This window comes from Carex rostrata, chromosome 14 (genome assembly GCF_964058835.1).
Source record: "Carex rostrata chromosome 14, lpCarRost1.2, whole genome shotgun sequence".
NCBI lineage: Eukaryota > Viridiplantae > Streptophyta > Magnoliopsida > Poales > Cyperaceae > Carex > Carex rostrata.
In genome coordinates this window covers 7404268-7463567 of record NC_135931.1, presented here as the reverse complement: position 1 = coordinate 7463567, position 59300 = coordinate 7404268, and the positions used below count along the sequence as shown (strand labels likewise).

Genomic DNA, 59300 nt, shown 5'->3' with positions numbered 1-59300 from the left:
ATAAGTTAAATAATATTTCTTCTTTAAAGAAGTTAATAAAATATAAGAAGTATTGTTCCATTCGCAATGGGTTCTTCATAATTGATTTTTTTGAACGAAATGCTATGCACTATCCACTATTATATAGGCTGCTATTTTGCTATTCAGGGCAGACTTTTTTAGATATTATCTGTTCTTAAATCACTGTATTACTCGCTTGAGTTTAAAATAATTCATTGCTTGAACAGAGTCACGAGTGTTGTAACATTTTTCATTGTAATAATATGCCATGCTTGTGTTCCATCTGTAAGACTCAAAGGTGAATGCATCTTTTATTAATTTATGGCTCATGGTATAACCTTTACAATAAAATTTGGTTGCTTCGTGCTACTTTACTCCACGACAAACCCTATAATTTCAAATGGAAGGTGTCGTGTGGAAAAGCAAAATAGAGCTACATTTAACATGCTCTTTTCTTTTTGTTTTGTTGGCTTTCTTTTTAACAAAGGAACATTCTCTTATTTTATCAATGAGAAGTGCATTAATAATAATTAATCAAATTCCTTAATTTTTTTTCTACCTTTTCTACTCATTATGTCAATTACTAACATATATAAATTGCACCATTTATGATACTGAAAAGTGCATTACTGCACAACTAGTTATACCATCTTCTCACTACGAACCTAGTTAATGCTACAATTCTAAAATCTATGAAGGTCCCCCGGACAAATTATCTTATTTCATTTGCTCATGACAGAAGACAATATTAACATGACACTGATAAAGATAGATCGACGCTGACTAGTGACTACTATAAGATAACATCTATTTAATCCAAACAACAATGAATGTTACCATATAACAACAACAGGCCCAACACCAACGTAGTCTTGATCAATTCCAACACAAAACAAACCATAAAAGGAAGCCGACTAGGAGACGACGGGGCAACCTTCGACCACTATCCCGGGATAAGTTGGGCACTTGGCCAAGGGGCAGTAGTCGTCCACCACACCTCCCCACCAAGTCACACCATAAATATCAAAGTTGCCAAGGGCTAAGAATGTCAACACCCCCATAAATACAAGCCCGGCATCGAGTGCTGCCGCAAGAACATAGTTGTGCTTGATCCACCATGCCTTCCTCTTGTTGAACACCCACCAGCTAAAGATGAAACCCACAAGGCCCCACATTATGAAGTTGACCGCCCTGGCCGGCATCAGACTGCCAGCCCCACTGAGGAACACCGGAATGTTGACGTACTTGATCCACTGGCAGTCCGGGAACCGCTTGGAGAGGGCCCAGAAAGGTACCGGGGCAAGAGCACCGATGAGGAAGAACCAGTTCATCTGATTATAGTTGCCGAGTACACCGAACATGCGCTTGGGGCCCACAACACCCCAGATGATGGAGGCATTGTAGAAGACATCGTCATTCGGGCATGTCCAAGGGCTGTCTGCTGGCAGGTTGTCCACGTTGCATATGTTCTTGATAGATGTTAGCAGCCACCAGGCTGTGCCGAAGTGCACCGAGGAGGCCAAGATCGTGCTAACAAGCTGCCAAAAGAAAAATCAAAGTGTAGATAATCAGGCTTGATGATATTAATTTCTCATGGTGGTACAAGTTTAATCCAGCCACTAATTAACTTTTTAGTCTAGATGTTGTAATTAACTACTAGTATGTTTACCCATGTCTCATTTGAAGTCATAACATATAGCACATATATGTATCATGTATGCTTGAAATTGGCTAGATTTCTGGATTGTTGGAAAAATTTTGTGTTGGTTAGCATGGAACGGATAAAATGCTTAATTGATTAGTTTCACTTGCTAAATGACAGAAGTATTAAATAACCCAGGATTATCATTTGCTACACTCATACATGCTTCTTATCTAGGTTAATGTTTGTACCTGAGCCCAGAACATAGATCTGGGAGGGATTTTCATGTAGTGACCCAACTTGAAATCTGCAACGAAGCCGAGTGCCTGAGACATGCTCATGTAACCGTACGTCTTGAATACCACATTTGCCAATGGTTTTCCAGGGTACAGGTACCCAATCACCAACTCAGTTATGATGTTCAGACCTGGTTGCTGTATACAAACAACAACGGATAAATATTAAATAACAAAGAAATTAACCGAGGAATAGAGATATGAGATCCTCAAATGTTTCAATGTTACTTGTTAGTTCATTTTTTAATTTTGGATCATGTCAGTATGCTAGTGGTCTGTAAGTACTGGTGGGAACTGTGTTGCATGCATATGTTTGTACCTGATTAGTAGTTGCGGTGATAACACCAATTGGCAGAGTGAAAACGAAGGCCATGGCCATTGCCAGGAGGAGACCCCACCATGGCAATTGGAGCTGTCTACCAAAACCTTCGCAAGTGTACATAGAGAGTGCTGTTACCAGAACAAGCATAATATGAAACCACCATTGGGGTACAATTTTGTAGTTCCTTTTCATGATCCTAGTGTGCACATCTCCTAGTTTATCGTGTGCTTGCGCAGCTGTTTTCTTCCATAGTTCAATGATATCTCTGCATTGTAGAAGCCAAATTTTATTAACGCAAAATTAAGAATAAATGGTATAGATGGTAAAACTACTTATTTTTGGCAAAACACAAGCAAAATTATATATTGCACAGTTATCATTAAAATGGAAGGAATTTATGTTCATCAAAACATACTTTCCATTGTGGAGCGCCACATGTGTAAGTGCGGCCGTGAGCCCTGCAAACCCCATCCCATAGGTGTACGCAAACATGACACCCAGATTAATCCTGCTGTATGACTCGTATTCAGTCATGTTGATTGAAAACGTCTTTGAATCAAGAATCCTTGTAGTGTTGTAAGTGATCCCCTGATCATCAAACACATGAGACGTGAACATCGGGTACTTCTTTGCATTGAAAGAGTTGGTCCAATAAGCTATCGGGGTGATAACATACACCATCATTGCAAAACCTGCCATGAGGTTGAAGACAGCAAATGCAGGTGTGACTAACGGGTTTCCTAGAAACCCTGAAACAGTGTTCCAGTCGAGGCCAAACGAGAGGACGCCAAGTCCTTTTAGACCGGACCCAATTTGTTGCATTGTGACAGATTTCTTGAAGAAGAGGCACAGGATGGAGATTGAACTAATGTATGGGAAGAAGTAGCTCGGTACAATGTAGTACGCGAAGCTACAAATTAGAACTATAAAGAAGAACTGTAGCCTTGTGAGGCTTCCCTTTGGTCTCTTCTCCTCTTCATGCAGAGCCCTGTTTTGTAGAAATAAACAAAAATTTCAGGTAATATATAGAAGTCAGATTACCTTTGATAATTAACTATTTTTTCCCCCAAATTTTAAGATATATAGAAGAAATTCAAACCTAAAGAGAGAGACTTGAACAAGGTTGGCAGGCCACCACATGTAGGATGAATCCACCAAATATTTCCTGAACAAGCCAGCCCATCCATACCCAAGCAACTATAACACAGAAGGGAAAAAAATAAGAACAGAAAAAAAAAAACAAAGAATTTTGTTTTATTGTCTCACATGTAAAATAGGCATAACAATTATTGAATTTAGAAAAGAAAAGAAGATGAAGATCGTAACATTGTCAATTCATCAATGTTTTCAATGTCAACTTATAAGTAGCACAAAGAGTTTCTTTAATGATTAAATATTAAAATCAAGGCCAAAGCTGTTCATTTACCTGGGTAGTGTTAGCAAGGAGCAGGGCAGCAAAAGGATGGATCTCACGATGGTAGAAGGCCTTGACAATGGCAATGATGTTAATTGCGTAAACACTACTGGCACCGGCACCAGCAAAGATGGTTATCAATACATGCTCTTTAAGACTGAAAGGCCCGGGATTCAGCGAGAAGCTCCAATTCGTAAAAGGAACCTGTTATGGAGATTATTAGCTCAACTTAATAAAATAGTTGATCTATTGGTGTATTTTTCTTCATTTTTTTACCGATTGGTATTGCATTTAAACAGGTTTTGTTACAAGTATAATTTGTTTGGATATATAATTTCAAAATTAGTTAGACTATGGAAGTTCGGTTTTGATTTATATATATCCAACTTTGTAGTCGAAATGATCCATTTTTAACTTAAATGTTGAAACTATATATACATGCATCAATTATAACTATGAATGTTGAAACTATGAATGTTGAAACTATACATGCATCAATTATTTATACACAGTTGTTTATAGATGCATACTGAATAGTACCCCAAAAACTCCCCAAAAAATTTTGGCCCCCTAAATTCAAATCCTGGTTCCGCCTCTGGCTACACATGCAAATTCAAATCCTGGTTCCACCTCCGACTACACATGCAAGTGCACTTACCGTCATTTTCTTGGTGGGGAAGGTGTGGGCCATGAAGCGACCGATGGGGAGAGTGACGAGCTGCACACAGACAGTGCTGATGTTCAGCTGGTTCTGCCGGTAATAGAAGAACTCGTTTATGAAAGCGAGCAAAATGCAAGAGATTATGCCGAGTGACCATGTTCGAAACGTCAGCACGCACTGATTTGGGTCATCAGTTATTGGCACGGTGAACCTCACCTCCTCTATGGGGCTGTCGTTCACCTCCTCTATTTCTGCATATATATACAAAATTTCAGGTGTAAACAAGTTAGAGATTTTTTCTTTTTGTCTTTTTACTTGGCTTGAAATATCTCCATTTTTAGTAAATATAGTTAATAAAGTTTTCTTTTTATTGCTTTTTATGAACTATTGTTGTGATGTCATTCGAAAAAAGAAAAAAAAAAACATTTAAAAATCTCAATGCCTTTCCCTAGGAAAATAGCAAAAAGATAAACAAAGAAAATAATTAATATGAAACGAATTCTAATTAAAAGAACGTTAAATCTTTTTCAATTAGGGGCTTTTGCAATCTAATCTTTAATAAATAGTTATAAACTTATATAATGCAGCAATTAACTTTAATGATAATGCAACAGGTGCTTAAAGATTTTGGGATTATAACATTGTACAAGAAATCAATTTAATTTTATCTGTGTTTTAATTTATATATCTTTATTGAAGGTTTATTGTTTATTTTTCATTAACATTCCATAATTCATTAATATAGGCACAAAGGAGTCCAATATATATTATTTCAACAAAGCAAATTATTCAAACAGTAAGAATTAAACAGGTCTGGAATCTAAAACAATATATAAGAGGACTTATTTCATTCTTTAAGAACTCAAGTAGAAGATCTTCTGAAATACCAAATAATTTTTTTTTAGTAAAAACCAGAGATCAAGCCATCAAACTATTTAATATTCACAAGATATCTTTCCATTCAAGCTTCAAACCTGCAAGCTCTCATGGGGAGAAAATTGTCTTTGCCACTAGAACAAAAGCTGATTCTCGACAAATAAAAGTTTTAACCAACACAAAACCTCAAAATATATAGAGAGAAATTAAGAGAGAGTACCCTTCTTTGTTGAGTGGCCAAGGCCATCAGCCCCGGATTCTATATCCATTTCCTGGTAGCTCTCTTTCCTCCCCTAGAAGGAAAAGAGAAGAAGAAAAAATTTAGAAATGAAATTTATTAGCCAAGGAGGAGAGAAGGGAATCAAGAACCTCTATGCCACCTTTCATCCATATATAACATGACCTATTGTTAGAATAATTTCCTCATTCTTCATACCTTAATTTGACCGTGTTGTTAATGCCATGAAGGCGACAGCAACCAAATTTAGTTATGAAGAGATGTACCCGGTCACTGTTTTCTTGTTATGAGACAATCTGTAGTTTACTATATAGCGGTTTGGAACATAGTAGGAATTATCGGTATTGGGATCGGGATCAGTCTCGGCCAATACTAATATTGGATCGGTGTATCGGCCGGTATCGGCTAATTTGGATCGGAATATCGGACTTTTTTGTCAGAAACTTGTTTTACACTAAAAATAGAAAAAAATTGATAAAAATTAATTTGTCAATAATTTATATTTAGATAAATGATTACAATTAAATAATCCACTAATACAATATAATATAAGCATTAAAACTATAAACACACTCTTTCATTGTCAGAAACTATGTCGTGCTGACTGGATCATTTCATCGTTGTTTGTATTATGATAAAAATGAGGATATTCTTGTCTGGAACAAAAAAAAAGGACATTATAGAATCAAATGAAAGATTGTTAATATTTTTAATCACGGGTTCATATTTCTCTATTTCAGCATAGTTGATACTTGATACTCTATTTAATCAATGAATGTGACGAGTTTTCAGCATGTGCATAATTTATACTCTATTTAATCAATCACGGGTTCAAGTTTTCAGACAAATAATGACCATAATCAGACCAAAATAGCAGAAATTGGATGAAAAATAGAAAATCCGTGAGTATCGGCTCAGTAATGGATCAGTGTCGGCTGAAACCGATACGTATCGGCCGATCCGGATCGGTATCGGCCGATAATTCCTACTATGGTTTGGAATTCTAAGAGAAATATACTGGTTTGAGCATGAGAATAGTAGGTGAATATTCTACATCACGTTGAACGGATGTACACTTGAATTAATCACAACATGCATCATATACAAAGCAGATACTTATCGAATCAAATAAATTCAGGTTTTGTTAATCTAGTGTATCAGACAGTAAATACTAAATAGTAACAATTAACCAAGTAGCTCCTATATATATTTTTTCTTTTCTGTTAATCTTCATTATTTTAGACCTAAATTCCAATTAAAAAGGAAAATCAATTCTTTCATATATTGGAAAATAAGAGGAGCCTATATACAAAATGGTTACCTGGATTGTGTCCAGGTCCATAGTGAACCTATATACCTAATTGCTTTCTAAGAAAGTATTAATTAATTTACCTGACTCATTGCAATCTCGTTGCAATTAATTATCGGTGACTCAAAACGAAATGAACAAGCTAGCTGGGTCACCTTTGTAGGTTCTTCAATGGAAAATTTTAGATGCACAAGCAAGAATATTCTAGCCCCTTACATACTAATTAAGTTCTATTGACGGAACTTCCTATTTTTTTTAATAATTATAAATAAACATATAGATACATATAGATGGGGTGTTGATCAGTTTGGTTCGGTCCAATCCGAATTAAAATAAGTATACTAAAGTTTTATTTGATTTTTAAAAATCAAACTGAACTGAACTAAAATAGAACAACAACCGAACCGAATCAAACAATATACATTATGTCGCAATTTTTAAATATTTTTTAAATGGTTCGGACGGACGTTGGGTTCAAAAATTTTGGTCAGTTCAGCCTAATCAGTTTTAAAAAAATTTAAACTAGTTATAAAATATGAATCGAACTGATCCATTTAACTAGAAAAACTGAATCGTTTAAACCGAACTTTCTCTGTTCGGCTTAAAACTGATTAAACCGAACCCGATGAACACCCCTACATATAGATTATATTTTTGTTGTCAATTAAAATAAAGAATATAAATAGTATTTTTTTTAGAGAAATGTTCTGGTACCTCGAGCCGTCATACCCGAGCGCGTCCCCCAAGTAGTTTAACAGAAAAAACTTTCAATGTCGTCTAACTTTCATTTCCAGCTTTAATATCAAAACATTTAAAGCTATGTTTATAATATTTTACAATGCAACTCGCAAGCACGTAAATCTTTGTCTGAAATCATTAAAATTCTAAATCTACATAGTTTTAACTCCTAACTACTTTTGTCTTCAAGCCAAAAATGAAAAGATTCATTTCACCCACTCTTTTTTATTTTTTCTCTAATTATTATAATTTATTTTCCCGACGATCCGTGATGAATTTTACTAATCTAAAAATACGAACGTTTTCTATTCAATTTTATCTTTCAAATAAGATCCATGAAGAAATACTTTTGAGTAATTTTCAAGTCATTTGTTTTTTAAAAGTAAAACTCATGAGCACTTTAAATTTTCAAGTTTTTAAATTTCAGTCTACAACCATTAAAATTTTCAAGGCTTTGTACATGAGGTTTATATGCTTTGTAAATGCAGTGTTATTGTTGAGGTTTATATGCTTTGAAATGTTATTGTTGAGGTTTTAATTCTTTGTACATGAGGTTTATATATTTTGTAAATGAGCTTTGTAAATGCAGTGTTATTGTTGAGGTTTATATGCTTTGAAATGTTATTGTTGAGGTTTTAATTTTTTGTACATGAGGTTTATATGCTTTGTAAATGCAGTGTTATTGTTGAGGTTTATATACTTTGAAATGTTATTATTGAGGTTTTAATTCTCTGTACATGAGGTTTATATGTTTTATTGTAGAGACTTAAAGTGTTATTAATGAGGTTTATATGCTTGTAAACAGAGATTTAAATTATTTTGAAACAAATTTAAAAAAAAAACTAAAAGTCACAAAGATTTAAAGTGGTAAAAAAAACGACAAATATAACTCGAAAGTTATTCTTCATGGATCTCATTTGAAAGAGAAAATTGGATAAAAAATATTCATATTTTTAGATTCGCAAAATTCATCACAGATCGTCGAGGAAATAGATGAGAATGACAGAGAAAAAAAAAGTGAGTGAAAGGAATATTTCTGTTTTTGGCTTAAAAACAATAGTTAGGAGTTAAAACTATATAGATTTAGAATTTTAATGCTTCCAGACAGAGGACACACTCGGAGGACACACTCGGAAATTTTGTTTGGGTACAATTATCAGGCTTTTTTTTTTAAACGTACGGATAAAAGGAAAATAATTTTTATATATGTCATTCTGACTTGGTATTTTCTACGGTTTCTGAGTAAGGATAGATGGCTGTTTTCTATTTCTATATGATTGTGATTTTATGAACTTGTATAGAAGTCTAAAATAATGCTTGTTATTCTACAATTTCTCATAATTAGTTATTTTTAATAAAAAAATATGGATAGAAGAAAAATAAATTTTATTTCCTACAATTTCTCAATAAGGATAGCTGGCTATTTTCCACTCCTATAATTATGGTTGCCTACTTGTATAGAAGTATAAAATTGCTTATATTATAGAAGTCCAAAAATATGTGTCATATTTTCATTTCAGAAATAAATATATCTTTTTCAATACTTCAGTAACCATATGGGAAATATGACCATATGAAGAATAGAGAGTTGCTTGCTAAAATGATTATGGTTCATGAATTGTCCATTGTATTTGTGGAATACAAAAGTTTTAATATATTCATGAAATACAACAACCCCCTCTACCAGATAGTGACACACCATAAAAAAAAAGAGTGTAAAAATCTTTGAAAATGAAAAAGACAAAATAAAAAAGATTTTCAGAGGTGTTGATAGGATTTCAATTACAAGTGGTTGTTGGACCTCCAATCAAACCATTGGGTACGTATATGTGTTTGACAGCACATTACATGCATAGATGCTGAATGGAACTTGCAAAAGCGAATCATTAGTTTTAACAAGCTCTCACCACCACATAGTGGTGATGTTATTGCTGATGCTATTAGTGAAACACTCGTGAAGTGGGGAATTGAGGATAAAGTGGGAACAATCACTTTAGACAATGCAACCAATAATGATAAGGCGGCAGGGATTTTAAAATTGAGTTTTGAGTTGCGGAATAAGTTGCATTTCTTAGGGTTTTTTTTCCACATAAGATGTTGTGCTCATATTTTGAACTTGGTTGTTTAAGATGGGCTCAACAAAATTGAAAAGTGTCTTGTCAAGATCAGGAAGCAGTCAAATATCTTAGAAAATCACCGGGCCAGCTTCTAAAATTCGGAGAGATAGCCACTCAATTAGGTATATCCATTGCACGATCCTTGTGCACCGATGTTAAAACCAGGTGGAATTCAACATATCGTATGTTAGATTCAGCACTTCATTACAAAAAAGCCTTTGGTGGATATACCTTGAGAGATTCTAACTTTGAATAGAAGCCTGAAGAGATTGAATGGGAAAAGGCGAAGAAGGTTTGCAAATTGCTTGAGGTTTTTAAGGATGCCACAGATGTATTTTCGGGCACATCCTATCCTACCACTAATCTCTTTTTGATTGAGATGTTTAACGTTAAAAAAACAATTTTTGATGCATGTCATGGTGAGGATAGCTTTACTCAAGAGATGAGCATGGCTATGTATGAGAAGTTCGAGAAGTATATATTGGGGATAAATTAATGTGTTAATGGCAGTGGCTTCCATTCTCGATCCAAGGTTAAAGATGATTTCAATTAGGTTTTGTTATGAGCAGTTGTATCCTAATTGTGAGCTCGAAGCCCGTGTTACCGATGTTTTGGAGAAATTATGAGCCATTTATGAATTATATACAAAGGAGTACATGGCATCTACAGGATCAGGTAATAACAGAAACTTCAATAACAACTAGTATATTGTTGTCAGATTTTAGTTTGTTGTATAACAAAAACTTGTGTTTTTAGTGTGATCTAAAATTTATTGCTTTTCTGGAAAGGTTCCCGACTTGAAGGATCTCCTGTTGTTGTTACCAATACACAAGGTGTGAAGAAAATCGACTTCTGGCAGTATGTGGAGTCTACATGGAATGAGACTTCTACCAATACAGAGCTCGATAACTATCTAAACGAGTCGATTTTTCAGCATAGAGATAAGGCTCCATTCAATGTATTAAAATGGTGGAAGACGAATTCTGTTAGATTCCCCATTTTAAGTAAACTGGCAAGAGATATCCTTTCAGTTCCAATCTCAACAGTCGCTTCCGAATCAGCCTTTTAGTGCTGGTGGTCGTGTGTTAGATGACTACCGAAGTTCTCTGACGAAAGACATGGTTGAGGTTTTAGTTTGTGAGGGTGACTGGATAAGAGCCAATAGAAGTGCGGAGTTGCACACATTACAAGTGAGTCGTCTTTATTGGTTTTACAGACCTTTCATTATTTAATAGGCGCACATATCTTAATATCTTATTGACTTTTCTGTCAAAATCTGAAAGATTCTTCTTTTAACCTTGTTATCAGTAATTGAAAACTAGGATGCAAGCCCAATATTTGAAAAGTACCCTTGCTAGATATGCACATAGCAATTTTTGAATAATTAATATGTTGATGATTGTGTTATTTTTCTCATTTACACCAAGCTTTTAAGGTAGGGGAGACTTTGGATATTCAGGTTCCAATGAGCACACTGAACGTCAATTGATCTTAAAACATTGTGATGTATTTGATTTTGTAGAACACTAATGTAGTTTCTAATCATACTTTGTATGAATTTGGTGTGTAATTAACGTATTTGATGTTGTGATTAATGGAGTTTCTAATTTTACTTTGAATTTGGTTGCGATTTCCATGAATTTGGTGTATGATTGGTAAATTTGACTGTGGAATTGCACTAATGTAGTTTTTAAATTTAATTTGTATGAATATGGTTGCGGATTAATTAATTTGGTGTGTGATGATAATTTATCCTATGAATATAGAAATAAATATATACATAAATTAATATCTATGAATTTCCTTAATTTATGTATTTTTTGGTGTATTTACGTATGTGCAAAATTACCAATTGGGTGAACTTTATACATTATCTAATACACTTGGGCTTTTGGCTCACGAGCTTTTATGAGCCGGCTCGGTTCGCTCGTTGCCAAAACGAGCGAGCCACAAGCCATTTTTTAGCTCGGACTCTAATATTGGCTCACTCGTGACTCGCTCGCTTTCAAAACGAGCGAGCATGAGCTTGATCTAGCTCGCTCTGAGCCGGCTCATTGCCAGCCCTACTTCAGTTGACAACGTTAGGTTATCGATAAATCCTTTCTTCAGTAAAATTCAAACGTGGATAATTATAATTATTTTTTATTTAAAAAGGACCTAAGAGTTAATAATAGGAAAAATTAACTATTTGTTTCCTGCTTCGTGACAATCTAAAAGCCATTTTGTACGGGAGGCAAAGTTAGAGATATTTAATTATTTATCGAGCAAGATAAAATATTAAAGATCATTGTTACATTTATTTGTATTTTTTTAACGTATTATTTTCCATAAGACCAATACATATTCTAATTTAATTTATAACGCTTTTTTATGGTTATCGTTAATATATGAGCATGGAAGTAATAATGTTGAAGCTATTGTGTTATTAAAAAATTAATTGCGTTAGTATCAGCACTCCATCATAAATGTTTTTTGAAGCTATCAATGGCAGCTCTCTCATAAGAAAGAAAAACAGAGGACCAGAGGTGGTTCCAAACTTCCAATTTTTAGCTTGATTTGATTTTTTTTTTCTATGGACTAGAGCCTAGTAAGTAATGTCATTCATTGTCAAGAGTTTGGCTCTTTTTTTTCTTCTAATTATTAATATGAAATCTTAAATAATCTAGGAGTTCATATCTACAGCATTAAATGCCGAAGATGATTTTGTTAAATGACTGGAACCGATACTTATCTTTTGCATTAACAACCCAGGATGAGTTGTTGACAAGTTAAATCAATATAATCTTTCTGTTACAAATTCGATATCGTAATTTCTTTTTCATCGAGAGAAGAGGTCTGGATGGGAAAAATAAATGACTAATTTGTTTACTAGAAAATTGGATGATGTGGCTAGTTACAATTTTGTGAAGAGCTTATTAGCTCTAATGGAGAATATTCCCATTATAATCAAATTTTGTAGAATAATTATAATCATCCCACACCCCTATCTCCCATTTATCTCCGCACTTTTATTAAAGAAAAATTGTACTATGGTTCCAGTAATTATATGATTCCCCTTTTTCAACTGTCACACTTGTCTTGCATTAACCTTCATAAATATAAATACTAAAATATAATAAATTAATACTTGCATACACAACTTGATATGACCACATATTTTTCAGCCCACAATGGTCCCCGCGTCAACCTTCATCAAATGAATAGTGGGGACCTCACATCCCCGCATCAGCCTTCTCCAATTGTACATGCGTTAACTTTTCTCTAACAAAAATAATTATATGTAAAAAAAATACTTGTAATAAATACTCCGGTGCATAGGTACAAATACTTGTAATACTTGATATTAATATTTTCATATGTCAATCAGTATCATATGTAAAAAAATATTTGCAAGTATAGGTATAAATGTTTATGTGATGACGAGCCCAAAAGTATGTCATCATGGATCTCATTTGAAAGAGAAAATTGCGTAAAAAAATGTTCGTGATTTTAGATTCACAAAATTCCTTGTAGATCGTCAGAAATATCGACGAGATTGAATGAAGAAGAAAAAAATCTACTTCTAAAAACATGTATGACCCCCTCTATGTAGTTTGAGATTTAATTGGAGAGACAATTATTTAAAATATTCACCTTATAAGCATAAATACTTCCGTTCTTAGGTATAAATACTTCTATACATGGAGATTAATACTTTAGGAAACATATCAATGCTAGAGCTTTTGCAGTCCTCAAGACAGTTATGAAAGTTAAGTATGAAGATAAATGGAGGGATAGAGGGGCGGGAGATCCAATTTTGTAACTACGAAATTAAGGTTTATAACTACATGGTTTCCCCATTACGTCTGCCTCTAATACACCAATAGTTAAAGGGGAGTGCTATATTGAGGGCAACATTTGAAATTTTGAGAGCTGAGAGAAATTTTTAATCTAAATACCGATTTTGTCCTTCAGCTCTCTCTTTCTTATCTTCACAATTAATTATGTCACAATTAATACACAAATCTATTAAGGAAAAAAATAACAAAAAAATTTACTCGTGAAAAAAAGTTAAATTTGGTAACAAACATCTCTCTCTTTATATGCCCAATTATAACCGGTACAACAAAATTCAATTACAGCAATCTGTTTACCACAAAAATAAAAATTACACCTTAGTCTAACTTATTTAAAATTTTGCATTTCCTCTATTCTCCTTTAAAATGAACTCTTAGTAAATACATAATTTCACCATATGAATAACTTTTTTTGTCCTTAGTCAAAGAAACTATATATTATTCTTGGCATTTTTCTGTACTAATGCCCTTCTAAAAAAAACTGTATATTGTATATTTTGAAAATATAAAATTGGATTATAATATTACAAATATTATTTCAATCGAACTTAAAAAAGACATAACTATTTAGTAAATAAGTAGCATAAATAAGAGTGCTACGACTCTCTGCCCCTCTATCACATCAATGTTTTCTAAAATTGTTTTACCAGTTGGTACTGTGGTCGTTACTATTACACCAGTTGGTACTCCTCAACAAGCGCCTGGTTATTTAGCCATAATAGTTGATAAATTTATTTTACCAAAATTACAATCTCACGAAAATAAATCTTTGTAATCAAATTAGGGCTTTACTAATATAAAACAACTTTTTTTGCTAATATGCGACATTTGTAGTACTTCCAAAATTATATGTTCTCTATTCTCATCATGATATTTACATAAATCATTTTGATACTTGAAACCGTAATAATCAAATTATAACATCAAACGCTAATCAATCCTAAATGCCTCCAAACTTGATTATTTTTATTTTTTTAATTGGTCTTATTTTGTTGCCTCAACTTTTTAAGATGTTATGTCAATCTGTTGGATTGACAACCTGACGAGAAGCAATTATCAGGTTGCACTGAATCTGTTTTTTTAGAGAGAATTCATGGATAACAACTCATTTTTAATTGAACATTTTTTTTATCTAAAAAAACAGATTTGATGATCATACTAAATTCGTGGATCCATTTCTAATTTTTGTATCGATATTCCTCTCCGGTTTAATATTGAAACAGATTTGAGGTTTGATATTGTGTTGAGAAGCAATTTTTGTATTGAAACAGATTCGATATTCCTCTCCGATTGATATTGTGTGATTCATTTCTAATTTTTGTACACGTTGAACAACAATTTCGAATTTAAAAAAAAAAGTTGAAGGAGAAAGATAATGACGGGAAGAAGGATTATTAAGGATTTAAAATCAGGGAAGGAAATGATTTTTGGGGTGTGAGTTTTTTGACGGAAGAGAAGAATCTATGGGACTGATTTTTACAACAGAAGTAACTTTCCTTTCCTTTTATTACTTTTATATTAATTAAGATAAAAGAGAAAAGTTAAGGGACAAAATTGGTATTTAGAGAGAAATTTTTTCTTAGCTCTCAAAATTTCAAATGTCGCCCTCAATATAGCACTCCCCATAGTTAAATTCAACTAATAAGAAGGTGAATCCAACATTTTGGTATCACCTGCTTTTCAAAAATCTATTTTATAAATCGAACCGTACAGTTAAAACAAACGGATCATATTCATTTAAAAAAGGGCCTTCTAAATGCATCCATCCGATCTGTTCATAACTTCATATAAAAGAATAGAGCCTTATTCTTTTCTTTTGGAAAAGTTGGATACGGACTAGCGCCTGAAAGGGGTTAAACAGGCAGCATTTAGAATTGAAACAGATCATTAATTCTTCATTTGACCTTCCTACTGTATACATGTCAAGATGCAACTAATGCCATCATTGGCCGGTAATATAAAGAGATGACCATGCCTTCTCATTAGCCTACATATTGTTAGCTTCCTCTTTTAAGTGATACCTCGTAATGCACACCACAATTACACGTCACACCACAAGAAACCTCCTGCAAATATTAAAAGTACAATGGAAAGGTCAATTTTGTGCAACCGTTTCCATTATACAATGGGACCCCTTTGCCCTCCATTTTAATTTAACTGGGAGACTTCCTATTGAACTAAGTAGCAATCCAACAAACAAAAGACTAATTAACTCTCCCTTGTGCAGTCAAGCATCATTCAATCAAATTCTGGTCCACTAATCCCTAATTTATGAAATTATGCCTTAACTAAGCATTAGTTAAAGCCCACATCATCAGTTTTGTACCCAATATAAAATAAGTTGAAAGCAAGTCAATAGACGAAAGCAAAACAACAAAACTATGAGTAGAGGTGCAGTTAACATAGATACCTTGAGCACATTAATGCGGTCTTGAAGAGATTGGATGTATTCCACTTCTCCAGCTTTGTCACTTGAGAGAGCTCTTTGTTCTTCCTCCAAAGCATTCAATTCCATCTCAGCAAGGTTGTGCTTGTGCAAAGAAATACAAAGTCAATAATGAAATGAAATAATAAGGCAAACCGTTAGTATAGAACAAGATTTAACACATACAGGCATAGCTTCCATTAGCTGCTTCTCTTGATTTAAAAGCTCTCTGTTCTGTTTCAGAGATTTTGGTTTATATCAGCATCAATAATATAATTAAAGGATTAGCACAGTACATGTTTGCCCCGAACCCAGCTGGTATGCGGTAAGGCCTTCTATAATTTTTAAGTTTTTGGTTTTTTAAGTTATTTTTTGTAGTAGGTGAATGGCCTACTATAATTTCATTTAATAAATAAAAAGAGCTACAGGGTGAGTTATGTACATGTGTGGGTATGGTTTTCTGAAGTTATTTTATCACACACAAATTAACCTCAATTCAAGCAATTGGGCAATGAGACAACAACATAAATTAAATTGTGCATTATAAACAAAATCACCAGCTGGCATTACTGACTCCGAAAGAGATTGAAATGGTAAACTCTCTGCCCTGACTTGAATGATAGGAAATACCATCCAATGGCTGCATCATGGCATAATAGTAAATAATAGTAACAAAAACCAAAAACCAAAAAACAAAACAGAGTAAAGGAGGTAAAACAATATATGCTTACCTGGAGAGTTTCAGAGACAAGTGCGGATCTTTTTGCTTCCAATGCTTCCATTTTCTGTTTTGTAAGCTCCATTTGCAATTTGAAGCCCTTTTCTTTTTCACAATTTTGAGTTTGCTGCCAGAAAGAAAAATACTTTCTGAAGGAATATTTCCAGAGAAGTTCTAAAATAATAAGACACGTGCTTGTCTCAACAAACCTCAAAATACCAAGCTATTGGTCTTTCTCCATTTATTAAAAGAGGACAGCAAAGTTATTTTCATCATTTCAGGCAGTGCACATATTATTACTAGGTTCGTATGCATAATATATTGAAGATTTACATGTATGTGCAACTATCCCAGTTTTTATTTACAGATGAACATAAATAGAAGATATCCAAAGATGATACCGTTTCCTTTGATTTCCCTTCATTTGCAAAACCATAGCCCCCTGACAAACAAGCATGCATGTCATACTCTATCATACAAAAATTATAGAATAACAAAAAACACTAACTTTAATGCCTTGAAGTATACATTTTGTAAGTCGTAACAAGTGAAAATAATGGTTTTAAATGTACCTTCAACATGGCTTTTTTTGCATGGAGACTCCTCACCCTGTAATAATAGCTCACCTTGTCTTGACATCTTATGCTTGTTTATCCATTCCTAAAATTAGAAGGCCGGAAAAAGAAGTAAAGACAAAAAGTAAAATAGTAACACTAAAGATTGAAATTAAAAAAGGAAAAAGAAAAAGAAAGAGAGAGAGAGAGAGAGAGAGAGCGAGGGTGGTATGAAACACTCTCAAGTACCAGCAGGTTTGTTTATCAACACCAGCCAGGTACATGCCAGTTAATGTATTAACATGTTGGGTATAACATTGTGTTATTCATATAAAGCCTGAACTAAGTCCTAAAATCATTAAATGACCCTAAACAAACTCTTACCAGATGAAAATTGCTTTGATGTCAACCAGTACAAGCTTAGGGATGACCGACAAGTACAGCACTGATATGCTGCGTTACCTATCCTTGCAAGTACTGAGACCAAAGGCCGAAATATTTGCTGGATTGATATCTTTGTTTATCTTTTTTCCTGAGTTCTCAATTCAATCTTTGTTCGTGATGTCTGACTTTTGTAGGATTTCAATGAAGGAACCAACAGGGAAAACTTGGCCGTGTGGTAATAATTATTATCAAAACTGGCTCAGAACAAATAAATATCTGACCTCTTGGTCTTTGAGCTTTGCAACAAAGTTCTCTATCGTATTTGCGTAGTATGATCTATACCAAAACAAGAAAACAAAAAAGAATGAACATTGAATGTTATAATTTAGGTAATAGTAACAACAGTACTCTAGGAGATAGAAATTATAGTAGAACAATTTGAAGATTGCACCAATACTTTGGTGTGATACTATGTACGACCTAGTACCGATACTAGTCAATAGGCATTCCTGGTATATGTTATGTCCTAACAAGGCATGTAACAGTGCAGCATCCCGTTCAAAGGAAATAATAATCCAGATCTACTTGTAGAAAGACATACCAAAAAACAAGTACTGCCAAACCGACAGTGCATTGTCAGCAGTACTGGTACAAAAGCTTTAAGCAATATTATCTTTTCACGTAAAGTACATTCATAACCCATATAGAGTAGCAATGGAAAAGTGAAACAATTAATTAAGCATTTGTCTTATATTGATACCAGAATTTATTACGTTGGTGATCTTACATTGGTTTGTAACTTGCTGCATAATGTAGATTTGGTACTTGAATTTAAAGATGTATTTGTCAGACAGCACTGCAGTATATAAAAGAATCATGGGAGAGTGTAGAACTTCATTATACCTTTTTGCATTAAGCTTTTCTGAAATGGTATTAATTTCTTGGTGAAGAAGATCTAGTGTCTGCGGAAAAAGCAACAAAAATATTTGCCGATGACTATCTCAAAAATTATGACAATCAGCTCAAAAATATGAAACTCAGTGATAAACTTCATAGGTGAATTATTAGTCAATACAGATCTGTGATATGTGAAAATCAGAAGTAACGTTTCTTAGTACATCGAAGTGTTTAAATATGGATCGTTCATCTTTTAAATTATGAGATGAAGGGGAAAACTCATATTAAATGTCATAAATATTTGTATGATGATCTATAAATGATATAGAACGTATTCCAATAATAGCATTTCAAGTTTAAATATAATTTACAGTCAGGGTCAGATTTAATATCATTGGATCGTAACCATAGAAATGAATATATACAAAGATAAGTTTGAGTCTAACATCACAAATCATTGCCTATTCAATTTCACTGAAGTATTGGATATTTCAGAGTTTTATATCCGTGCCCTAAGGAACGACAGGTTCCGGAATACGCTTAATTTAAGGTGACATCACGATCCAGATAACACAATTTCAATTTAATTTATTTCATTACTGTACGAATTTGTTGAACTTTTACCTCAACAGAACCCTAACTAAATTTAAAGAGAAGAGTGAGAAAGAGAACCTGCTTGAGAGTTGAGCATTCAGTCTCTAAAGAGATAATTTTCTTTTGCTTCTCAGTTATCTCCCATTCAACCTTGTTCTTTTCCTTAACCATCTCTCCTGTCTCTGCACTTACTTTGGCAACCTCTGATCTCACTATAATTAATCAACCACCATTAAGCAGGTCATGTTGGATCAATTGTTGTTTTTGTACGTAGTAAGTCAAGTATATGCACATGAAAGCTTAAAGGAAAGATTGAACTGCATCAAAATTTCAGCCGACTTTACAATACCAATTAACCTGATAATTAAATTACATAGTCCATGATGAATTAAGCATGAATGACCCTGGCCTGTGCTAATATTTATTGATAGAATTAGAACCATTGCTCTCAGTTTACCCTCAAGATTTAAGGTGCATTTTTCTCCTTAATTGGTAAGTCATTTTATTTCACTTACTAGCAGGAGGAGCTAGACTTTCAAGCAATGAGGGTCAAACGTGAATGGAGGTCAACATATAAAATTTTCATGCTGCGAATGGGGTCAATTTTACACAATCCGTAGCGTTTTACTCTCAAATCATATAGAAAAGAAGGCACAAGTAAAAAAAATTGGAAAAAAAAGCTGCTTACTAGTATCCCAATACTAATTAACCTGGATATATAGAATTTCTGGAACTCAATGCAAGTTGGAGGCAGGGGAGAGATCTTTCTTATGCAATGATGATTCAGTGTGAAATTATTGTCTCGAAGCTCCATGCAAATAAGGTTGTCAATGATATATCCCCAGAGAAAAATAAAATATGAGTATGAAAAACAAAGAATACCTAGATTGAGATCATTCTCTAGAGTTTCAATCGCAGTCCTTTGCCTCTGCTCCTCAGCTGATCTCTTGGATGTCTCATCCTCAGCATCTAGAGAGAGAGAGAGAAGGTCAAAAGATCGAAAAAGGAAGAGACAAGATCGAATTAAGGTAGCGAACGAGCGAGAGAAACACCTTTTATGTAAGATCTGAACGACTTCAGGTTTTCCAAATACTCCTCCATGTTTGATCGGAGATTGAGAAACTACTGTCTCTGAATTGCGAGCTTGTGTGTTTTCGTATATGTGTATGCTTGCGGGAGCGAGGGAAAATGGAACTTCCCCGCTATGTGTGATTTCACTGACAGTTCTCTGTTTTTTCCGAATTAGTATACCTAAGGTAACACAATATTTATGTTTGGATCTGGACCGTCCAATCGGAATCCGCACGACTATTAAAGCAGCCCGAGCATCCAAAACCTTCACTTCAATAGCGCTTTCTACGGATTCGCAGCTTAAAGTGCGCGAATTCGCATCCTCTGAGATCTCATATTTTGTGTGACTCTTTGGAAAATCTCAACCGTTGTAATACGTTCTGCGCGAATCTTAAAGCTCAAATAATACTGGGTCCCCACGTCACCCCCGAATAGCCACCGGACACGTCGATCACGCAAAATATGAGATATCTCAGAGGATATGCACTGCGCCAGCTTGAGGAAATAGTAAAGGAGTGAATCCAAACAAAAATATTATGTTGAGGAGGGTTCAAATGCCTCCATTTTTTGTGCCTCCATCGTGCTTCCTTTTTTTAAAACTTTAATAATTCAAAATTTAAAACTTAAAAATCAAAATAAAATCGTTGGATATGATCTACATCATTTTATCTATGCACATGTAAAAAATTATGACATTTCAATTTTATTTTGATTGTCATCAAGAGCTTGTAAAAAATGCACTAATTTGGATGATTTCTAGACGTTTATTTTTGAACTTATTGATTCACATAAAAACAAAATTGAAATGTAATAATTTTTTATGAGCACATAGAGAAAATAACATAGATCACATCTAACGGTTTTATTTTGACTTTTAAGTTTTAAATCTTGAGTTATTAAAGTTTTAAAAAATGGAGGCACGATGGAGACACAAAAAATGGAGGCATTTGAACCCTCCTCTATTATGTTACCTCAGAGGATAAAAACTTGGAGCTGTCGTTGTCATCCAATATCTCCTTCACGCTTCGATTAAAAAATACAAAATTCATAAAATTTATTTATAGAATTCACCTCGTCTCTCCTGATCTCTCCTCTCTCTCTCAAATTCTATTGTTTTGAAATAAATAATAGTTGCGGCCTGATCCAATCACCCTTCCTCGTTTATTTTCCTCTTCTCTCCTTCTCATTAATTACTAACTACTAATTACTAATAAGATTGTTCTAAGTATATAAAAGCATCTACATCTCTGAAAGATGATGTAGAAATATTAAAAATCAACTGAGTTTCTAAATAACTGTTTAATCATTTTTAGAAATTAATTAAGGCCTCTAAATTTTTTAACTCTTATATTTCTAAATTAATTTTACAGTTTCTATTAAGTCACGTCAGTAACAAATTAAAAAGAAGAAATAATTTGAGTTAATCATTTGATCAGCATAGAGTTTCTAAACAGTTTCTTAATAAGAAACTTTACTGTATAGTTTCTAAATAAGTTCTCTCACATCTTTGGATTAGAAACCGTCACATCAGATTAGAAACTCTAATAGTTTCAGGGATGTAGATGCTCTAAAGACTTCTACAAGGAGGTTGAGTTCTAACAAGTGAGAAAATTTGAAAGCGAAACTAAAAAATTTAGATAAGAGAGCTGAAACATAAAATGTTTATACGATGAAATTTGAATTCAAATCTCCAATCTTATTGTCTTAACCACTAAATTAAAAAAAACACATATATTATTTTATAAAGATGACTGAATTATATAAAAACTTTTATAAAAGATAATCAATTAAATTTTAGTATACATAACTAAAAATTAAAAACCATAGAGGTAACTAAGAACCTTTTAACTTACACTAAAATCTGTCTATGTGAGACATCAACAAGAGATTGTAGATTCATAACCGACTACTAATTATAATGAGATTTCAACACATGCTCAGATTAGTAACAAGAAACAAATTAAGCGACCCCTATAAAATTTATCTGAGTTAGATCTCAGATCTCAGACGGCCATTTTTATTAATAACTCAAAATAAAAAGTGAATTTTAAAAATAACCCCGCATTCTATTTTTTTTCAAAAATGACCAAACCGCCCGGCACACGGGCGGTCTCTTCGGAGACCAAACCGCCCCCCCACGGGCGGTCTCCTAGGGACCAAACCGCCGCCCTCACGGGCGGTCTCCTTTTTTTTTTTTTTTTTTTTTTTTTTTTTTTTTTTAAGAGATCTGAGTATTTTGATTTAAATAATTTTGTGAAGAAAAAGTTTTATTGTTTAGAGTGTATATGCCAAAAAAAATTGTATATATGTATATGTGCATATGTATATGTGTATATGTGTATGTGTATATGTGGATATGTATATGTGTATGTGTGTATGTGTATATGTATATATGTATATGTGTATGTGTATGTATATGTGTATATGTGCATATGTATGTGTATATGTGTATATGTATATTAGTATCTTATTAACGATATATAACTATATAATTAATATGTTATATTATTAATATATTAAATAATTATTATAATAATATTATAATATTTTATAGTTATTATTAACATATTAATATTATATAATTAGTATCTTATTATTAATAATTATTATTAATATATAATTATATAATTAATACCCTATATTGTTAATATATTAAATAATAATTATAATAATATTATAACATATTAATATTGTATAATTAATATTTTCTTATTCATAATTATTATTAATATGTTATATTGTTAATATATTAAATAATTATTATAATAATATTACAATATATTACAGTTGTTATTAATATATTAATATTATATAATTAGTATCTTATTATTAATAATTATATAATTAATAATTATAATAATATTACAATATATTACAGTTGTTATTAATATATTAATATTATATAATTAGTATCTTATTATTAATAATTATATAATTAATAATTAATATTCTTAATATAGTAAATTATTATTATAATAATATTATAATATATTATAGTTGTTATTGATATATTGCTTCCGATGGAATTTACTTGCAAAAAAAAGTATGCATATTTTTTTTCTAAAATATTGATATACATTTTAATTTTGTTTTTACGTGAATCAATAAGTTAAAAAATCAACGTCTAGAAACTATCCACCGATTTTTTTATTTATTCCGGATTTAGGAACCAATTTCCGGAATTTTTTTTTTTCGGAAATTGGTATGGAAACCGGAAAATTTTTTTCCAGTTTGGGTAGTTTTGGAAATAATCAAGAGGCTTGGTTAGTTTTTTAAATTTATATATTTTTTTGGATATAAATAAAAAAAATCAACGTCTAGAAATTATCCACATTAGTACATTTTTTATAAGCTCTTGATGACAACCAAAACAACATTGAAATGCCGTCATATACATATACACATATACACATATACATACACATACACATACACATATATACATATAGACATATACACATACACATATCCACATATACACATACACATATACACATACACATATGCACATATACATATATACAATTTTTTTTGGCATATACACTCTAAACAATAAAACTTTTTCTTCACAAAATTATTTAAATCAAAATACTCATATCTCTTATAAAAAAGAAAAAAAAAAGAAAAAAAAAAGGAGACCGCCCGTGGGGGGGGGCGGTTTGGTCTCCGAGGAGACCGCCCGTGTGCCGGGCGGTTTGGTCATTTTTGAAAAAAAATAGGATGCGGGGTTATTTTTAAAATTCACTTTTTATTTTGGGTTATTAATAAAAATGGCCGGATCTCAGATGTACACTAGACATTAAAGTACAAATTATATTTTGGAAGACATAAATAACAAACAATACAAAATCGAAAACAATGTCTAATACAATTGATCAAGACGACGATTGAAATCACTAATACATGAACCCGACTTCATTATTTGGTGTGTTGTAAGGAGTCGATTCTGATCAGGACGGCTGTGATCTATCCGGAATTCATATCAGTACCTTAATTTTTGTTTAAATAAAAAAGAGGAGGAATCCATTTAGATTTTTTTTTTTGTGACATCGAATTACACTATACATTTTCAAAATTCAAACAGTCAATATAAACTGTTCAACATGGTGGATATATTAAATTGTGCTTGCATATCAAATTTTACATTTTTTTTTGAATTTTTTTACCATTTATTAAGATGAGTACAAAAATTCAATGGTATGAAAATAACGATTTTGTAAAATATTTAATAAATAGTAAAAAAGTTCGAAAAAATATAAAATTTGATATGTAAGCACATTTTAATATACTCATCATGTTGAACGGTTTAGAACAACTGTTTAACTTTAAAAACTTAAAAAAATATAAAATGTAATTCAGTGATACTAAAAAAAAATATATGTGGATCCCTCCTCATCAAAAAATGTACCTTAATTTGTAATTCTGAATCAGATCCGTTCGTTATATATTACAGGTTTGGACTCTACTGATCCGGATTCTAATCGGACGGTCTAGATTAAAACTCGAACGAGGTGCATTTACCTCAGAGGATCCAGACTCCTCAACCCGAACGCATTAGGTGATTTGGGTCCTCCAGCGCAAAATGGCGCATTTCTAAAACCCTATTCCACGAAACAAACCTCACCCTCCAAAACCCTAGCCTCCCCAACCCTCTGCCCATCTTCTCGCTGCGCGCGCGAGCGTCTTCTCCAATTAGAAATGTCTAACGGGCGTCGTACGTCAGCTCTTAGCATGCCTGATGTTCCCATGGGGAAGCTTCCAGACCATCTCGAGGTACAGCGCACCCGGGTGGTTTGCAAAGCCGATGCGCCGATTAATGTAATGAGGTTTTGGTTTTGCTTTCTTTCGTTTTTCGTGCTTTATGCATGCTTCCTATTTTATTTTTTTTCTGAACTCAACGACTCTTCTATCGGTGAATGAAAGGCAATTATCTGGGGGTATCAATGGGCCTTTACGAAATATGCGGAACTGATTACAATTTAAATATAATTTTTTTTACCAGCCATGCTCATTTTCTTCCAATATCTATACTTTCCCATACTTAAATATCTTACTGTTACCAAATTCATGATTATTTTGTTTACATCGAAGATTTCAATTTAGATTGGTACTGCAAAATTCTTGTGGTCCATGCCACTGCTTTGCCCATGAAACACTGAACTTTCAGCAAAGCATTTATTATCCTGAATTAGGTTTTCTTTTACCTTAATTATGTAATACTGGATTAAATAAAATCAGAAATTTGCACAATACTTCGGTTTTTTGGTATTATTTTTATACTGGCTTTTAAAAACTCATTTTTTTCCCCTTGTATCAAAAGACGGAAGGTATCCAATACTCTGGGGCTTATGCAGCAATGGGAGTAGACAACAGCAAGCCCCTGGATATGTTTCAGAGGGATTTTAAAATTGATGTAATTCGTCTTACTGAGGATGAGATGGAGTTCGACATGATTGGAATTGATGCCGCCATTGCTAATGCTTTTAGGAGAATCCTAATTTCCGAGGTATAACTTTTTCAGCCATGCAATGTTCCTTTTTATGCTTTTGAATCTTGATTTGGAAAGACCGCCACTTGTCAGTTCTTTGTATGACCGAGGAATTAGTTTTCATAATATAAACTTTGTTTGATATATTTGATTGATGACAAGGCTTAGTGCCTGCCTCATTTTCACACACACACAAACACACATATAGAGAGAGAGAGTTAATGGGGCGGTAGCACAGTTGGCTAGGAAAAAGTCCTAGGACCGTTGGATACCCAAAGGTCGAGAGTTCAAGCCCCTCTCACCACTTGGCAGCCTCTGCGAAGATTTCAAGAGAGAGAGAGAGAGAGAGATGTGTAGCACTTGACAGCCGCTGTCAAGTTTTCAAGAAAGAGAGCAGAAAAACCTTTTTTTTGGATCCTTTCTATCTGACAAGTTCAATCACTTCAACCCACAGTCCTAGTTGCCCTTGATTGGCCTTGAACCCTGTACCCAGTACAGGAAATTCAATCACCTGTTTGGTACTGATTAGTTCGTGACATGGGTACTGTTGATTCTGGTTTCTAAATGTGTCAGATCTTTTTCATTTTCTTATTGTTGTCATTTATATTTTTGTTCAAAAGGTGCCAACAATGACAATAGATAAAGTATTTATGGTGGATAACACATCTCCTATAGTGGATGAGGTGCTAGCTCACCGGCTTGGTCTTATCCCTCTAGATGCAGATCCCAGACTCTTCGAATATATGTCAGGTTTTGATTTTTTTTTCCCCTGTTAATTTTTTTAATTTTCCTCATTTAAGCTTTTTAATATTACTGACTTAAAACACATGAAACTACCATTTTGTATCTGATGAACATTTCTTACATTGTTTTGTTTGTCGACATCCTATATTTTGTTTATTGTTTTCATGGTTTGTTTAAGCAAAATAGCCAACACCACATATTGAAAGGAAACAGAGTTTTCTTAAGAACAATAGATATTGAAATATTCTAGTCAATTTCTGACAAAAGTTATTATTGTTAAAGTGCTAATGGTGCAAAGATGGTTGTTTCTTTCTTTCCTTTCCTTTGTTTGTGTGTGTGTGAGGGGGGGATCACAATTCGAAACTAATTTGCCACAAAATATACTATAATTATTGTAGTTGTACCATTATTCTTTGATTTGCTTTGAAAGGCGAGTACTCAAGACACCCAGAATAAATAAAATAGAACAAAAAAAAAAACAAATTAAACATGAGAGGTTGGGTTATTGATTTGCTTTTATGTTACTGCACAATGATTAATTTTCATTTTGTACTGAACTGTGAATATTTTATCATTGGCTCTTCTTGTGCTGCAGAACATGATGTACCAAATGAAAGGAACACCATAGTGTACAGATTGAATGTCTCTTGTGAAAAGGGTTCACCACGACTTACAGGTATATTCTTATGTTGTTCTCTTGAGGTCTTGCGATTTAGTGTAAGATCTATGTTGTTATGTCATAATGATACCGGTTCGTCGAGCCTTTGGTTTGAGCCCAAATTTCTTTCTAAATGAATCTTGCACGCCAAATCATCTCTAGATGAGGTTGTTTCTTTAAGTGTGGTTCTTCAAAGAGTTATGTCTGCACTGAAATTTGTTTTGCTATTGTAAGCCATTTTATTGGGTCATGGTGACTCTCATGAAGAAAAAGGGTTGCCTCTAGTTGTAGGTGATTATAAATGGCAGCATATGAGCCATTGTAAGGTATCAAAATACCATTTGTTATATATTCTATTTTCCTTCTTTGTTATGTTCTCCATAACCTTAACTACAGTATAATATTCTGTATTGTTGTGAGTGCCAGTATTCTTATTGGCGTTGTTGCTTTTGCTGTTCCTAGTTGTTTTTCGTTTTCAATATTAAATTTTCTTCAATAATGTTTTCTGACTTAATGATTCCAAAACATGAGTACAGTCCCAAATTGTTATGGCAGTTTCTGGTAAGTTTGAAACCAAATTTTTTTAACAGAGCCAAATCAAGTCATATTTCAACTGATTTCTTAGTAAGTTCTGATCTTCTTAGTTTGTTTTGATCTTCTTAGTAAGTTCTGCCTTGACTTCAGTAAAGGATCTGTTACTAGTTTAAGTTGTATGGAATGTTAATCTTTGATTCTAACTTTTCGACCCGTTTTTATTATACGTGAACAGTTAAATCAGATCAATTAGAGTGGCTACCAGATGGCAGTAAATTGCATGAAGTTGCTCCTAGCTACCCTGGAGAACAACAAAAGACCTACACTTCCTTCAGTGGTAGCCAACTGGAAGTTAGCAAGAGGGCCCTTGGTGTCAAGCACAAAGATATAACTATTGCCAGATTGGGGCCGGGACAAGTCAGTACTTTGAACCTTTATTTATATTATGATTCACAACATTGTTGTATGATACTATGATTATCATTACCTTTTGTTTTTAGTAATGAGACAAGACCTCGAAGTTTATTTGTTACATTAGATGCATTGTTTCTTATGGAATAATTGCATACATCATGAATATATGAATTTTTCTAAGCTGATGTACATTGTCCCTCCACTATAAAGGTAACCAAACCTACTCCTTCCTGCGTTATGTGTATAGAGGCTGACATAAAAGGAAGATGCTATGGCAATGCTTTTTGCACTAGATGGGGAGGGAGAATTACAGAGGAACTTCCAAGCTCTGTAGTTCTACGCTTGACATATAATATGTTTTAGGGGTTTACATTATATTATTATTTTGAAGAAGTCTATATGATATTTTTGAAGTTTAGCTGAATTTTGCTTGGAATTGTTTTTGTTTTTGACACACATGTGAGAATTTCTGTATGAAGCCCAATCAGGAAAAAGGAAACATAACACAGACACACACAAATACAGTAAGTTGCCAATCATCTTTAATTGCAGACAATAGAGTTGGAAGCTCATGCAGTGAAGGGTATAGGGAAAATGCATGCCAAGTGGTCTCCAGTTGCTACTGCTTGGTATCGAATGCTTCCTGAGGTTTACTTTTTGCCTTTTTTTCCATTTTCCATTTTTCTGTTTATTGTGTATATTTTTTTTATTGTTTAATTCTCTTGAAGCCACACAATCTTTCAGTTAAATAAGCCTTTTTCTATTTTTCTAGCCGTTTTGTCTTCTTTTCCTGTTTCATTGGAGGTCTCTTCTCAATTGGGTATTGGTTATTGCTGTGCTTAAACCTTTTTGATACAACAACTGAAGCAATCAACTATTGTTCTTCTTTTTTGTATAAATGAAGTTAATTAATTTGCATGAATCAACTGCTGGTGCAATTTATCTGTAGGTTATCTTGCTGAAAGAAATAAAAGGGGAAGAAGCAAAGAAGCTAGTCAAGAAATGCCCTGTTAAAGTTTTTGACATTGAAGACCTTGGAAATGGTATCCGTTTCATTAATTTGTCAGATTGCTATGTTCTTTTGTGTCTGGGGGCAAATCACACCCAAATTCAGATAGATGTTGAATGTTTCTGATAAGTTCAAACCACGCGCACAGATGTTTTGGGCTATTTGCATATGACACCTAGTATATTCTGGGCCAAGTAGAAAGTGACATGGAATTAATTGAATTAGTCCATGTATAACCAAAAAGCTCTATATAAGCTTGTTTATGAAAATAATAGTTTATTTCTTTGTCCGTTAATGCAAAACCTAAATCCAGCTTATAATTTGTTGTGTGGGAATTGTCAAATATTAACAGCGTCAAGTATCTCTTCTGCCCTTACAATCCAATTGTTTGAATTCATATGCATTTAAAATAAAATGTTTAAACCAGCGTCAAGTAAAAAAAGCAAAGAGTTCCATCATTTCCTAAGAAGCTGTCAAATAAAAAACTTATGGCATTATTCGCAGGAGCTGTCAAATAAAAAACACACTTTCATGGGCTTGTATCATTGGGTTTTGAACATCTGTAGCACTTTTTTGTTAACAGGAGAGGAAAGGGCAGTTGTGAAGAGCCCACGGGCATGCACCCTTTGTAGAGAATGCTTGCGAGGTGAGAGTGAAGAACAAATTGAGCTGAGGCGTGTTAGAGATCACTTTATCTGTATGTTTCTTTCGTTTACCTATTTTGATGCCATTGCCTTTCTGGTTCCATACTAATCTAAGCCTTTTTATTCCCTGGTTGTGTTCAATTGTATTTTTCCTTTTGGCTTAGTCTATTTATTCAGTTCTGCACTCATGGTTTGGTTTACTGGTACTTTCTTTTGCCCTGGGGGGCTTGCAATAATGGCCATGGTTGTGTCGTTTGGCACATCCTGAACTGTTATGATGGTTTATGGTACCTAACTGTATTTGTTTAACAACTCGTCCCTCATCTGTTCCCTTTGTATTACTTCGGTTGATTTGGTACTTGGTCTGTTGAATGATATTTTATAATCTCTCTTTCTGTCTCAGTTACAATTGAATCAGCATCAGCCCTACCTCCAGAAGTACTTTTCAAGGAAGCAGTTGAAGTACTACAAGAAAAGTGTAGTAGGGTCATATCTGAGCTTTCTTAGCATTATTTCAAATCTTTAGGGCAATTAGTAAAATATTGTAAGAATTTTGTTTTATTATAATTGTACCAGCCTATTATAGTAGCATACCATGTGTTTGAGTTTAATCTCAAGGACAATCTGGTTGGCTTCAAATGAAGAAATTGAATTGTTGAGTTTTCTAATATCTTCAACTTAAAAAGCTTTTTTTTATGGTCCAGAATCTTCTGATTCGATGAACTTTCTACCTATCGAAACAAGAGGAGGGTTCAAATGCCTCCATGTTTTTGTGCCTCCATCTCTCTCCATCATTTTCAAAGTTCAAACAGTCGATCCGAACCACTCAATTTAACCTCCATACTAAAATATGTTTGGAGACCAAATTTTATATTTTTAGGAATTTTTTTACTATTTTTTTAGATAAGTACAAAAATACTGTTTTTAGATGGTTCAGATTTACTGATTTTGTACCTATCTAAAAAAATAGTAAAAAAATTCCTAAAAATATAAAATTTGGTCTCCAAACATATTTTAGTATGGAGGTTAGGTTGAGCGGTTCGGATCGACTGTTTGAACTTTGAAAATGATGGAGAGAGATGGAGGCACAAAAACATCCGCATTTGAACCCTCCTCTCGAAACAAATAGTATAAAGATTAAAAAAAAATGTAAAATTTGGTGTTCAAGCATATTTTGATATGGAGACCATGTTGAACGGTTTGATTTGATTGTTTGAACTTCAAAAACTAATATTAAGTATATTAGCTGGATTTTATTATGTCATAATTTTTGTATTTATACATATAACTATATAATTTGAGTGAGTCTATGGTACTATGCATATCACGGGTTGTTACCGTGCTGCGGCTCTATATTCGAGTTTTCAATTCCTAACGGTCAATCCGAACCGTTCATCTTGTTCTCCATATTAATATGTGTTTGGAGATCAAATTTTACATTTTTTGAAAAAATTTTACTATTTTTTTAGATATTTAGAAAATCACTTGATCTGAAAATTCTGGACCATCCAAAAACAGTGATTTTCAATAAATTTAAAAAAATAGTAACAAATTTTCAAAAAATGTAAAATTTGGTCTCCAAACACATATTAATATGGAGAACAAGATGAACGGTTCGGATCGACCGTTAGGATTTGAAAACTCGAATATAGAGTCGTAGCACGGTAACAAATCGTAATATGCATAGTACCATAGACTCACTCATATAATTTTATTATTATAATTAGATTGATTTATAATTTTTTTATTTACTAATTTATGATAAAATTAATTTATCCAATCTTATATATAGTTTTTAATTAGTAATTTATGACAAAATTGATTTATACAATACTTCATTAATAATTTATATCTTTCAAAATAATAGGATCAAAATTATAATTTTTTAATATTCTTTTGATATTAGATACATAATGTATTTGCATTATATATGTTATTAATTTATTCGTTAATTACTGTTGTTTGTCGTTACATGTTATTTTATTGAGTAAAGGTGGAATATGTCTAAGTTAATATTTAATGAGTAAGAGTAAGATACAAGTAAGACTCACTTTAAGTATGAGTATAAAAATAACTACACCCGATCCGTACTGTATTTATGCCGAAATTTTTAAATATACCATACTTTCAAAAAAAATAGACCAAACAATCACAACTTCTGAAATTTTTGATTTTTGACATGGCCGCATCCCCTAGGTGCGGCCACCCCTTCTTTTTTTCCCCATTCAAATTGAACTGCATGAAGAAGAGAAAAAAACAAAAAAACAAAAAAAAAGTGGCTGCATCCCTTAGATGCGGCCCGCAGAAAAGTGGCCGCATTTTGGGAATGCGGCCATGTCAAAATTCAAAATTTTGAGAGAAAGTGGTGATTTGATTTTTTTTTTTTTTTGTATAATGGTATATTTAAAAATTTCGGGTATTTATGACACCCCTGCTGCCCTGCATATATGAAGGCATTCGAACCAAAATCAACCAATAACCACATCAAAGAAAATAAAATAGTCCAATTTATACACACTACATAAATGTTCAGGCCCAATTTAAATAAAGTCCAAGAGTTTATCAATAGATATAATTATTTACAACATTCCAAACGAGCATAGTGGATAAGTATTACAAATAGTCATATGAAAAGGACAGACATAAATACAACTCAGTACAAGTGTTTATTCATCAGATCTATCCGAAATTTCGAATCAAATGGTTGATGACGGGAATTTAGTCAAAGTGTTGTAGAACAAGAGATAATTTTATATATATTTGAACTACGGGTATATTTTTATAATTCTTTAAAAAATATAATAATATAAGCATATTATTAAAATATGGCGAGCATAAATTGAACTTGGAGCAACTTCAACTATTCAGTATTTTAAAATCTAGTATAATTTATAAATTCAAAAAAATACCTATAAACATTTAAAGTTGAATTTTGGACTCGTCTTTATTTTAAAAAAAATTAAGCCGCTAGATACTTACACCTATTAACATTAATATTAATATTAATACTGATGGCATTCGGCTTTCCTGGATTATATGGAAACCATAGGATACTTCTCGTCTTGACCGCCCGATCTGAAATTCATCCATTAAGTTTCAAATATTACAGAGCTCAATAATAGGTCAAAATCATAGCTGATTTATCAGTGTTCTAAATAGCACACTATAGTGGCACTATAGTGTTTTTAGATCTTAACCGCTAAGCTATGGAATAAATGTTAGTTTGTAATAATCTAGAAATCAATAATACGATAGTTTATCATATAAAACTTTGTTCATAAATTGAGTGATTAATAAACTGTCATTTTGTTGCCTTGAGTATTATTGCATTTATTAAGCATTTCTTTTATTGAATAGAGTCAATAACTGGAATTGTGAAACTTCATAATATAGATGATATATATTCTTAAAAGTCTCTAATCGAGGTATTTAGCAGGAATACTAATTAACCGCTACAAGGTTAGTATGTGGATTAAAAGATGGTTAAGTTTTACAAACCATTTGACAAGAGATGTCATTTTAATCGCATAGATACATGTTCCAGGAACATGGTATTTGACAAATCCCGAATGAAACATTAAATGAAATTGTGTTTGTGTCATTAATGTTTTCATTCAGTGTTAAGTTATAAAGTATGAGGTATTCATCTTTCCTACTAAGAGATGTGTATGTGGGATTGTTACCTAATGCGGTGGATAAGAATCACATGCTTGTGATAACCTTTACCATCTAGTGAATCGTGACTAATACTATTTCATCTTTTCTCGGTGAATAGTGTTTTTTGCATAATTTCGCAGTTTACGATATTTATGGCAAAAGAAATAAACCGCTCTCTGGTTAGTCCTGGTGGATAACCGATAGAGATATCAGACGTCTGATACTCCGAGGCAAGCAGTTCCCCAGATTCGTTCTTCTCGGTCGGCTGCATTCCAATTGGAATTTGGAGACAGTGTATAAATATGTTATATTAATCTATTTAATTGGTAAGTAGATTAAAGTTTTAGAAATCAATCATGGAGTGGATCTGGAAAAAGATTAAATTGGATTTTGATGTCAAAGGAATACTGAAGATGGATCGCTTTGGAAAGTTTCCTGACAAACCTTGTTTAATCCTTGATTAAAAGATCCTTGCAATGAAAGACTGGAGATGGACCGTCTCGGTGGTCTTTCTAGCATATCATTTTAATCCACGGCTTGAGTTAGAAGTAAAATTTTTGTTTTACGGTCTTTCTGCAGCTTAAACCTAAACCGGTTTTAGCACCTCTGAAACCCAACAATAAAAGTGCATTATTTCAGCTACGATCGCTGTAGCGGTAAGAAAATGATATATAGTGTATGCCATGATGCTTAAGTTATTTTGAATAGAAAAAGATAGATAGTATATGATATTATTAGAGATATTTCGAATAGTAATTTGGACTTTGTACTGGTTCAATATGAATATTCTAATTCTTTAATTAATTTTGTATTATAGATAATGTTAATAATTAGTAGAAATATAAACTATAACTTTTAAACAAGAAATGCTATGTAGGATAATTTTCATTATAACTGAGATCAATACTATAAAAAAACATCCCTTTCAGTATTTCGTTCCTATTGGCTTAGATAATTGCAATTCAAATTCTAATTGATCAACCTTAAGCGTCTGAACATTATGGTGTGTCCATCACCATATGGACTAGGTTAGCACGCACCAAACTAAGATAGTAAAATAAAGAATAAAGTGTAGTAAAATTCAAATCAAATGCATAAGATAAATAAATGAAACTTCTAAATTAAAATCATAAGAATTCAAGATTACAAGAGAAAGACGTTGTTTAACCTCTCATGAGCAAATCAACAAAGAAAGCAAATACAAGAGACATGGTACAACAATAAAGGAGATAAACAGAATACATCTAGAAAATCTCTTTTGACCTCCAATATGTCGTCTTCTATTCCTTGACAAATTTCGCCCTCTTAACTCTTAACTCTTAACTCTAATGAAGTTTGCATATTCTAATTGGCTCCCTTAGTAAACCCTAGATCTACCATATTTATAATCTACCAAGGTATGTGCTCTTGTAGGAATGAAGAGATGAGATCTAATTTGTCCATAGTGTGTTAGTGGGGCTTAGTGGAGCATGACTGCCAAGTTACAACAGAAATTGTTGTGACTGCTGCTGTTGATTGTTATCTATACGGCTGGCACTTGGCAGTGATTGCACGCGATTGAACATTCATTTGCATGAGATTCCTGTGCTAGTCATTCTTCTTTGTTGAATTGTGCCTTTTGTACAGTTCGCTGCTCCTGAGTGATGCAGATGAATGTTCATTTGTCTGATTGAGACTTGTTGTTCAAAATGCTTCATTTTACGTTTGTTTTATCTCTAAAAACACTGAAATATGCAATTCTATCAAACCAAGTGAAAACGACAAAAGTAATCTAAAATGACTAAAATTAGATATTTATAACTCAGTATTCGACTATAATTTAAGTCAAATAATAGAGAAAAAAAATGATATATTTCAGCTCTATCACTGCATCTCAGAACTTTTTTAATTACCACCTTAATAATTCAAAAATCTGACCATAGAATTGAATTCTGCAAAAAAATATATATTACCACGTGTGCACCGTAATTGTGCAAAATCAATTTGCGCATAAAACTTTTTGGTCATTGCGCAGAATCATAGTGCGCACATATTATTTTTTTAATATTACAAAATTAACGATAAGTCTAGAATTCTGAAATATTGAGGTGAACCTGAACTTCTGCAGCATTTGTCGAAGATGTGAAACTGTTTTTTTTTTTTTAATTTGAAGCCCGTAGGCACTTGTCGAAGATGTGAACTTAAACATTGTGAAATGTTCCATGTGCAATTGTTCATCCATATTATTTTCTGACCAATAATTTATTTAATTTATTTTTCGCAAAGCCTTTTGTGTTGCTAGTTCCTGTCTTCCTGTAGCTTTACTACCCGTGCTCTACCATTACACATTTTCCTTGCCTCAAATAATCCGAAGTTGAAATTAGAGTCTTCCAGTGACAGATGGGACCCATACCTGCTAATCCAAATCCTCTGCATTAACTCAAACTCAGAGTTAATGCATCTCGGTCGTCCGATCAGGATCCGAGCAATCCAGGCCAAGGTAGAATGCACGGTCTCCTTTAATGTTCGTGTCAACATGGATCGTACGGTCCAGATTCATTCTGCATTAACTCAAAGTTTGAGTTAATGCAGAGATCACGAATTCGTTTACTACGTCTATCATCCCTTGACCTTGTGTCTGTCTCTGTCACATGAAAACCTTCATTAATTTTTTAAATAATAGTTCCTCCCTCCCTCTCTCTTTCTTCACCCCATTCGCCCCGGCCAAGAGGAATTTCATCTGTAAGAACTCGGTAAGACTATGGTTTTGTTTTTACTTTTAATTGCATACATCGTAGTTTATTGAAAAAATTTAGGTTTGTCTTTTTTACTTGATTGCTTAAATTGAGTGTACTATTTAGTTCGATACAGTTCTTTCCGGCGCTTCGCGCAATGTTTAATTAGATCTGATTTACAGGTCCTAGGGAATGCGCTTAAACGAGAAATTTAAGGTACTCCATGGCATTTTGGATTCGACGATTATTCCTTCTCTAACTATTGCCTTTGGATTTGGTCCTAGGTTCGTTCCCTAGTTCGATTTCTCGTTTTATTTCCAAGTCATATGAATTAGCGTAATGCCTTGCAGAAGGTCGGATTTTGATGGTGTACCTAAGTTATAATTGGGCTTAATTTTTTTCCCCATTCTTTTTTTTTGGCATTTCGTCTTCCCCTTCTTTCTTATCCTCCCCATAAGTCATTCTGTAGTTTGAAATCTAAACAAGGCGGATCATTCAGAAATACTGTATTTTTGTTTGATGCTGGTCTAATATGCTGTATTGACCACCACTATGTAATGCTCAATTATTGAGTTTGGTACAGTTTAAATGCGTGGTCGTTTCTATTTTTTTTTTTAATATACCGTGGCACCAAATTCTCACTTCTATGGGAAAAATAATATCTGGATAGTTTAATTTTCACTCTAACTCTACTTGTATTTAAATTAATAAATGAATTTATTTATTTATTTATTTTCTGTATTTTGCTATCATGCGTTGATAGTTATGCTCAATTATGCGAAAATGCAATACTGAAATTATGTATTCTTTAAATTTAATAATTGCTAAAGTTGTTCTTCTATTTTTATATATTTTGCTTCCCAAATTTAATCTCTTGACTAGAGATTTTGGCTTGATGATGTAGAGATAACAAAACAACATTCAATAATTTATGCTTTTAATTAACTACTTGCTTTTTGTTTGTAATAATCACTGCTTGTTTTCTATTTATTTAAATATTTATTATTCTTGTCTTTGAAATCCTTCTAGAAGCTTGCATTTTCGTGTTTCTGAAGGGGGGATGATGGCAATTTTCTTTGATTTTATCTGTTTTTGTTCCTCAAGCTATCTTGTCAAAATTACTCTTACACGAGCCATGAATTCGCTTATCATTGACTTAGTTTTGCATAATATCCAGCCTAATTAAGCTTAAAACAATTAAGCACAAATCAAATAAAGTAATTTGCAAATTAATTTGGATAATTTTTTTTAATAAAACCTCTATAGTTATTGATCCTTGATGACAGTTGCTATAGGTACTTTTACATGCCCATATTACCAGTTTCGTAATGTGCCTTACCTGTTATATTAATTACAAGTCAGAAAAAATATACAGAAGATGAAGCGAAGTACAAAAAAGAAAAACAAAACTGAAACAGCAAGCACTACAATGATTACAACTACAGACACCACAACTTGGTATTCTAATCCTAGTTCCCAATCCTACCAGAAGCCCTGACTGGTAGGGCTTTTAAAAGTCAAAACTAAGCCATTTATCTCAAAGCAAAGCAAGTCAGTTTCTTTGTAAACTGTGTATATATATATATATATAGAGAGAGTGACTAATGTGCATTCGTATGCATATGGCCCGATATGCATACGGTCCAAATTTGAAATTTCAAAATCCAAAACGTCGATCCGAGCCGTTCATCTTGTTCTCCATATTAATATGTGCTTGGAGACCAAATTTTACATTTTTCTGAATTTTTTTACTATTTATTAAGCCACTTTTAAAATCGTCGATCCAACGGTGGCTTAACAAAACAATAAAATCAGAAGCCACCGTTGGATCAGCGATTTTCAAAGTGGCTTAATAAATAGTAAAAAAATTCAGAAAAATGTAAAATTTGGTCTCCAAGCATATTTCAATACAGAGATCACATCTAATGGTTCGGATCGACTTTTTGAATTTTGAAAACGAAAAAATAACTTATAAGCATATACCCTCATATGCTTATGTAAGTAGAGTAGCCAACCTCTCTCTCTCTCTCTCTCTCTCTATATATATATATATATATATATAGGAATATGCTAGCATGCTATGCATAGCATAGAGCTCCTCCGTGCAACGCCTTGGATTTCAACTTTTCAAAATCCTAACGGTTGATCCGAACCGTTCATCTTGTTCTCCATATTAATGTGTTTGGGGACCAAATTTTACATTTTTTGGAATTTTTTTACTATTTCTTTAGATTTATTGAAAATCGCTGTTTTCAGCAAATCTGGAACATAAAAAAACAGCGATTTTCAATAAATCTAAAGAAATAGTAAAAAAATTCCAAAAAATGTAAAATTTGGTCCCCAAACACATATTAATATGGAGAACAAGATGAACGGTTCGGATCGACCGTTAGGATTTTGAAAATTCGAAATCCAAGGCGTTGCACGGAGGGGCTCTATGCTATGCATAGCATGCTAGCATATTCCTATATATATATATATATATATATAGAGAGAGAGAGAGAGAGATGAGCTACGGTGAGTTGCGAAGTAAAGCGACTATTTTACTTCACGCTCATATTTTGCGATTTTTAAGTTCAAAACGTCGATCCGAACCGTTCATCTTGTTCTCCATATTGAAATGTGCTTGGAGACCAAATTTTACATTTTTTGGAATTTTTTTACTATTTATTAAGCAATTTTGAAAGTCGCTGATCTGATGGTCCAAAATTTTTTACTGTTTTTTACTGTTCACAGCAAAACATGTAAAATTTAGTCTCCAAGCACATTTCAATATGGATTAAACATCTAACGGTTCGGATCGGTCGTTTGGACTTTCAAAATAAAAAATACGGCGTGAAGTAGAAACGCATTTTACTTCGCAACTCACCGTAGCCCACCTCTATATATATATATATATATATATATATATTTATATATATTTTGGAGGGTGGGGGTGGTTAAGTCAAAAATATGCAATAACTTGTGAAGAACAAGCATGTTGACCTGTTCTACTCTTTGATTTAATAAATCTGACACTCATTTGCTTTCTTTTCCTCTCTACTAGATATATCATCCAATTATCAGGGAGAAGATATTTTCAAAATTCATAGCTCTGTAGGAAAACCTTTCATCGTCTATCATGGCTTCAAAATCACACCCAAATGTGAGTGAACCGGGTCTGACCTCAACTGAGCTAGAAGATCCCAAAGAGAACCAAAACAACAACACAAAAACAAGTGTTGCTTACAGTGAAAACCGTGGTGCTCATGAGAGCACAAAGTCGAGTTTATGCAGCGACCACAGTGAAGAAAGTATGGACAGATCTAGTACAACAACTACAACCAGTGCCATAACAAAGCCTCACAAATCCAATGACCCGAGATGGGAGGCGATCCAGCTGGTACGGGCTCGATACGGGCCACTAGGGCTGGCACACTTCCGCCTCTTGAAGCAAGTCGGGTCCGGCGACATTGGTTCGGTGTACCTCGCTGAGCTTACCAATACTGGTACTGGTATGGTAACTTCTATTTGTAGGTTTGCAATGAAGGTAATGGATAAAGTGGCACTGGCGCAAAGGAAGAAGCTGGTACGGGCACAAACAGAGAGAGAGATACTGCAATGCCTTGACCACCCTTTTTTGCCGACGCTGTATGGCCATTTTGAGACTGAGAAATTTGCATGCCTTGTTATGGAGTTTTGTCCTGGAGGGGATTTACATATGCTTCGGCAGAGGCAGCCTGGGAGGTGCTTTGCCGAATATGCTGCCAGGTTAGATAATTTTTGTTCTGGCTCAGTTTCTGTTGTCCACAGAAGCCTAAAGATTCCATTTTTTGTCCTTAACTGTTCCAATCAGTACCAATTTAAATACATTTGCAGTATAAATATGCAAAGAAAACTCTTCAAGTAATGATTAGAATGAGTAATTTGTTGGATAACTTCAGTAAAGTAGTGACCTGTTCAGGTTGTGCTGCTTTAATTGCAAATCCGGATTTTGTCCACCTTTTGACTGAAAAATGATGGAACAGCTGAAATGTTATAATTTGGAAAATTTAAGGACCAAAAATCATCAATTAAAACTTTGGGAACAAAACTAATACATAGAAGCTATTGCATTGACCACATGGGAACTTCATGATAGTGCTTGTCGTATTTCATAATCTCTTCTTTTGGTTGAAAACTTCAGGTAATGAATGGTATTGAAAAGTAGCTTTTAGTGATAAATATTCTCAAGCCAGTGCATTAAGTTATTTAAACCTAATTTAGCCTGATTTAGTATAATATAGCAATGTGAACCTTAAAAGTTTTTTTTATTAAGCCTCAATAAAGCTTCCACTTGCATAACTAGGTAGTGGCAGCTTGTAAAGTATGTAACTGAACAGGTTGTTAGGCAAGGATATTTTTATTTCTTTTCTCACTATTCTTGAATGACCGCACTTAAGTCTCTTCTGTAGTTTATTTTTTAAAAACCATACAGTATGTTAGTCTTAATTGAAACTTAGTTTAAAGTACTGATGATCATGCAATTACAGTAAAAAATGACTGTTGGTTGAGTTTTGTTCGAGAAACACTTTGAATTTTTTAAAAGCATGCAGTATGTTAGCCTTAATTTAAACTTAGTTTAAAGTACTGTTGATCATGCAATTACAATAAAAAGTTACTGTTGGCTGAGTTTTGATCGAGAAACACTTTGAACATTTTCATGCTGGAATGAAGTATATTGATGTGTACAGCAATTCCTCTTCCATTTTGTCCCCTGTAGGTTCTATGTGGCGGAGGTGTTGCTAGCGCTTGAATATCTCCACATGCTCGGCATAATTTACCGAGATCTTAAGCCAGAAAATGTGTTGGTTAGAGACGATGGGCACATAATGCTCTCCGATTTCGACCTCTCTCTGCACACATCCTTCAGCCCAACTTTGATATGTTCCTCCAACCAAGACTCCAATCAGGCCCCAAATGGGGGCTTATGCGTGCGACCTGCTGGCTGCATTGGGCCTGTTGTGTGTGCGGGCCCCACGGCAACATGTTTTACCCCTGGTTTCTTGTTCTCTCGGTCAAAGAATCACAGACGATCTAAATCTGACATCGCTAACCAGGTATTGTTTTTTGCAAATTATAAATCGTGTTTAGCTTATTACAGATTATTGGAAAAAGGCAAGTGCATAATTCCTTTTAAATTGTGGTTTGAATCTTGATGGAGTTTAATAATGGATTACATTCAAAAAGATAAATCATTTCTTAGCTCCTCGCCTCCATTATCCGCGTCGGTTGGAAAGGAAAGAATATAAGAATCGTAGTTGGAATATATTTTTTTTTTATTTTGGAAGAAACAAGGAAGTGAGAGATAAAAAGAGTTAGCACAAATGTACCAAATAAGTCCCATCTATCCGTAGGGATGTACAATAATTGACTGGTTTCCTAATTATTTTGGATTTATTTTTCAAAGGGCTTGTATGAAATTATATTACATGGCGTTTAGTACCTTTGCCCTTATTTTAACTGTATGAAATTTTATATTAGAGCGCCGTCAAATAATATTGGGAGTCTTTTACAAAATCTTATATTAGACGAAAAGAGGTATTGCAATATTCTCAATTAAAAATGGCAAGTGGTGACTCAAAAGCATTTACTATGGGAAGGTCTGTAAACATTTAAAATTAAGGATGGTACAATCAACCTCCTGTGATGACTGCTCTAATGCTCCTTATTTGATGGCAAAAATCATCTCTTTTTGTGCGATGTTAAGTTGCTCAAAAAGTTTGTCGACCTATTATGTTTATTTCTATTCGATTTATGAAATCATTTTGTTATATTTTTTTATTATGTTTTGCTCATTTTGATATAGATTCAAGGGATGAAAACTATGTTGCATGGATACGGGTACGGGTATCGTGTTGGATACGATACGGGTACAGCGATGCGGCAATTTTAAAAAATCTAGGATACGATACGTTTATTATATATATTATTTTTTATTAATTTATATATTGTATTTAGATAATTATAACTTAAATTAAATTTGTTTAGAAAATAAAGACTTCATATAAGTATATTAAATATTATATTTACTAGAATATAACACATATAATAGTTTGGTGTAGAGGTTAATGATTTTGAATCCCATTTGAGAGGTCCAAGGTTCGAATCCCGCCGCCAGCAGAAAGAAAGAGTTATTTTCTCCAGTCCACAGGAACGGGTGGGTGTCCACGGGCACGGGCACGGCTCGCGGTACACAGGAGCGTATCCAGCCGTGTCCCGACAGTATCGGACGTTTCGGGCCGTATCAGCACGTTTCAACGCAGTATCGGAGACCGTATCAACATGGTAGGAACACGCCAGCTAGTGTATCTGATACGTATCGTGGCCGTGTCAGTGTCGGACACGGGTACGATCACTATCTAGGAGTATCAGGGTAGCATAGGATGAAAATGATTTCTTTTTGATATTTCAACAATTTTTTCAACAAATAAGGATTTCTGTTGGCTTGCAGGTACGTCCTTTCCCTGAGCTGGTGGCTGAACCAACTGATGCTAGATCAATGTCATTTGTCGGGACCCATGAGTACCTGGCTCCCGAGATAATCAAAGGGGAGGGCCATGGTTCGGCCGTTGACTGGTGGACCCTTGGCATTTTCCTTTATGAGCTACTTTTTGGCAAAACACCCTTCAAGGGCTCTGGCAACCGTGCTACCCTCTTCAACGTGGTAGGCCAGCAACTGAGGTTCCCTGATGCCCCTGCAGTTACTTTTGCGGCCCGTGATTTGGTACGGGGACTGCTTGTCAAGGAGCCGCAGCACAGGCTCGGATTCAAGAGGGGTGCCACCGAGATTAAACAGCACCAATTTTTTAATGGAGTAAACTGGGCCTTGATTCGGTGTGCTGCCCCTCCACAGGTGCCTGTTGAGGTGGAGAGAAATTGTGCCTCTACTGGAGATGGTAGTGGAAAAGGGTTTGTGGGGTCCATGAGCCAGAGCGGTGGCTCTGAGCGTAATTACCTTGAGTTCGACTTCTTTTAGGTTGTTAGATATGGTGTAATTTATTTTATGCTTCTAGTTAACTCCTCTACATCTCAATGCAAAGTTTTCCATTTCTCTCTTTTGTTTTAATTCTGTTTCTCCTGTGTACAAAATTCAATTTGCGGTTTTTCTGCGGTTACCGTGACACTATTTGAGATGATTGTTGCTCTTTACTGAAACATATACTGGGGTTTATGAGGGGGTTCCACCATTATTAAACCCACATTTCTTTTCTTTTTTTCTCCTTGGTTTTTCCCTTTTTGAAACTTCTATTAACTTCAGGTCGTTTGATGCTGCAGTTGAGGTGCTGAGAGAGGCCTTTGCGTTTTGAGGTGCAAAGAAATTCTGTGGGGTGGTGTTCTGTAACAAGTTCGGATCAGGTAAGGTACCTGACGGGGTTAGATCCAAATTGTTTAATTTAAGTTAGCATGAACTTTAAAGTGGACCCTTTATATTCCAAAAGGTCCAAAAAAAAAAAAAAAATTGGCTCGTTTTTGACTTGACCTGATGCAGTCAGGTACCGAAGAGAATATTCTTCCATTTTTTATCATGATGAAATGTAACTATATTCAAATTTGATTTCTTCTCTTTCTTTTTCAAGATGAAATGTAAATTAAATTTATTAATCAGTTGGTATTTTCATTTTGCATTTCAAAAGTTGTTTTCTTTTATGTATCAATCTGGCGGTTCTGCTGTTATGTTTGGTCTTAATACATATGACTAACCACCAAATACACATTTCCCTTCAAGTTGAGAATTTATTATGTTTCCCTTTTAACCTTTTCACAGTTAAAACTATCTGACTGGGGTTCTATATGAAGAATCTCATTTCAGTGGTATCAGACGACTCACTTTGTGATTTCAAAGAATCAGCTTTGTTGACGTCCTTCGGCAAATCTACATTTTCATTGTTCAATCTATTTTTAACTTCTTATTTAGCTTACACTACTCGTATATTCTCTCTCTCATTTGAATAATACATTTGGCACGTCTAACACGCAATGGAAACTTTTTTTTTTTTTTTATAAAGGTTAGAGCTCAAGCTACTTAACTATTTAATATTTACGAGGATTTTTTTCATTTGGAGTTTCGAACTTAGACCTTTCACGCAGAGAGTATTATTTTTGCTACTAGACTAAACACTGGTTCTCAAAACACAATGAAACTTTTAAAATGATAAAAAATTTCTTTTATTACGCTGAAAATATTTTCACATAGCAGCTAATTGTATCGTTATCTATTATACTTGTTTTTAGTATTTCAAAATATATTGGAATTATATCATATTAAAATTCAACATTTTTTCAACATATATTTTTTGTTGTGGAAGTCGGAAAAAATAGTCTTATAAAAACAAAATACCGCATAATACCATGAAAATAATTTTGCATAAACTAAACCGCTCATTGCAACCGTTTTACCGTGTGATGGAATATAGCAGCCAAATTTATTATCTAAATAATAAATTTGGCATTTTTCTTGTTTCTGGTACCTCGATGTACAACGTAGTGAGTAAATGATTATACGGAATAGAAGCATGTTTTGGTTACGCACGGCATGGTGTACATTCATTCGACAAACCAAAAGTGTTACTTCCGCAAATACACTATAAGATGTGGATTTTTCACTTTTCGTCAAGGTCAGCTCAGATCAAGCGTCCGATCTGAGATCTGGACATATTCTTCCTACCAAATGAAAACCCCACAAACCAAACTTTAGGTTCAGACCTTCCATAATTTCCGAAATTTTTATTAATAGAAAATTAATTAAATAAATATTCATAATGAAGAATGAATCTGAGTTTTTTCGAGATATAGAAAAAACGTGATAGTTTATAACGGTCAGAATTAGCAATACTAATCACCGTGCTTATTAATTAACTTAAAAAAAAATTCTGACCGTGATTGATAATCACGTATATATTGATATGGGACAAAAGATGCATGCCTGGACGTGATTATCAATCACGGCCAAATTTTTTTTTTAATTAATAAGTTCGATCGTTAATTTATCGTTAATTCTAGCCGTGATAGACTATAACGTCCAGATGACGTTATAAACTATCACATTTTTCCTATATCTCGAAAAAACTCAAATTCGTTATCTATTATGAATATTTATTTAATTAATTTTCTATTAATAAAAATTTCGGCCATAATTTTGTATCTCATAACACGTGGTAAACACCTTGGATCCAGTTTATTAATATTAGTCATCACACCCTAATGTTGCCATGATATCACGTCATGGTATTTTGTGATATCCTGGTTGAGCAGCCTAAACAAACAGCGACGGAAGCTACAAAGAAAACGAAAGGATAACACCGAAAAATGAGAATGACAGGGTATCTAATTAAGAACGCAACTCTGAAAAGCACAATAATTATAACAGATGTTACTGAGATGATACCAGCAGAGAGTTGTGTTGGTATTAGGAAGGCATATGTCAATAACACCGAAAAATGAGAATGACAGGGTATCTAATTAAGAACGCAACTCTGAAAAGCACAATAATTATAACAGATGTTACTGAGATGATACCAGCAGAGAGTTGTGTTCCAGTAAAGGTTGTGTACTAGCAAAAGGAAAAACATCCTCAACAAATCTCACATTTCTACTCACAAAAATTTTGTTGGTTGGCACATGAAGAAGTTGTTGGAGCCATGTGAGCTCCATACAAGCAATCCCCCTGCCACTAACACGCATCATATGCAAACCAGGTGCAAAACAAAATCCATCAAACCAAAAGTCTTCCCAGATCACATTACCTTCCTTACCACAAAGCATCCGCTGCCTTTACCTCCTCTCACCGAGCCGACTTGTTTCACAAATGCAAATACACAACCCGAATGGAGAAAAGCAATGGCCGACGAACTTAGTGCTTTAGCTCAAAACGGCACATGGGATCTTGTTCCTCTTCCACCCGATCGCCATGTTATTGGATGTAAATGGATTTATAAAATCAAGAAAAAGTCGGATGGTTCGATTGAGCGTTTCAAAGCCCGCCTAGTTTCCAAAGGTTATACTGAAGAGGAGGGTGTTGACTATCATGAAACTTTTAGTCCCGTGGTCAAACCCACTACTATTCGATTGATTCTTTCTCTAGCCACAACTCATGGATGGGACATTCGCCAATTAGATGTAAACAATGCTTTTCTCCATGGTGATCTTGATGAAAGTGTTTACATGACTCAACCACCCGGTTTTTCGGATCCTCAACATCCTACACATGTATGCCGACTCAAAAAGGCGTTGTATGGTCTCAAACAAGCGCCTCGCGCATGGTTCCACAAACTTGCATCCGCTCTTATCTCGCTCGGATTCAAAGCCTCACATTCCGACCCTTCTCTTTTCTTCTCTACTTCTTCTTCTTCCATCACGATTGCTCTTGTATATGTTGATGATATCATCATTACAAGTTCACTCAAAAATCATGTCTTCTCTCATCACTTCACTTGCCTCCCAATTTTCCCTCAAAGATCTTGGTCCCTTGCATTACTTCCTAGGGATTCAAGTAACACAAACACCAAGTGGCATGCATCTTTCTCAACCAAGTTACATTCAAAGCCTTCTCATAAAGTCTAAAATGGATGGCGCCAAACCATGTGCTTCACCCATTTCTCCCACCGATTCTCTTTCCAAACACAAAGGCACTCCCATGACCGACCCTCATCTTTATAGGAGTACGGTTGGTGCTCTCCAATACGCCACCATTACAAGACCCGACATTGCTTATGCCGTGAACAAAGTTTCTCAATTTATGCACTCTCGAACCGAGGAGCATTGGCATGTTGTCAAAAGAATCTTGCGCTATCTCAAAGGAACAATTCATCATGGCCTTGCTATTAACAAAAACTCATCTCTCCAATTACATGCCTACACGGATTCCGATTGGGCAGGTTCTCTTTATGACCGCCGCTCAACGTCCGGTTTTTGTGTATTTCTTGGCTCAAATCTTCTCTCTTGGAGCTCAAAGAAACAACAAACGGTGTCTCGCTCAAGTACCGAAGCCGAATATCGTAGCATGGCAATTGCTTGTATGGAGCTCACATGGCTCCAACAACTTCTTCATGAACTTCGGGTCCCTTTCCCTTCCACCCCGGTTCTATGGTGTGATAATCTAGGAGCTACCTTCCTTGCATCCAATCCGGTCTTTCATGCCCAGACGAAGCATATAGAAATTGATTTTCATTTTGTTCGCGAGAAGGTTGCCTCAAAAGAATTATCGGTTAAGTTCATTTGTTCCAAGGATCAATTAGCCGACATTTTCACCAAAGCTCTACCATCTCCACGGCTATCACTGTTACGATCCAAGCTGCACATTCTTTCATCCGACTGCTCCACTTGAGGGGGGTATTAGGAAGGCCGTTAGTGTAGACTGTTAGGATTGTAACAGAAACAGTTATATGGATTAGTTAGCTTGATTAGTTAGTAGACAGTTAGTGATAACTGAATTCTTATAATTTCGCTTATATAAGCAGCTATAAACAGTGATGTAAATTCATGAAAGAAAATAAAGATTTCATTCCTTCTACTTCTCTCTCTCTCTTTACCAGTATCTCAAAACTCTAATAGTTGGGGTCTATGAAAACCACTGTCGCCACTGCTAGGATTGTCCTTGTTAAATATATGAACTAAAGTGAGGAAACGTATCCGAATCAACGTATCCTTTGTGCATGTGAGACACTGCTAGGATTGTCCTTGTTAAATATATGAACTAAAGTGAGAAAAAGTATCATTTGTGCATGTGAGACAGTGAGAGCGTTAGAGCATCTCTAATTCAGCAATTGAAATTAATTATTAAATAACAATTATGAAAATTTTAAAAACTAAGCAATTCACTCCTACATTGGTACAATCAACCAAACAATTAATAATTAAACACTTGGCTAATAAAAATTAAACATTTGGCCAACTTATCTTTAGAAAATGATTTCTTATTAAGCAATTCTTTCCAATAATTGTTAAATAAGTAATAGCCATACAACCTAACAATTACAAAAACATTTGACACATCAACATAAGCAATCCATAAGCAATCACCGTTGGAGATGCTCTTACCAATTTAATTCTTCCGTCATAACCAATGTTCTTTAAACCGTCTCATTTTTTTGGCATTCATCAAAGTTATTCACGCACTTATCTAATGAGATAAGAAAAAATGGATTCAGAATGCTTGATATTTCAGAGACCAAATCATTTTCAGTCAAATAAATGGTCATGTCTGGTTCTACTGTTTTGTTAAATCACTATTGGGATCAACGATTTTCAAAGTGACTTAATAAATAGTAAAAAGTTTTAAAAAAACGTAAAATTGATCTCTAAATACATTTTAATATAGAAATCATATCTAATAATTTGGACTTTAAAAATTGAAAAACAACTTAGTTGCACGGGACCTAAACCGGCCGATTGATGTCATAATTTATGCAGATAATTTAGATCCACGAAACCGATTATTATATTAAATTCTAAATCATTCGCATGAATCTCAAAACATATTGATTGGTTTGATACCGATTTCAATAAAATTTATCTAAAACTTTATGGAAAATATTAAATTCCGTGTAACTTAAGAGGGTCAAACAAGTATAAAACAAAATCCTGGTGAGTTAAAGAAAGTTCAAAACTGTTCTGTTCTAATAGAAGTGAAGTTCGACTTTTAAACTATGAGAATCAAATACTTATTGAAGAGTCAATTATATAAATTTTTTATATTAAATATAAGAGTTAAATTTACCGACAAATAGTATCTTATTTTAAAATATATTAAAATTTATATTTATATATAAATAATAAATTTTGAAAATAAATACGAGTAAATTTACTCCATTTGTATGCTCTAAATCCGCCACTGCATCCGTAAGACTCTGTTCGGCTGCGTTACTGTTCCTGTGAGAACTGAACTTTTTTTCTCACAAAAACAATATTTTTCAGTTCAATTTCTATGCCTATACTCATTCTCAACTAGAGGCCGAACAAGTCCTAATTAGTAATCCCAAAACAAAATCTGTTTCAGAGGAAATAAGACACAGAAACCGGATTCCAGACGCTCAGAATTCTCTCCTTTTCTTTTTTACTTTCTCATGGAATTTTCACTTTCTTTAGGAAAGGCAAGTCAAAGCACCCAATTAAATGCCACGTGACTTAGTATGGTTTCTTGTTTCTTCTCTGGATACCACGTGCCTGGTCGTGGCCATAGCTTGCCAAAATTGAAAAAGCAGCAGCACAGTTGAGAATTAAAAAAATGAAAAAGGTTTCTGCCCCACTTCGTTGTTGTATAATAATTAATATTAAATAAAATTGTAATAATCAGTCTGTAATATATTTTAAGTAATAAAACACTAATATTATTGACTTAGTCGAAATCGATTAAAAAAAAATTCACTATTGATTTTTTCCGTTCTTGACATTTTTGCTATTAATATTTCGGTTCAGTACTTAATCAAATTCTATTCAATTAAAACTTATAAACTGAATAATAACATTATTAAGCTGAATATTAAATGTTTTACACATAATTGCAATATTGAATGCATACTTTTCTACAATAGCAAAAGAGCAACAATTATAAGTGACCTTATAAAAAACATAACAAATTAAACAAGTAAGCATCACTCGGATGTCCGAACTTTTTATTAATCGGAAATTTTTCAAATTTAAAATCAGAAAAAAAAATTAAATATCTCAGCTCGTAAGCAAAATGTTAAAAACTATGACATACACAATGGACACCATAGTCTATGGAGTCTAGACTGCACTTTGATTTTAAGGCCACGAATAGTTTACGGTTGCTGCTGATCGGACACCATAGTTTACGACGTTTTGTCTATGAGATACTTAAATATATTTTTTTTCCAATTTTTAAATTTATTTTATTTTATTTTCTATTAATAAATAAATTCGGCTCGGTGGTCCGTGCATAGAAAGAAAATTGGAAACATAAATAGTTGTAAGTCTGTACCATAATAGTATAATACCATTCCATTCAAGCTTTTAGCATATATTAATATAAATAAAGGTCAATAAATATTACTTGAGAGCTTTGAAAGCAACTTCATTTCACCCCCAAAAGTCTTTGATTAATTGATGGCATGAATAAGACGAGTCAATCTTTATCTTGATGACGCATCCTCTTTGCTTTTTATCTTTTCGTCTAATTTGTATTAATATTCCCTCTTTGCTCCTTTCTTTGTCGCTTTCTCATCAAAACCAAAATACAAACCTTCAATCAAACTGGCACATGGTTCTCGTTAACCTAAAAGAGTCCAGACTGTGACTCTCTTGGTGCACAAAAGTCCGAATTCGTATCCTCTGCATTAACTCAAAAAGGAATCTTTTGAATTAATACATCTGGACCGTCCGATTATCTTTAAGATTCGTGCAAATTAAATCCGCACTAATATTAACGGCCCATATCTATAAACTCAAAAGATGCTATTATGAGTTAATGCAGACGATGCGGCTGTCTTTCCCTGGTGACAAAAAAAAAGTGATATTGCTTTTGTACCGAACGTACGTAAACGAATGTTTTGGTCTACCAAAAAGAAAATTGGGCTAATTTGGTGACCATAATAATTAATTAATCAAACTGTTCACAAACTATTACATAGCTTAGATGGTTAATTTGTGGAGTGAGTCTATGGTAATATGCATATCACGGGTTGTTACCGTGCTACGGCTCTATATTAGAGTTTTCAAATCTTAACAGTCGATCCGAACTGTTCATCTTGTTCTCCATATTAATATGTGTTTGGAGATCAAATTTTATATTTTTTGAAAAAATTTTACTATTTTTTTAGATATTTAGAAAATCACTTGATCTGAAAATTATGGACCATCCAAAAACAGTGATTTTCAATAAATTTCAAAAAATAGTAAAAAAAATTTCAAAAAATGTAAAATTTTGTCTCCAAACACATATTAATATGGAGAACAAGATGAACGGTTCGGATCGACCGTTAAGATTTGAAAACTCGAATATAGAGCCGTAGCACAGTTCCAAATCGTGATATGCATATTACCATAGACTCACTCTAATTTGTGTATCGAATTGATTGCGATTTTACAAATCAATAATTTGGAAAATTAAAAATGCGATTAAATTTATCATGCTGGTGATTAAATAAATATAATGTTATATTAAATTAGTATTAAACAAAATATTATATTAAATATAATATAATATAATATTAGTTTAAATATTATATTTGTATTAAATCAAATAATAGTTTAAATCATTACTTATTTTATTCCCTCCATCACTATTTCAAATATACATTTCAATTTTCAAACAATATTTTTACTAACCCAAAAAGCTATAGTTTAAATAAATATAAGGTCATTTTGTATTGAGTCTAAAATTTAGTGCATAATTATATATGAATTCAAGTTATCCTGGAGCATAAAAACATCACTGTACTTGATCTTTCAAGTAACAACTAACAAGATTATTTGCCTACGCTGCCAAAAAAAGAAAAAGAAAATTAGATTATTTTAGAGTGTCTACTTTGACTATCTATTTTTTGAGGTTTCACACGTTATAATTTAATGGGATGATTGAGAGTCTGAGAGAATATTGGACTGCTTTTATTTAGTAATTATTCATTTAAAGTCATCATTATTATGATTATTACTTCTTAATTAAATTCTACATATTAAATTCTCACATTTACATGACACATTAATATTCAAAAGAGTATGACTAATATAACATCAGTGTCATTTCAGTCTATATAACACCAACTCCAAAACCTATCAAATCGAGTTCAAATGGTGAATCCAAACCGTTCAAACCGATCTACTTCATTAGTTGTGCGTTTACATGTAAAATTTATAAGTTTTTAAGTTTATTTGGTATCAAGTCAAGCGGTCAAATGTGTGAGTTTTTAAGTTAATTTTAATACATTTATTTTTCAATTTTTTTACCGCTTGATTTGATAATAAAATAACTCGAAAATATAAAAAGTTTGCATGTAAATGCATCACTCATAAAGTAAATTAGTTTGAACGGTTTGGATTTATCATTTGAACTCAATTTGATAGATTTTGAAGTTAGTGTTATATAGACTGAAATGACGCTGATGTTATATTAGTCATACTCTATTCAAAATATTTTCTATTATATTAATAATTTTTAATTATATAAAAGTAAACTATATACAATACATAATTATTTTAAATATAAATTCAACTTTAAATTAATAAACTTATAGTACATATTTAAAATTCAACTGAAAAATTCTTATATACGAATATTTGAAGTTAAAGACTCCGACCTTTCTATTTTATTTTATTTTTTAAATAAAAAAACTCTCGTTCTTTCCAAAAAAAAATGTCCTTCGTGCAATATTAGGTCATGCAGGCCACTAAAAAATTCGATTTAAGAAAAGAGAAAAAAAAAAAAACCGACACGCACAGCCACGAATATATTCCTTGGTAGGCATTTGTTAGAGAGCACTGCATTTGTTGGAGAGTACTGTTAACCAATCTCCAATCTATCACAAATTTGATTCGTTCTTCTGTCTTCTTTATTTGTTTGCAAACTGAAAATGCTACTCAAAAGCATCATTACAAACACATTAGCTAATAAATTGATGACAGTGATTTTCTAGCACGATCAGTGACGGAGTTATATTGAATCAAAAATAGATAATTATTTATTTTTGAATTTTGAAAACAATGTATAAGTTTATGTATAATCGGGTTATTATTGTTTATTTATGAAAATCTAGGGTCTGAGTTGGTTAATCACAACAGTTTGTAACTTGCTATTATATCTGAAAAAAAATTTATCCACCTCTAATGAAAATTCTGAGTATGCTTCTAAGCGTGATATGAACTGGAATATAGCAAGAAATCGAACATTGTGGTGCTGAAATTGCATATTTCTAGGTGCTTTTAATAAGGAGTAGAATATCTAATACTAATAAGAGACTTTTAATGTATTGGTTTAGTGAAAAATAAACATGGTCTTTAATGTGTGAGATTATGAATTCCAAATTCAGATGGGATGATTTTTGTTGTTGTAATAATATGAGTATTAAAATAGTTGAATAGTTTGACCTCCAATCTTTTCTGAAAGAAGAATATCTAACCCTAATACTAATATAGTGAATATACTAGTGTAAATTGCGGTAAGTTAAAAGGTTTCATTTTTTTATTTTTTTTTTGAAAATCTTCGCAGAAGCTGTAAAGTCGTGAGGGGGAATCGAACTCTCAATCTTTGAGTACAACAACCCTAAGATTTTTTCCTAGCCAATTGTGCTACCTCTCCTAAAATGTTTCATTTTCAATTAAAAGATTTCAACGGTTTTGATTCATCATTTGAAGTCAATTCGATAAACTTTTTTAGTTGTGCTCATCAACTTCTCTTAGTGAGCACATTACTCTCTAACTTTGCTCTATATATGTATGCATGTATATATGTCTATTATTAAAATTGATGATGGTGACTTTATTATTTTTTTACAATTAAAAATTCGAGTTCAAAGTTCAACACATATTAAAAATAAATAAAATGGTAGTACGATGCTTATGCCTATGAACTTATTTTATAAGAAAGGCATATATTTCTTCTGTATTGTACAAAAATCATTATATAAATTGATGTCTACAAATTAATTGCAACGGTCAAATTTAATAGATATACAGAGAGAGTCAACTCAAATATATTTAAGATTTGTTTTCCATAACTCAAATAATTTAGGAAATACAAAGAGCACCAACATTTTTTTATAAATAGAAGAATTTTAGACAGGTCAACGGATACGATACAGATTAGATGAAGACATTTTTATATCCGTGTCTATTATGATAACGAAAAAAACTTTACCCTGATATGTTTTTTTAAATACGATACGGATCGAGTAAACAAATAAAAAAGTATCATTGACATTTCAATTTGTGTTTTTGATAAAATATTTTTCAAAACAAGAAAAAAAGAAAAAAAATAATAATGAATACAACTAATTTGTATTATGAAAATTTAATAAAATATAAAATTTTATTGTATCATGTATCATCTTCATACAAATATATATTTCTATGGAGGTGGGCTATGGTGAGTTGCGAAGTAAAACGCGTTTCTACTTCACGCCGTATTTTTATTTTGAAAGTCCAAACGATCGATCCGAACCGTTAGATGTTTAATCCATATTGAAATGTGTTTGGAGACCAAATTTTACATTTTTTGGAATTTTTTTACTATTTATTAAGCATTTTTGAAAATTGCTGTTTTGCTGTGAACAGTAAAAAACAGTAAAATTTTCTGGACCATCAGATCAGCGACTTTCAAAATTGCTTAATAAATAGTAAAAAAATTCCAAAAAATATAAAATTTGGTCTCCAAGCACATTTCAATATGGAGAACAAGATGAACTGTTCGGATCGACGTTTTGAACTTAAAAATCGCAAAATATGAGCGTGAAGTAAAATAGTCGCTTTACTTCGCATCTCACCGTAGCCCACCTCTATTTCTATGTATAATTTTATTTTTAAAAATTATCTTATACAGAAATAGATAAAATAATAAAAAAAACTAATTACCTTTATCTATATCCATTAAGCTAACAAAAAAATCTTATCCTTACTCGTATTTTCAATAGAAATAGGATAAACGAGTAAAAGAATGCCATTAACGCCCCTCATCTTTCATAGAATTTTTATCGATGCAAAAGAAATTATTTTTTTCTCCGCTGCTCTGACTTGACTTGACTCCTTGTTTGGAAATTACTTGTATACTTTCTTGGAAGCCGTGCTTTCATTTAAAATCCGGCTCCTAGAAAAGTTTGACCAATCGGAAAGAAAATAAGAAAATATTTTGAATTGATAGAAATTTTACTGATTTACAAATTTGAATCGGTAAAATTTTTACCTCTGTATTTGTAAAAATCTGTTGGTACTTTTTTATTTCTCTTTTTTCATTTTTAATATTTTTAGGAGAAATGTTCTGGTACCCTGAGTCATCACATCTAAGTGCGTCTCCCGAGTAGTTTAACAGAAAAAAAACTTCCAATGTTGTCTAACTTTCATTTCCAGCTCTAATATTAAAACATTTAAACTATGTTTATAACATTTTACAATGCTACTTGTAAGCATTTAAATCTCTGTCTGAAAGCATTAAAATTCTAAATCTGCATAGTTTTAACTCCGAACTATTTTTGCCTTCAAGCCAAAAACGGAAAAATTCATTTCACCCACTTTTTTTTATTTTTACTCTGATCATTATAATTTATTTTCCAGATGATCCGTGAAGAATTTTACGAATCTAAAAATACAAACATTTTCTATTCGATTTTATCTTTCAAATAAGATCCATGAAGAAATATTTTTGAGTAATTTTAAAGTCATTTGTCTTTTTTAAAGTAAAACTCATGAGCACTTTAAATTTTCAAATTTTTAAATATCGGTCTACAACCATTAAAATTTTCAAGGCTTTGTATATGAGGTTTATATGCTTTGTAAATGCAGTGTTGTTGTTGAGGTTTATATGCTTTGAAATGTTATTGTTGAGGTTTTAATTCTTTGTACATGATGTTTATATGCTTTGTAAATGCAGTGTTATTGTTGAGGTTTATATGTTTTGAAATGTTATTGTTGAGGTTTTAATTCTTTGTACATGAGGTTTATATGTTTTATTCTAGAGATTTAAAGTATTTGTTAGTGAGGTTTATATGCTTGTACATGAGGTTGCTTGTGAACAGAGGTTTAAATTATTTTGAAGCAAAATTAAAAAAAAAAAACTGAAAGTCACAAAGATTTAAAGTGATAAAAAAAATTACGACACAAATATAACTCGAAAATTATTCTTCATGGATCTCATTTGAAAGAGAAAATCGGATAAAAAACGTTCATAATTTTAGTTTCGCAAAATTTATCACGGATCGTCGAGAAAATGGATGAGAATGATCAGAGAAAAAATAAAAAAAAAAGTGGGTAAAATGAATTTTTCTGTTTTTGGCTTGAAAATAAAAGTAGTTAGGAATTAAAACTATACAGATTTAAAATTTTAATGCTTGCAAACAGAGGTTTAAATGCTTGCGAGTAGCATTGTAAAATGTTATAAACAGAGTTTTAAATGTTTGGATATTTGCACTGAAAATAAAAGTTAAATAACATTGAAAACTTTTATGTTAAACTACTTGAGAGATACGCTCGATAATTTTGTTTGGGATACAATTATCATGCTCCTATTTTCAGAGATAAAAAAAAATTCTCGTTACCGCTGTCAAAATTAAAAAGGCAAAAATCTTCTAAATCGTGACGATAAAGGAAATGTATAACGAGTTCTCTTCATATCTTTCGATTGGTGCGAAGCTATATGCATTACGAAAACCGCATAGTAAACCCGCAACAAACTTTAAAAAAGAGAGTAATTGCAGTGATCCTTCACAGTCAATTTTTATGAAGCAATTGCAGTGTTGAAAGGTCAATCAATTTCAGAAGATTCTCTAAATCCAAAATTAAGAATAATTATATTAAGTGCTTGTGATCTATATTTGTTAAATCCAAAATAATGTATTAACTTCAAATAGAAAAAAAAAATTAATCTAAACAAGTAACACTACGAAGTGAGCTAGGCAATTGTATTATCTATGCCTGACTTTTTAAGGATGTAGGCAATTGTCACTAGTTGTTTTGCACCGGGGTAATTTATTTTTTTATAGAGATCTAACCTTTTAATATGTTTCTCATTATCAGAACTTAAATGATTTTTTTATCTTAGAGGCTAGTTTAGCATATTGACATTTTAAATGAGCGCTTTTAGCTTACATGGAAAACGTAATGTCAATTGTTTTGGAATGAGTATTTTTTTCTTCTTCTAAAATCTGAGTAGGTTTGAAAGAATGATGGACATTTACGCTGTGTTTCACAAACGCAACACAAAGAGGAAGGAAGAATTCAAGCGCGGCTCTCCTCGCTACAGTGAAATTTACACCTCGATTTAGGAGTTATGAATTTTGAAACTTTATACAACACCTTCTTCTCGCCACAGGAGCGCGTTCCTCTCCTTCTCTCTCTGATTACCTTCTTCTGGAGCGGATGAGCGACGTGGTATACTGCATTCCCGTCCTCTTCCTCTCGTTCTCGTTCCTGTTCCTTTTATTTAATGAAAAAGTCGATGTGCGAAATCTCAATGAAAAATTTTATTTGAATATCACTTAATTAATTGTGTTGTTTGCCCCTTACTCTCTTCAAATAAAGAAAAAAAATTATCGTACAGTAAACATAAAGACAACTAGACAAGTACCAAGTACGTAAAAGACTTGTGCACCGACAAGTTCTGTAACTTGTATTGGACAATGGACAGGTAGCATTCAAGATAAAATAATAAAGGAGAGATGCTGTACAAGATGATGCAGGAAGCAGGAGCTGATGTAGAGTAGGTAGGGGTTAGAGTTGTTCAAGTTGCATTTTTTGTTTGGTTTAAAGTTCATACCTTTTTTTTTTTGAGAAAAATTAAAGTTCATACTTGTTCTAGTTTGTTCTCGTCGAATTTATATGATGGGTTTTAGATTGGGTTCGGATCTCCCAAAGTAACTCAATTTTTTAGTTTAGACATGTCCAGTGTCTGTTCGGAGATAGCGCACAGGAGCGGACCTAGGATTTTTATCGAGGCGGCAAAAAAAATATCAAATTTGATTTAAATATTTTATTGGATTTAAACTCATTAACTAATTCGGTACTCGATAAAAAAATAATGTTTTGATTTATATTTTCCAATACCCTGACTTAAATTTCTAATGCTATAACTTATAATTAATATTACCAATTATAATTCAAAAAATTTATTTTGATTTTAACACTAAATTTAACCCGAATTACAAATCAAACATCCAGAGGAGGGCAAAAAAAATTTCAGAAAGAGGCAAAGTCGATTGGTACCAATAGATCACCACTAAAACTCGAAAGCCTCCCCTCCCTTTGCTACAGTAGATCCGTCCCTGATAGTGCAAAAGCCAATATTATTTGAATTTAAAAGATCCATGTCTTTTAAAATTCGTGTTAGAGCATTTGAATGGTCTGGATTAAAATTGAAAAATTGAGTTACTTCATGAGATCTGAATTCTTTTAGATTTTGGTTTAGGATTGATTTTTGTTAGAGAAAGAAACGGAAGGTGGGAAGGGGTAGTTTAGAAGAGCTCATCTTAGCCTTAATTATTAGATGGATAATTTCGATGTATATTTAGTTTTTATAGTATATTTATTGATATATTTAAATATATTTCTAAATTTTAAAACTTATATTGATGTTGTCTTGATTGTTTAGATAAATTATGTACTAAATTTGAGTTAATTTTGAACTTAATTGGTCATTCATTGCAAAGTTTTTAATACAATATCGTAAGAAAATATTAAATTATTTGACGAAAGTCAAACGTCTTTCGATTCAAATTTGACACGTATATTATTTAAAAATGAATAACACGTCCAATTTTGATTTTAATTGAAAAATATTATTTTCAAATTATCAATTAAATGCAACAAAAATTAAATGTATACTAGAATTATTATTATTATTATATATTTTTTTTCTTTATATAAAATGAGTACTGAATTTATTAGTGAGGCTAGGTACTATGGATAGCGCAGTTTGATCTATACAAAAGATTTATATTTTTAATTTTAAAATTTAAATAGTCGATCCAAATTGTTCATCATAATCTCAATGGAAAAATGTACTTGAGGCCAAACATTACATTTTTTTATATATTTTTTACTATTTTTTTTAGATATATACAAAATCATTACTAGATGTTTCAAAATCTTTACACGATTTTATATATATATAAATAATAGTAAAAAAAATTGAAAAAAAATGTAAAATTTGGCATCTAACCACATTTCATATAGAAATTAAATTGAGCAAATAAAAAAAAAAATGTATTCATAGTGCGAGACAAAATGCGGTGTCTGAGCGGAGGAAGCGATGCGCAAATAGTGTTTGAGAAAAAGAATCAGAGAAAGATAAATTCTCCAGCACGAAGTAGACAAAAAGAATAAAATACTGGAGTCTAGGCTGCAATGCTGCATAAATTATTAAAATAAACAAAAATATTTTGGATTGTGCAAAAAGAGAGAGGAACAAATAATGTTTTAGGATGGAGATTTCAAATTCAATAGGATAGAGCAAAATTATTTTCATAGAAGAGCAAGAGCCAATAATTATATACCTAAAAATATGTTTTCAAAAAATAGGTATTCTGAATTAGGGCTGTACAAAATCGTTTAAATTCATAATTCGCTCATAATTCGCCCGCTAACTGCTCACTTTAATTTGCTCATTTACAACTCGAGTTGGTTGATTCGTTTAATAAATTAGCTGAATTTGAGTATATTCCAACTCAT

At 32.8% G+C, this 59300-nt stretch overlaps 5 protein-coding genes and 1 long non-coding RNA gene across 10 annotated transcripts in view; 4 read left to right on the top strand and 2 right to left on the bottom strand.

Annotated features, from left to right (window-relative positions):
- The window catches only part of PGLP2 (2-phosphoglycolate phosphatase 2), a 5931-nt gene extending 5649 nt beyond the window's left edge, over window positions 1-282 (top strand). Inside the window, exon 11 of the mRNA XM_078314697.1 lies at window positions 1-282. This exon is cut by the window's left edge and continues 163 nt beyond it. The gene's annotated coding sequence lies outside the window, so the exon portion shown is untranslated.
- A 417-nt stretch (window positions 283-699) lies between these two features.
- On the bottom strand, window positions 700-5560 carry LOC144565066 (oligopeptide transporter 1-like). The gene is made up of 8 exons (XM_078314696.1): window positions 5432-5560; window positions 4333-4586; window positions 3687-3878; window positions 3360-3457; window positions 2676-3248; window positions 2258-2525; window positions 1894-2076; window positions 700-1538 (listed from the first exon to the last, which is right to left on the bottom strand). Exons 1-8 carry the CDS (start codon window positions 5478-5480, stop codon window positions 915-917), a joined length of 2241 nt encoding a protein of 746 aa, XP_078170822.1. The 5' UTR covers window positions 5481-5560; the 3' UTR covers window positions 700-914.
- Window positions 5561-9059: 3499 nt separating this feature from the next.
- LOC144565789 (uncharacterized) lies at window positions 9060-11318 on the top strand. Its single transcript, XR_013514969.1, has 3 exons — window positions 9060-10288; window positions 10402-10807; window positions 11041-11318. It is a non-coding gene; the product is annotated as an uncharacterized LOC144565789 (long non-coding RNA).
- A 4016-nt stretch (window positions 11319-15334) lies between these two features.
- On the bottom strand, window positions 15335-20225 carry LOC144565367 (tropomyosin). 3 transcript variants are annotated; one of them, XM_078315100.1, is made up of 11 exons: window positions 20074-20225; window positions 19904-19990; window positions 19100-19233; window positions 18434-18492; window positions 17812-17866; window positions 17165-17252; window positions 16994-17034; window positions 16606-16719; window positions 16061-16108; window positions 15860-15979; window positions 15335-15515 (listed from the first exon to the last, which is right to left on the bottom strand). In XM_078315100.1, exons 1-11 carry the CDS (start codon window positions 20120-20122, stop codon window positions 15447-15449), a joined length of 864 nt encoding a protein of 287 aa, XP_078171226.1. In that variant the 5' UTR covers window positions 20123-20225; the 3' UTR covers window positions 15335-15446. The 3 variants fall into 3 exon arrangements, with proteins under 3 accessions (XP_078171226.1, XP_078171227.1, XP_078171228.1); XM_078315101.1 differs by lacking the exon at window positions 16061-16108; XM_078315102.1 differs by lacking the exons at window positions 17812-17866; window positions 18434-18492 and having other exon boundaries at window positions 20074-20215.
- Window positions 20226-24649: 4424 nt separating this feature from the next.
- RPAC43 (RNA polymerase I subunit 43) lies at window positions 24650-30244 on the top strand. The gene is made up of 9 exons (XM_078314919.1): window positions 24650-24910; window positions 25413-25598; window positions 26201-26330; window positions 26920-27000; window positions 27752-27933; window positions 28483-28578; window positions 28880-28973; window positions 29523-29636; window positions 29987-30244. The coding sequence occupies exons 1-9, from the start codon at window positions 24791-24793 to the stop codon at window positions 30088-30090; spliced, it is 1107 nt and encodes a 368-aa protein (XP_078171045.1). The 5' UTR covers window positions 24650-24790; the 3' UTR covers window positions 30091-30244.
- A 5900-nt stretch (window positions 30245-36144) lies between these two features.
- Window positions 36145-43408, top strand: LOC144565224 (serine/threonine-protein kinase D6PKL1-like). 3 transcript variants are annotated; one of them, XM_078314917.1, is made up of 4 exons: window positions 36145-36238; window positions 39001-39704; window positions 40696-41032; window positions 42427-43024. In XM_078314917.1, exons 2-4 carry the CDS (start codon window positions 39076-39078, stop codon window positions 42949-42951), a joined length of 1491 nt encoding a protein of 496 aa, XP_078171043.1. In that variant the 5' UTR covers window positions 36145-36238; window positions 39001-39075; the 3' UTR covers window positions 42952-43024. The 3 variants fall into 3 exon arrangements, with proteins under 3 accessions (XP_078171043.1, XP_078171044.1, XP_078171042.1); XM_078314918.1 differs by lacking the exon at window positions 36145-36238 and adding an exon at window positions 43256-43408 and having other exon boundaries at window positions 38946-39704; window positions 42427-42954; XM_078314916.1 differs by lacking the exon at window positions 36145-36238 and having other exon boundaries at window positions 38948-39704.
- The last annotated feature ends 15892 nt before the right edge of the window (window positions 43409-59300 follow it).

Excerpts from the sequence above, each read along its gene's own strand:
- LOC144565066 (XM_078314696.1), bottom strand. The coding sequence starts at position 5,480 with ATGGATATAGAATCCGGGGCTGATGGCCTTGGCCACTCAACAAAGAAG. Across the intron at positions 3,879-4,332 it reads TCCCCACCAAGAAAATGACG|GTTCCTTTTACGAATTGGAG; the intron begins GTAAGTGCACTT and ends TCTCCATAACAG. Across the intron at positions 3,458-3,686 it reads TCCTTGCTAACACTACCCAG|TTGCTTGGGTATGGATGGGC; the intron begins GTAAATGAACAG and ends TCTGTGTTATAG.
- LOC144565367 (XM_078315100.1), bottom strand. The coding sequence starts at position 20,122 with ATGGAGGAGTATTTGGAAAACCTGAAGTCGTTCAGATCTTACATAAAA. Across the intron at positions 19,991-20,073 it reads GTTCAGATCTTACATAAAAG|ATGCTGAGGATGAGACATCC; the intron begins GTGTTTCTCTCG and ends CTCTCTCTCTAG. Across the intron at positions 16,720-16,993 it reads AAGGGAAATCAAAGGAAACG|CAAACTCAAAATTGTGAAAA; the intron begins GTATCATCTTTG and ends TCTTTCTGGCAG.
- RPAC43 (XM_078314919.1), top strand. The coding sequence starts at position 24,791 with ATGTCTAACGGGCGTCGTACGTCAGCTCTTAGCATGCCTGATGTTCCC. Across the intron at positions 27,001-27,751 it reads GGGTTCACCACGACTTACAG|TTAAATCAGATCAATTAGAG; the intron begins GTATATTCTTAT and ends ATACGTGAACAG. Across the intron at positions 29,637-29,986 it reads TGTTAGAGATCACTTTATCT|TTACAATTGAATCAGCATCA; the intron begins GTATGTTTCTTT and ends TTTCTGTCTCAG.
- LOC144565224 (XM_078314918.1), top strand. The coding sequence starts at position 39,076 with ATGGCTTCAAAATCACACCCAAATGTGAGTGAACCGGGTCTGACCTCA. Across the intron at positions 39,705-40,695 it reads TTTGCCGAATATGCTGCCAG|GTTCTATGTGGCGGAGGTGT; the intron begins GTTAGATAATTT and ends TGTCCCCTGTAG. Across the intron at positions 41,033-42,426 it reads AATCTGACATCGCTAACCAG|GTACGTCCTTTCCCTGAGCT; the intron begins GTATTGTTTTTT and ends GTTGGCTTGCAG.